A 71,367-nucleotide genomic window follows, 5' to 3' on the forward strand; every position below is an offset into this window, starting at 1 on the left:
TATCACATTTTGCTTAGGTTGCCATGCTGCAGTAAAAAAATATTGCTGCCCTCTCCTCAGTGTCTCCAGAGCACTTGTCTCCAGGAGCAGCTGTAGAAGAGCCAGGAAAAATGGGGAATGCTAGATGCTTGAAAGGTTCCTGGGCTATGGGAAGCAACTACCCTTTGGGGTTTGGACATGGATGCAGATGAACACACATATGTGCATTTATGTTTATGTATGTTCATTTATGTACACCCCATTTCCCAGCCAGCAACATGTAGTATGTTTCCCCACTGCAACAAACATCCTCCTGGGAACTGTGGGAGCTGCTGAGCAAGCAGTACAGCCCCAGATAGATTATTGATGGCAACTTGTAGAGGGACATAAGCACCTAACTGGCTTTCTCCACAGAAACTGCCTTTAGCCACTGACTTCTGAACCTGATCCTCAGGGACATTTATAAAATACCTTCAAAGAAGAAGCTGGGAGCTGGGATCCACAGTACTTCTGGATGGCAAACCTCATCAACTCTGTAAATGCACTGTTTTATTACAGAGTATTTCTTTTTTCCCACTACTTCTCATCCTTCAACTTTTTACAGGTGCTAACCTGTTGTAGATGTTGGTGAACCCAATGGGAAGAATGATGATGTTTAACTCTATTTCAGAAGGCTGAATGATTGCTTTATTATAATTATGTTATAATACATTAATATGCTATATAAAAGAGGATACTAAATACTACATGCTACTTTCTCTAACTATTATATCTAACTAACTCTTAACTTGTGACCTTGTTCTCTAGAGCTCAGACACAGGTGGATCTGATTGGCTATCAGGCCCAAACAATCTACCATGATCTAACTAAGCGCTCACTCTGGGTAAACAATTCTCTAAACACATTCCACAAGAGAAAAACAAAGAATAAAAATAAAAATTGTTTTCTCTTTCATTTCTCTCTATACACCTCAATAAAAAATCTTGAGAGAGAGAGAAATGTACTTACCACACTAACCACCTTTTTTTCAAACTGCCCAGTTGATTACCAAACCCAAATTAAATTCAAAACATTTGTTCTCAGCCAGTCCTTTCCAGGAGTTTGCTGTTTGTTGTTTGAAATTGAAATTGAAAAGGAGGCTTTTGTGCCTGTAAGTTTCCCCAGCTTTTTTCAAAACATGTCACTGTATCAAAGGAAATTGGTTCTCCCTACAAGCCTATCTGTTTCATGGCTGGTAGAGCATGGTGGTTGTACCAGAGTTATTGCTAGTGCCATGGAGAGGCTGTGCTTGCCAGAGGAGATAGCATGATTCAGCTGCCAAGGAAGGCAGATAAGTGAAGAAAACCTTAGTTTCCTGATCAGGCCCAAAACTGTAAGTCAGACAGAAATGCAGACATACAGTGAGGAGAGAGCAGGCAACTAGGGCAAAGAACTGCCAGCATATCACACGACTTGAGGAAATGTATCCTGTGATGGGAATTGCTTCAGAAACAGGGGCCCTTAGCCATTTTCATCCAACCCTCCAGCAGCTAAACAGATTATGATGGAAAGAGAAGATGACACAAATGTCCAGAAAGAACTAAATGATCCCTGATTGGTATAAATGAGCTGACTAAATTGTTGGTGCTGTGGAATGCAATCTGTTTAGATCTGACAGAGATCAGAGCAGGGATGCCACTTAGCATTCAGGGCCTCTCTGCATGCTGTAGAATACCAGCAGATACTAATGGGAAGTTTAATGGCTAACATGAGGTAGGCACACACACACACATATATAATAAAGCAGGACAGAAATCAGAGCTGGTGTCTGCTGTAAGCATGCACAGCTCAGAGAAGAAATCAATACATTCCTGCCTAGTCACACAATGCTAATGGCAACATCCCAGTACATGGTAGCCATGGAGGATTTTAATTACCATTCCTACATGTCTGCTGGGAAATGCACAATGCTAAACACCATCCAGCAGGAACTTTCTCAGAGAGTTTGAATACCATTCTCTGATTCAAGGCACTAGAAAGACATGCTAGGCTGATAGCTAAGTAAGCCAGTAATGGGATAGGGAGCCTTTCACCTCGAGGTCACCTTCTAGTGACCCATGGTTATTACCATCTGATTGCTGCCTGTGTGAAATGAGGTGAGGAACTTCGACCAGTTCCTCATGGCCAAGTGCCTCTATCACACAAAACCTGACACTGAGATTGGTGCTAATTGGCCCTGCTGGTCATCAGCCTCTCCGGGAAGACTGGGGACCCTGGCTCCCTCCTCCCTGCTGGGGGCATCCCTATCAAAGACGTCAGCCCACCGCCCCGAGGGCTGAAGCTCCCATGGTTGGGTAGGCTGGAGCTCTTTGAGGGTCCTTTCCTGTTGGCTAGGCTCCTTGGGAGGCGGGCAATTCCTTCTTTGTGAAGGGAAGGTTTAGGAAGGGCTTTCTCCTTTAAGACAGGGAGAAGTCCCCTTTCAGCAGCTCTCCCAGCTGACACACAATGGCTTGCCACCTCCTCGGCTGCACAGAAATGATAATCAGAGGTTCAGCTAACAGGAGAGAAAGGGAGCTGCTCCCTGCCCTCCCAACCCCCGCCACCGGCGCGATTCGTGTCACACGAGATGAGGTGGCAGATGGGTCGTTAGGGCCGCTTTGGCTTTTTTAACTCCTTCCTCCCCCACACAGCCCACCCCCAGACGGATGTGTAGAGGCACACGCAAAGCCCCGGTCCAAGGGCTAGTTTTGCCATGGCGAGGAGCATAAGCTATTGGCACGGAGGGCCACTCTGTATCATATCAATATCGCAGTGTTATATCAGTTGCTTGTTTAAAAGATGGTATCTGTGCTGAGTGAGGTATTTGGTTCCATCCCATTTCAGTCAGCAGTTCTTCCAGGCTCCCACATCCAGACAGGGGAGATGCATCTGAGAGGGATGTGGGGCATCAGCACATCACAGAGGGATGGAAAAAAGAAGTGCCTGCATGTCCAGTGGCTCCATGTGCTTTACCTCATGGCCATTATTCACACAGATTGGCAGGGACAAGCTCTCCCCCTCCACCCCAGCATGGACTGCCAGCGTTGGCTTAGCAAAGTAAACTTCACTGACCCAATCTCCATGAGGCAGTACTACTCCTGGTGCAGGGACAAACTCTGAAACTCCTCAGGGTCTTTTGCCACCTCATTCTTCCAGGATGCTCTGAACTCCAGCAACTCGAGGAATGGCTGCAGGAGGAAGCACCTACCTGCTATGTACTTATTTTTGGTGGCTTCTTTTTTTCCAGCAGTGGTATGTGCTGTCAAAAAGAGAGAGCCTGGCAATCCAAGCTGAGTTCTGCTACTGATTACATTGCTTCAGTCTGATCCCATTATCCCTGACTTACAGGGGCCTGGAGTTATGCCACTGTTTATTACTAGACATTATTAACATTAGAAACAATAGTTCCTGGCATAGAGGTTAAAGGGGAGCTGGGGCATCTTCAATGAATTCTGCGGCATTTCCAGCATTTTTTGGGAGTGCGGTATTGTTGCTCTTTTTTATTGTTGTGTCACATTTATTATGTGTGTGCTGCTTATACTCAATCTGTTTGGCACATTTTAAAAGGCCACACCATGCAAAGGGATGCTGCTCAGGGGAAGGCCATGTGTGCTCTGTTAACACAGCCAGTGCTTTGCTTCTGGAGATATGTTCGGTATAGCAGTGTGAGCCATGGGTTTGCAATACTGGTACCATCAAGAACTGCTGCCTTGCAGACTCCCCACTAGCCTAGTCCTGGCCCCAGCACTCTACCCTACTTGCTCCTGCCCCACAGTCCCTGCTATGCCCTTCCTCCAACTCTGCCAAATCCCTTCTCTCCATTGCTATAATGTTATTCAATCACAAATTCCTAATCTTTACTAAATTAACACATCACATTAACCCTTGTCTCTTATAGCATCATCCACAAGAAATATCTGTCTGATGCTGGACAAAAAATACTCATGTCGAGTGTCTGCTTAGAAATAGAAACCCAGCAGCATAATGTGGGAGCTAGCAATCTTTGAAGGGCCACATTCTGCACATTCTGCACTGTAGTTCCCATGCTAAGTTACCATGAGTGTGCAGTTTATCGGTAGCATCTCACCCTCTGTGGGAAGCAGCAGGTGCCTTGCTCCTGCTAAATGTTGAAATGAGGAGAAGCCAGGAGCCCTGATCTCTCATGGATACAAGTTCAGACTGTAGCAGGCAAAGTTTGCTGCTTACTGTGTTTGACTGCCTGGTGGCAGGTTGCCCCTGCTGCCTCCCATCAGGAAAGGGCTTTCTTGCTCACCCACCTCTGACTTCTTTTCTCCACACCTGATGCTGACAGGAGATGCCATTGATTGGAAAGCTACTCCAGTTTGGGCAGGAGGGACTGGCAAAATTTTGCTGTGATTTAGGACTCATAGGTAGTATCTGCATATACCAGATGTGTAACTTGCTTTCTTCCTTCATGCCCAGCTTCCCAGAGGTCAAAACAGAATTCAGGAAAGCAGAGGCTGTTCTTCATCCTTAAAGAGTTCCTTGATCTAAGCCAGTACCATCCTGACACAGTGAGCAATCATACTGCATTAACAGACATCAGTTTTCCAGAACCTCACCCAACCATCCATTTAACATACCAGTAGTATTCCTTTCCTCATAAAACCTTACACTGCCAGTGTTTCCAATCCAGAAAAGATGTGTGGATCAAGGATCCCACCAGAGCCACCTGATCTCTGCAGGAATCTCCATGGACCTCAGCAGCCACTGGACTGTTCTTTGAATGAGCCAGAGTCCTGTGCTTAAGGAAGATATAGTGCTCTGTCTGCTCTTTCCCTCTTTCATTTGGGAGAGAATTCATCTTGGTTGGTGAAATCTTCAGACAGTAGCTCCAGCTGCATGTAGGGTTCTCAATCCATTTTCTGATCATGCAGCTTCTGCATGACAACTGCAAGTCCCAAACAGACAATGCCATGCCTCAAAGCAGAGCAGGAGTCAGGCTTGGCTGCTTCAAGCTGCCAGCACTGCACTGGGGGGTCAGAAGCAGGCCCAGGGGGTTGCCAGAAGAGCCGTATCTGCTGGACACAGCCCATGGCAGTGCCAGGCTTGCAGGAGAGGGAAAGGTACAGAGGCTTTTCCCTGGGGGGAGGTCTGGCTGGTGGTGACATTTGAGTACCTTGAGCCTAGCAGGAGTGCAGGAAAGCCTTCCTATTATCCTCTGGTGACAAAAAGAGCCTGTGAAACAGATGTGCAAAGCCATGCTCTTCAGGATGCAGATTGCTCCATAGATTTGAGCTGATCAGTGAACCTCCTGCCCTCCTCCCCATCCAGCTGTACATGTGTTTCAAACGACAATTACATTTGTATTTTACAAAATACACTGCTCATAAGAGGAGGGGAAGTCATGGTGCTCCCTGCCTCCACTCCTCTGGGCCCCCATTAAGTCTGTTTGCCTGTGATTTCTTCCAAATGACAGAGCCAGTCTGTTAGCAGTTAAGTTAAACAGAGCTTGTCCTGTAATAACCCCGTCCAGGCTGCTAATTGGTACCAGTACCTACTCCCTGCCTCCTCCTTGCTACTGGCAGGGCTCGGTCTGCTGCTCTCCTGCCAGGTCAGCAAGAGTAGGGGTGTCACCTGCTGGCCTTTGCTCTGGGGCAGGGCCTCTTGCCAGGGCACAGGTAGCATTGGCATGGGAAGAGGAGCAAGGATGGGAAGGGCTTTTCCAGAGAAAGCAATGACCACATACCCACCAATGTGCTCTGTTCTCTGCCGCTGAAATTGAAGACAGCAGTTGCTCTGACTGATCTGGCCACAAAGTCATCCTAATCCTCTCCTTATGACTTTGAGTGCATTACTGTTCAAACAATAATGGCATCCCAGCATCACCACAGCAACATATGGCTTCACAGCAGGGAAGGCAGGCAAGGTACTGCTCCAGCTGGACACAGCTATGCAGTGCTGATCCCATGAGGTGCCCAGCTTCCCTGGAGATGCAGCTATTGTTACTACCAGAATGCTCAGGATAATCTCATAAAAGTCAGCCGTCATATAGCACCATGCACTAGGAACAATTCAAGTTCAGCAACAGCTGAAAATAAAGATCCTGGGAAGGAATGTACTTGCAGCACTGCCCAGTCCCTTAGAGAACACAGGTGACTGGGCAGAAGTCAAGGTTTGTTGTTTGGTGCTCACAGTACTTGAGTTCAAATCCTTTGGATGAGTTTTGGGAGTATACTATTTCACTTCCATGGGAAACTGTATTTTACTGCTCAAGATACTTCTAGCCATCACATTTCAGTCTCCTGCAGAAAATATAGATATAGGCAAGATAGAATTATTTTTTCAGTAATTTGCCTCACAGAGAACATACTTGCTCAGTTGCTCAGGGATCAACAACACCCTCTACATGTGAGGAGCCAGCCCCACTAAAACACTGAATTTCAAATATTTGCTCTCAAGTCACACAAAAAGAGGTGGCCAGATGTTTTCATTGATTTAATCAACAAACAAATGCAAGAATGCAAGAACGCAATTTCATAGTGAGTGCTGTTGGGGAAAAGAATGAGAAGGCTGAAACTGACAGGCTGCTCACTGTGAAATATTTGTGCCCCTCCTATTATTAATAGTCACTTGTTGTACATTTCCAAAGCAGTTAACTCAGTAATCCTCACAGGGCCCATGGGAGGTAAGACAGTTGTTGCCCTTTGAGTAAAAAAAACCTGGTTGTCAATGGTACCAAATGTTTTGGCTGCAGGAAGGCTACCGGAAAAGAGGATGCTCTGAACTCTTGAAAAGCAGGGCTTTGCTAGGGCAGCACAAGATCTTAGAAGTTCTCATTTTGCTTGTATCCAGAGTCAAAATGGTCTACCTGCTGCCCAGAGAGGCCTGCCTGCAGTATGTGCAGTGTTTCCAGGCACTGAAGGACTAATTTGAGCCTGCATCCTTCTCTGAAGACCTTTGGTAAGATTGTGAAGAGTGGTCTCAGGCCCCTGACAGAGCATCTGTCAAGCCTGAAGCTCTTCCCAGTAACTCCTGGGAATGACAGGAGCAAAGGATCTTTATCCTGAATATTGCCACATCTTTGTGTTGGCTCCCCACAGAAGCAACTGGAAGATCATCCTCAGACACTGCAGCCCTGCACAGAGGGGACCCTGCCCAGCCCTTGGCCCTGCAGAGCAGAGAAAGAATTCAGCATGGCCTTCCCCACCAGCGTTACTCAGAGATCAGGCTCCAAAATCCCACCCTGAACAGATTCTTGGGAAGAAAAAGAAATTTCTCTGTTCACTGACCAGGTGCCAAGAAGTGTGTTTATGCAGCCCCTTCCTTGAGAGCAGTGTTTGATGCTGCTCACAAAGTCTCCCTCATCCCCATTAGGCAGGGCTCCAAGCTCCTCCAAGCTTCCCCATCTCACAGCTCCTTGGACCTGGAGCTATCCATGGTTTGTGCAACACGCCCAGTTCTAATGTTCTTACTCACTGCAAACATCTGACTTCATGCACAGTTCCTGTTTTGGCACTGTAGTGTCCAAATTAACCCATCATATCACAAAAATTGTTCAGCTCAGAACAAGTGGCCCCAGCACTGATCCACCTTAGGAACCACCAACACCACAAATGTGGAAAAGGGAGATTGATTGTTGCAATTTCTGAAATGACATCTTAATTTAAGGAATTTTAGGAATCTCTGCTGAGGAGAGAAAGATCAGAAATGAGAGATGCTCTGGAGAGATACTCTTGAGCTCCAGGTAATGGAAGAAAAACTTGATGAATTTAGGAGTTGGCAAAGACTGCTGGTTTGCAAAACTGTTCCAGAGAGTCCCAAGAGCATCTCCGCACAGAAGTGGTCAATAGCCTCGGTGGCTGGACCAGAGGGAAAGCAGAAATCTGTGCTGGCTGTGAAGTCCAAAGCTTTTGGATCTCAGGAACAGAAGCTATACAAGCCAGCACTTTCTGTGTCTCTGAGCTAGTGAAGTAGTTTTAGGGACCTTGATAACAAAGAACAGTGAGAACTCACAAGGCAAATGGTTCTCATTAGTGGCTCATTTTCTTGGTGTGAGGGATAAAAGTGCAGAAAGAGCTAAAGCATCTCCCAGCATTTTTGTGGAGGGGAAGAGAATAACTACAGAAGATCATCCTTTCCCCAGGCAGTGACTCTAGAGCTTGGCATGACATTGAAGCAGGGCTGTATCGCACCCCCATGCTGCTGTCCCAGGCTGAGTGCCTGGCAGCCCGTCTCCCAGCCTTCAGGACCTAAACAGGGAGAGACTTGGGCAACAAGGGCAAGAATACGCCAGCTGTGCTTTGAAAAGCCACATGAGCGTGGTGTTTCTGGAGCTTGTAGGCTTGTAGGGGTCTCCTGGTTTTCTGAAGATTTCTCAGGGAAGCTGATATGCCATGTTTGAATATAACCAGCTGGGAAGCATAAATATATATATATGTGTAACAATGTTTGCACCCATTTTCTTGCATTTTAAGAGCTTCAACCTGCCATCAAGTCAGTGGAGCACTACTGACTGAGGTCTCAGATCAGTCCTGTAAACTGACAGCCATTAGCAGGCAGTAGTCTGACCTTTTAGTGTTGAAGAACCAGCATTAAAGGAGGACTCTGGAGAATGGTCCCAGGGCTGAGGAGTGAGCTGATGAAGGATTGCTCCTCCCAATGACCAAATGGTGATGTAGCAAATCTTCACTGATGGTAGAGAAAAAACTCTTATGTTTAGAGCAGCTGCAAAACAACTGGCCATGCTGACCTTCTAAAGAATAGCAAGAATTCTCTGAAATATCTAAGAGACCCGTGGAGCCCTTGCATCCGGCTGCTTGCATGCTTAGGGTAGATCCACTGCTTTGGGACCCATCCACTTGAAATTGTTACTGTGAGGGTTTGTTCACTCTTCTGAACACTCTCATTTTTTGGAAAGCAAGGTGCAGCCCACAGAAACAAGGTCTAGTCTTTCCAACCGCAGAGCGTCAGCCCTCTTTGAGTCCAGCTCACAGCTGTGAGCCATGACAGATTGTAAATCTGCAGGCTGGAATGGGAGAACATCTGGGTGGCCACCAGAGAGGGCTGGGGGGAGCTGTCAGAGGCACCGCCTGGCTTTTGATCAGCCCCAGGAACTGGCAACGTTCAGCAGGTGCTAATCTGCTCTTTTACCAATTCTCAGCAATCAGCTTCCTGTCACAGCTGAAGGAGGGAAAAAGTTACTGGATCACAAACCTGGTGTTGAAACATACCTTTAGCTTTTTACTGAACTTCTTTAAATTATAAAAGAGGAAGGTAGGAGGGAAATACAAAGAAATATACACCAAATATTCACTCTGCAGAGTAGAAGTCTGGATTAACTCATGGTACATTTTCAAACACAGTATTTGCCTTTGGGTTTTCTGCTTTCTTGAGATTTCACATGATTAGGAGAAGGGATTTTAGTCTCTTGAGATCATACAGGCAATGATCAGGATAATCAACCATGGCCTCCTTCTGCTGGAAGCTCGGCCAGCCTGTTAGATAGCTTCACATTTGTGTGCAGCCTTCCCATATAAAATAGATAGAATACTGTTCCTTTCATAGAGAAGAGGAAGTTGAGAGCCTCAGCTCATGCTGCAAAGCTGTGTCTGAGAACTAGATCCAGATCCAGTGATCCCAAATGCCTTAGCTGTAAGAGTCTCATTGTGAAATCCTTTGTTTGAGCTGTCTTTTCATTTGCGTGGTGCTGTTTCTGCATTTGATGGACCACCCTGGAACACATGTTGTCTCCTCAACCCAAAAGTGGATCTATCATTTAATTGCTGTCAGAGCATGAACTCTATTCACTTGCTGGGATCACAAAACTTCTTTCAGAAATATTCATCAACTGCAGAGAAAATGGTGCCCAGTTAAAATTTAATTCACTGATGGGGAAAAAATCCTCTAAAGACTGACCATTTGTATCACAGCTGTCTTAAGGGGAAGAGAAACTAGAGACTTGCTGTGCTCTGTACTTGAAACTGCAGTCAGTCCCTAACTCAAAGATTTATTGCTCAGGCAGGGTCCCACTGGAGGCTCAGCACTCCCTGGCCTGTATGATGTGAATGGAGCCACAAGTCAGATGGCTTTCCCAACATCATGCTTTGAATCCAGCTGATTCAAGTGCAAAACTGAAAACTCCTGAGCTCTGTTACAGCTCCTGAGCTGTGGGATAGCCCTGCCTCTCTGAACTTAATAAGCCTTTAAATGGGACCAGGTGTGCAGCATAAACTAAAAGAGTCCAAGGGAAACCTCTCACTCACTGGTAGTCACAACCATGTTCTGTAGGTCCAACCATCAGTGTCACAAGGACACACAAAAATGTCCTCTACCACCAAAGTATGTGTTGCTGTCCTTGATCCTAAACATACAGGCTGACTTTTAATTAGCAACACATGGCCCAGAAGAGTGACAAGATGTGTCTGAATTTACCTCTATCTTAATTGCATCAGGAAGTTGCCTCCTGGCGGTGATCAACTCTGAAACTCTTGGCACATCTCATGCTAATGGAGTGAGGCTGCAGCTGGCAGCTCCTCCCAGGCTCTCCCTGGGCTCTTATTCACCAGCCTCTGAGTAGCACCTGCTGCAGGCGAAACCTCCTGGGAGTACCAAACTGGTCCACTGTTCCCATGTGGGAGAAAAGGATGCTCTACTGAGCCACCTCAGTGCTGACAAGCAGAGGAGTTACAAGGCTGCAGTGGGATGGAGAAAGGGTAATTGAAAGAGTGGGAGGTTTATACAAGGATCATCCACAGGGTGAATCTCAAGATTGGATTTGTCATAGAGAAATCCCACTTGGTTATTGCAAATTACCTTAGTTCAATTCAGTTGCGTGTGGGTGGAGATGTATGCAAAAGTGAATGTGATACATGTACAAACAGAGCACAGGCAGACTGACACCTCTACAACCATCTGGTTTCCCTTACACTTGCTACTGGCTCCACTGTGCCAGGGATTGATGGGACCCACTGATAAGCAGGCACAACGTGTCACAGCACAGCCCATTCTGCCATCCTTAATGCTGGCTGGGAATGCAAAATGGGAAACTGCACGCCCAGGGGATAGAGCACATCCCTTCCACACCTGCCTCCTTATTCCAGGAGGAAAAATGGGCTCTGGTGAAGCCCTGGCTCATACCAGCCCCACTCCTCTCTCTCTTCAGGCTTGCTGTATTTCTTCTTTCTGCCTATTTCCCTGTGAGGGAGTGTGGCCAGCCTCGTTTTCTCTCCCAAAGCAGATGTGAGGTTTGGGATTGCAGCTCCTGGAGAGGTGGGCTATGCTGTCCTGTACCAAAGCCCAGCCATGTGGTGGCCTTGATATTGCAGCACACATTGAGTTCAAAATGGCAGGGAGGTACTTGTGTTGAGCACATCTCCCTTGTTATACTGGGTGGCCCAAGCCTGTTGACAGCTTTAATTTAGGAAGCTGATGGTGGCTCTCTACACACTGTGTGTGCCTGTTGGTTTGACTGAGCTTGAAACACATCGCCTTCACTCCCATGGCATAGCCTATTCGGGGTCACAAAGTGCCTCTGCTACCATGGGAATCCTACATTCCCAAGCTCCCCTCCTCCACTTGCCCTTTTCTTCTTGTGTTGCAGCATTGCAGGGAAGTTTCTGAGGTCTGAGAGCCTGGCCAGCAGCAGGATGACAGCATCCCTGCCTGCAAGAGCTTCAGAGTTAGAGGGTGATGTCCAGTGGCCTTCATGGAGTCCATACCCCAGGAAGGAGGCAGCAAGAAGGTCTGCAGCTCTCCAGATGGCCCTTAGCACATGTGAACAGCCCTACTCCCCTTTCCACAGACCTGTTCCTTGGACACAAATGTGCACTGTGGCAGAAATAGGGTCTGTGTATGGGAGAGGCTGAGCTGGAACAGGCACTGGGGCTGAGACAGCCTTCTTGGTGATTGCTTTTCTTTATTTAGTACCTACTACTGGAGGGCAGCTTAATCCTAGCACTTGCCTTTCTTCCCACATTAAATGCCATTGCTTCAACTCTACGTACCCAGGTGCTAACAGATTAACAAGATGAAGGAGAAGGGGCTGTATAATTGTGATACCAATATAGCACAGCTTACACAGCAGATAATCAGTCTGTGCCAAAAAGGCAGTGGCGAATGGCTTCTGGATGAGATTTCTCCCTAAAGGAGCAGCATTTCACACCACCAGCCTCTGTAATGAGGGGGAAACTATGCATCCTTAGTCCCAGGGGTCCTACCATGAGATGTAAGCAACCAACTTAGCTCTCCTGGGGCAGCCCTCAAGCACAGCAATTTGCCTTACCAGGGGCAGTGGACACACCTCCTGCTTCTTCAGTTTGTTTTGATGCTCTTCTACTTCTAGACTGTATTTAAAGAAAAGAAGTGAGTAAATTGTGCCAAACCAAAAGTTTTGATGTTTGATTGCAAGTTTTGGGAGGAGAGATAAAATGTTTTTTTTTCTCAGCCATAACCACTTAAGAGTTTGGTTGACACACTTCCCACCACAGCAGTGCATTCAGAGCACACTGTTTTCTTAAGCCATCTTTTTGTTTTGGGCTGTGTGGTTTCTGTGGTGGGTCTCAGGTTTCCTTGTCAGATTTGGGAGATGTGCGTCTGTCCTCAAAACCGCAGAGCATGTCTCACAGGTCCCCTTCCCTGCACACCTAAGTTAAGAGTTGTTTTTTAGGTATTGTTTTCTATTGCTCAGGGTCTGAGAAAATGCCAGTGAAATAGAGCAGAGCTTGATGGAGAATGAATTTCTCTGGAGGAAAGAGAGAACCGCAGACGCCTGCCCTTCTATTCCTGTTTACCTTTGCTTTCAGGAGGTCAATTAAATTGTGGGCATAAACTTACATTGCGGTTTGCAAACTGATACTCACCAGAAGGTGTTCTGGCGTCACGGAGCATTTTGTGTTTCAGTTTCTTCTTTCCCAGCTCCTTTATGGCTTGGTAATAACTTGCAACACATGTATCACAGCAACATTATTTGCACAACATTTTTGCAGCATCACAATTAAATTTAATTAGCAAAATTCCCATGAAAATGTTACTCATGTGGAATAACCAACAACCCATTTCAACCTCGGACTTTCCCATTTTTTCTGTGTGGTACAGCTGCAGGATTTCTTCATAAGCTGTGATTGAAAGGTTCGTAGTTTTTAATTCTGTGTATGTTGAGAAAGGGTGGGGGGGTGGTAATGGTTCAGGAAGCAAACATTCATTTGGCCTCCTACCCACTCAGTTATGCCCTTTCACATGGGACATAACCATCCCATGGAACTCATTGCTACTGGATATTGTGGAAAACAACCATCTCAGTGGCTCAAACATCACAACAGATGATAAGAAACCTCTCATGGTCAAATACAGTCACCTAGCCAAAGCTCCATCTCTAGATGTGTCTGCAGTGCAAGCTGTCAGGTGCTAAAAGAGTGCAGAAGGGAAAAGATCCCTCTGTCAATGCCCAGTTTTTATACTTCAGTTGCTGTCCAAGCTAGGAGAATGAACTAGGTGGACTTTTGATCTCATCCAGTATAGCACTTACTTCAAATTTACATTGGCTGGGAGTCAAGCCTCGTTTCTATCACAGTGTCTTGTGCAATTCTTGCTCTCATTTCCAGTGTTGTCCCCCTCTGCCACATCCCACAGAGGTTAGTGAGTTTGCATCTCAAGGAAAATAAAGTATTTTCTGACTGCAGTCACATTTGTACCACCAAGCCAAGCCTTGCCCAATTTTGCTTCTGAGTTCTTACTCAGAGAACTGCTTGCACTTATTCAAAGAAAGTGCTTACATGCAGCTGACTTTAATAGATATCCTGGAGTGAGGCTCCATCAGCTCTCTATCCATGTGATGGCTGTCCCCTCATTTCATCATCCATTTTCTTGGTACTGGGCTCTAACAGAACCTCTCTTAGGCTCTCCCTTCCCATGGATACTGTCCTGACACAGAACCCAAGAGCTGCTATCTTAGGTCCTCAAGTCAGGAGGAGCTTTTCTTTGCTAGACTGGCCTAAGGAGAAGAGTCAACTAACTCAAGAAGAGCTTTCCAGCAAGAATTAATGGGATGTAGTGTGTTTTTCAAATTCCCTTAGTAAAGCCCTGAAGTGAAAGGCAGAGGCTTGTAGATCTATCAAGTGGAACGGTCTGGGGTTGTTGGGACTTCTGTTCTCTCATGATCCAGGCTTTTCTACAAATCTGCACTGTTGCATTTGTTGGCAAGTCTGTCTCTTTAGCATCTTGAGATCCCTTGCATTATACAATAGTCCTGAATTTTCCTGATCCTGGAGCTTGACGTGCTTGCACCTAAACCTTATAATAGTTATGCTTCATTCCACATTCCTCCCTGGCAAAGCTCCCTCACTGGTCAGCAGCCCTTCTTCACTGCCATGGGCTGATTGCTTTAATGATCCAGAAAGGATGATGTACAATAATACAAGAAGGATGTGTAATGAGGTAAGGAAGATGTATAATGAGATAAAATGGATGCAAATGCCTCCTGGATAAGAAAGGACTTGACAAAGCTTGGGGAGTCACTCCTCAGTGCTTCAGTGAAGAGGGATCCCTTTACAAGAGAAAGTCAGAGTGATGAAAACAAGTAAAGGTACCCTGGAGCCTTTGTCTGACTCATAGACTTTATGGGGTTCTAGGTGATATGCTCAAGGAGGAGGCTGGCACTTGTAGTCATGATGGGACCACTGCTGAGGTCCCAACACCTTTGTATCAGCTGCTGTGAGCCACAGGTGTGATCACCCACCCCCATGCAGTGAGAGCAGCAAGACCCTGAGCATTCCAGGATTAACATTGCCTCAGGAAGGAGAAAGTCATCAATAGGAGAGTGCCAGTGGCCTTAAAAGGTACAGTTGTGAACACCTGCCTTTTTCCCTTATAAGCACAAAAGTGATGGAGGAAAAAAAGTTAAAGAATGGGGAATTCCAGTGGAATACACATATTTTGACACCAGCCAGTGTCAGCCATATTTTGACTCAGCAGTACTCAGAAAGGGCCTGTGTAGCTAGAAGGCACAGGGCCAGTGCAAATAACTGTAAGTTATGCAATTTTTCGTCTCATTCTTGTTGCTAACTTGTGAGAGTTGGCCTAGGGAGTTTCCCTCTCATGGAGAGGGGGAATGTCTGACTTCAGTTATCTGTGTACCATCAGGCCAACTTCTATAATTTTGAAGGCAGTCAGCAAGGCTCAGAAACACTGCAAATAATGACCACTTGTCTGAAGGATTATGAGTTATCCTGCTCCAGGACCTGTCTTTGGCTGCTCATTGACTGAGCTGCTTAGCTGGCAGGTAGACCCATGACAGGATGAAGAGCAGAAATAGGCTTACTTCACACTTGAGTCCTCCAAGCTCTCACATCTCTTCTAGGAAACCTGGTGCTGGCCACTGTTGGACATAGGACGGAAAGAGGGATTCATTCCAGGTGCATATTTCCAGTGGTGTCCCCTCTTTTTTGCTGCTGCTGCAAGCACAGTTTCAGGCTTTGATTCCTACATCTGCCATGACCTCCCATGCTTTAATGTCTGCAGCACCTGTAGAGAAACATGGAGCATCCTGCATTTGATTGCCTGATTCCACCCGCTACAAGTCTGGGGATGACCTGGCTGTCATGGTTTCAGTCTGGAATAGCACCTGGACCTTCAGGGTGTAGGAAGAGGGTTAGATAGTGTCAGAGTGATTTGAAAGAGAGGCAAAAGATTGTCTGCTTCAGAGTCACTATGGGCTTTGTGTTGAGCCAGCTTGGTGGAATCAGAAGTTCTCAGGACTGCTCAAGACTGTCATACTTCACCTGTGTGGGGACTTCAGCAATACTCAAAGCTGGCATTTTGCTTTATTACTCAAGATTTCTTGTGGCTTTCTCTTAGCTGCAGTTACAGCCTGTCTAGTCATTAGCAGCTCCAGGCTGACACACAAGCAGAGAGAAGACTGCTCACCACTCATCAAATGCTAAGCTTATTTGCATGCTTTCAGTTTTCATGTAATTTTTAAAAGTGCAAACAGATGTCATGAGATTTTTATCTCATTACCTTCATATGGCTTTTATCCCTATTAAACTTTCAAAGAAATACTACATGTCACTGTGTTTTTGGTCCAGCAACTGTAAGAAGCCACATGCAAAGAACAGCCCAAACCCAGGTAGCTTCATTACATAAAAAGCTTAAATACTCCAGGACTGAAGTGTTGTACAAACTGGAGTCTTAACAGCTCAGACTGATCCAAGCTACAGAAAACTGTCTTCCTTTTTCATATGCTCTTCTTTGATTTACAGCTCTGAACATCTTGGAAACTCCCTCCTCTCTTTTCTGATGAACTGCTTTCCTTCAGCACACGTTGTGTCAGCCCAAGACATTGTCTCCTCAGAGTCATCCTTGTGCTTGGAAAGTGCTCTGCTGATGTGCTGCAGGCACATGGATGGGGGTGGCACCCCGATAGGCTCCCCATCAGGCATCAGAGGGTCCCTGGTGAGTCTAGTGTCCAGGCACCATGTCCAGCCTTTGCTGCCTGCTACACAGCCTGGTAAAGGATTTGAATTGGACTGGAGGGTATTGTAAGAGTAAGTATGGGAAGCATAGGGAGTTCCAGCCCTGCAGTGCAGCCATTATAAGCTAAGCTTCCTTAACTCTGCTTCTCCCTGTAGATTTAACTTCGCTTACTGGAGCTCATGCCTCAGAGCAGCACCTGCACCTTTACAGGGGACCATGCTGGTGCTCCTCTTTCAATAAAAATACCTCCTGCGTCTTTGAAGCTGGAATTGAGCAAATCTTCCTTCAAGCTGCTTTGTATTGCCTCTAGTCCAGGCCATCAGCAAGAAACTCGTCTGCATTTCTGCATTATTGTGCCAGCAACCAGGAACTGCAGCAGCATCCCAAGGTGAGGTCTGATCTCTTCACTCACATCATCAACTTTTACAACACCATAAAATGGTCCTGTGCCACAACAGACAAGGGGGTAAATCAGACAGACCTTTCCACTGTTCTGTCCAGGTGACAAGCACTATTCATATGACATCACTCTCTATGGGCTTTGACTGAGCCACACAGAGCCTCCCACAAACAAAGGGGATGAGACAGAATCCACTATGAAGCACTCAGCATGTAAGGAGACAAAAGAGTGATGGGATCTGAGAGGAAACAAATAAAAAAGCTTTTTTTTTTTCAAGATCACAGAACAGGTCAGCAGCATTAGGTAACACAGTGCTGAACTAAATACCAAAGTGCAGGTGCTTCCTGTAGGACTCCTTCTGTAGATAATTTAGTCTATTGAGCAGGTTTTGTTACAGAAATATTTAGGAAGATGTTCACTGCTTTGATTTGGGTTCATAGGACATCAAACATGTTGCAGCTGTGTATGGTTGGAATTGAAATGAGCAACTGACAGTGTAGCATGGGGCAATCTGTCAAACTCATAAAGCCCTTTTTGATTCCTATTTCTAGGAATAAAAGAAACATTTGTGCAATTGCATGAACTGTTAAACATTCTCGCATTGTTATGCTGTTAACTCCCTTCTGTACCAGATGGAGGAAGAGCCATTAGACCTTTATCCAATCTGATTTTTGATAAGATTCTTAAAGACCCCTGTAAATATTGTCAGAAAAGGCATTTGGCGTTTAAAAAAAATGCTTAGGTGAGAAAGATGGAATGTGGGGTGGTGTTCTGCAGAAAGAGCCTGCCCTCCTGGAGCATCCACTTTGTGCTCTACTATATCTGCCAAAGCATTTCTGATTAAATAACCCCATTCCCCAGTTTCCAAAGAAAATACCAATTTAAAAAATCTTTTTTTCAGTTTTTTATTCCACTAAAATATTGAGCTGGAATATTGAGAAGGGATGTATGGATTTTGCTCTGGTTATTTGCAGAGCTGTTTCACATCAGGATCACTGTTTCATCAATAGAAATGTAAATCACAGCTGAGCCAGTAGGAAAGGTGAAACAGCTAAGATGGCAGCAATCCATTGTTTCGAGCCTTTTGCTCAGAAAGCTTTTTCTATTTCTTTTCACTGACATCTCATATGTTGTTTTTTCTATTCCTTTTTATTTTTTTTCTCACAAAACATAATTAACTTAATCAGATTCTTGTTAAAGAAAGGAGCCTAAAGATAGACTGAAGCCTCTCCTAAGCGCCTTTCTGTCTGGGAGGAATACAAGTCCCAAATATTGAATGTTCCAGTCTGGCATGCTGAATGTCACACAAATATCAGCTGTAGTACAAGTGAAATGCGTTGGTGAATCATTGGACAGTGCCTGAGACTGCTAACAGTTCAGTCCCATCCTATTAGCAGCCCTGTTAAAAAAAAAAAAAAAAAAAAAAAAAAAGCCTGAAAATGATCCAGTGTAAAAATATGTAATAAACTAATTTAGTGAAGACCTCCTAAGATTAACAAAACACACCCTATAACTTATTTTTAAAAACATTTGTTTTAAACAACATCTGATCACAAGTGGCCTTTTTAGAGGGTTCAGAATTTGCACCCTGGGTAGGCAACTTAAAAAAGAAAAATTCACTGGGCTTTCTCTAGCCACACTTTATACCTAATCCACTTAGCTGCCTAGGTTTTTTCCTAGGAGCAGAGGCATGCATCACTCTCCAGACATGGAGATTCCTAGGGAGAACAGAGATATCTTACGGGATCAGAGATATTTTAGGCTGTGGACCTGTCTTATGCTGAGCAGTACATTGCAATATCATCTTCTCTAAATGAGAATATATCCACTCATGCAACAACCAGGTGAACTACACTCCCTCCACAAAAGGATGCAAATCCCACTTGTTCAAAAATCCAGAAGTGTTTATCACGCACTATTCAAGAAAGAGAAGCAAGTGTCAGGTTTAGAGCTACTTCCTAAATGACCCAACATGAAATGAAAGAAACTGACCTGTTCAGAAAGACAGCATCAGCATGGGTGATAATTTTGGGGATTTTAAGGCCAATGAGGCCTATATAGTTCATGATACAGACCAAAACACCAACTCACAAAGCAGGAGCACAGTTATAGCCATACTTTACAGAATCTTGTGCTGTGTTGGCAGGTAAAATGAATTTAAATAAGGGAGAGGGACATGGTTGGTGTCTGCTTGAGGCCATAAAGCAGTGCTTAAATTTGCATGTAGGTAAGGAAATACAATCCTACAGGAGAAAAATGTGAAGCTGACACAGCGAGGTGGCTGCAGTCATGGCTCGTGTAGCAGCAGTACAAAGGACGTCTGCAAAAGAGGGGATGACGAAGTGATGCTTAGTGGCACATACATCTTTTTCTGTTCACTGCTTGTTCAGTTCATTATTCCATGTTGGCTGGTGTCACCTATCCCAAAGATTTCAGGATGCTCCTCTGTCACAGGTTTCCAGAGTGGTTTCAGCTGTGGAGTCACTGTCTACCTTCACCAAGCAGCCACAGCCACCAGCCTGCAATCGCCCGCAACATCCCTGTCCCAGCCAAACTTCTCCATAACCACGGCCAGCCAGTCTCTTTGTTAAACAGCTTCCCCTTGGACCCACACAATGATCGTTTTCCCATGTCTGTCATGCCTTCTAGCCAGGGGCCCACTTGCCACAGCTGGATCAGGGGCTGCCCTAGCTGGGACCAGGAACCACAGCTGGCACAAAAGGAGGGGTGGTTCAGACAAAGACAGTGAAAATACTGTAGTTCACACCAGGAAGACAGACCCAGTCCTGTCATATTTGAGCTTTGTCCCATGCTTTAGATGTACACCACCTCTTTTCCCATCTCAGCATTTCTCCAATATCCATTACAGCACAGGCTTCCCCAGCTGGCCTGTGTCCTCTCAAACACCTCAAGCCAGCAGCACCCTGGCCACAGGCAATATTTTTCATTAATCTTTTGTTTGTTTTATTAAAATACTGACAGTAAATACATTAATTATTAAGATAGAGCAAGTAGGAAACAGGAGGCAGGATGGAAAGGTTTGACCAGCTATAAATAGCAGATAGAATAAACAGACAACTGTGAACCATTGGCTGCGAGGCTGGATTTCACATGGAGCCAGCACTTGCTGCTGGGAGACTTCCACCAATTTGTTTGTTTGCTTTTAAAACAAAAATTATTTACAATGATGGACTCCAGGCTGAGAGATATGCCACTTTTCTGGGAAAACATTTTTACTTAGTCGTCACTGGCAGGTATTTTTTTACCTCCTGTGCACTACTTGACCCACTCTGCATGCCAGAGGCAAGGTGGGGCTTTTGGCATGGACTTCCCTTACCCCAAAACCTTGGGATGTGCTGGCAGCCTGGGCAGCTGCTTGCAGATTAGCGGGATGGGTCACAGCACATTAGCTGAGCCTACAGTGGGCTTAGGATATTTCACAGACATGGAGATTTTGGGAACAGAGTTATGGTTAGGGAGGGGAACACATGGAGGGCTCTGCCCTAGGGGCACACAACAGGAGGGGATCCTGAAAGGTCTGAGGGAAACATGCACTGATGCTATGGATGAGGCAGGCTGTCAGAGGGATCACCCAGGACAGCTCTCAGAGTGGCTGTCCCAGGTCCATGTGTACCATGGCAGTGGCCATGTTCCTGCAGAGACCACACTGACTCCTCCTGGCCATTGACTCCTCCTGGCCTCAGGCCTCCACTCAAGACTATTGCCTGTGGCTGCTTCCACACAGACTAATCCCCCTTTCCCCCAGGCAATAAAGGGATGCACGCTTTTCTTGGCCATGCAAACATCACAGCCCCTTAAGAAGGTGACTGTACTCACCACCACCCTGGGACAGTCCCTGTGGGTGAGGTGCTTGGGTGAGTACGGTATTTTTCAGTCAAGCCTCTGCCTAAATGAAGAAAAGGCAGGAATTCTTAGCCTGACTAATGCTCTGCCACTGAATTTCAGCCATCACTGCAGTTGAGCTCAGTAACGTGTTTTTATCTCCCAGAAAATCAGCTGTCTGGACACCAAACCATTAAGAGATGGTGAGCCCCACACAACCTCCACTCATACTCTGTTTCAATGTGTGCCAGCAGCCCCTGTGCAACATGCCTCATTTCTTATTTACATTTGCCAGGCTGGAAACCGCAACCCCTGTTGCTTGTTGTGCTTTTCTCTCCTAGATTAAAGACCCCTAAAATGTCACCCTTTCAGTGTTATCATCGGCCTTCTCTTATTATTGCCTCACAGTAAATAAAAGGGACTTCCCAGTCATTATTTTATACCCCACAATGACAGTGCTTTTTCAGATCAATTAGTTTTCACTCCTCTTATCTGCATTCAAGCCTCACCTCCCTTTCAGTGTTTCCATTGCCTGCTCAGGGACCTTTCCTGTGTCTCCTCTGACCTCTGGGAGAGGAGCTGAGCTAACTCAAAAGGGGAGCTTGGTGTGAGGACATCCGATCTGCTTACAGACCAGCCAACCTAATGTCGAACACAGCCGATGCCTTTGTGCATGTCTGAGCCCCCAGTGCACATCCTGGGGAGATAACAATTGCTGGCTTGGCTGTAAAGTTACATCCCCTTTAGCACGATCAGCTCACACAAGGCACATCAGTTTTTGTGACCAGGTACTTATCTATAAGGACCTTCATCCTCTATCTTGTGCACAATTACCTTTCAATAAGAACCTCTCAGCTGAAATAATCTTATTTTACACACTCTCCCTTTCTATCCTGAAAGACATAAAAACATCAGGGCAAAATCTTTTTCTGCAGAAACTAACTTGACTGGCGATGCTCTTTGTATTTTCTCCCCCTCTCTTCCAAATTAGTGTTTTTTCATTCTGGCAAGTACCCACCCTATTCCTACCCAACACACAGAAACCAGAAACTAATCTTAAGTGGGTCAAACCAACTTCATTGTCCATCTTGAGAAAAGTTTAAAATGTAATCTGTCAAGAGCACAGAGTTAAAAAGCACATTGAAAGCCACCGAAGGCCAGTTTGGACTACATGACAGTGAAATTTCTTTTAAAGGATCGTAGGGAACTGTGTTTAGCTTTTAAATATAGCTTTTCAACCCCCTGCTATGGTTTTACAAAGTAGGAGCAGCATCACTGTTCCCCAAAATATCCTAACCACATCATGTTAGAAATCGAGCTTTACTATTTCACTTTGTTTCCTAGCTACCGACATTTTTTTAGCTTAGTAGTAGAGATGAGCAGTGAAATTTGGCATTCAGACTGCAACTTCATAAAAGCCTTAAAAAACCTCATGCATATATACATATCTATCTATATATACATCTGTAACAATTACAGTTGCTACCATAGCTCTCTTTTCAGAAATGTTTCAGTTACTACTGCCTCCATCCTGGTTATCCACTCATTCCCATCCTGGGGCCTCTGCCAGCTTAGTCCTGGACAACCCCCAGTTCTGCCTCTGCCTCACAGCCCCCTCCATCCCAGCTCCCCAGCTCTGCCCTACACCCTTTTCCCACCCCAGCCCCATCTGCTGTCAGAGCATTCTCTCTTCTCTCCTCTCACCCTTTCCAGCTCTACCAGTCCCTTTACATTCATCACATTAAAGAAAACATTTCATGGTCATCTCTTTTATCTCCTTCAGTGAACAGTTAATCAGAAAAAATGCTTTCATGTTGCTAAATCAGGGCCAGTGGGCAAAGCCAGGCTGACAAGAGACATTTTCCTCTGCTACTAACCTGGGCTAAATAGTATTAATTACAGAGGCTGGGCTTTGATTGCTGGAGTGTGGTGGGGCTGGCGGAGCTCCCTCCTCCCCCTCTACTCCCTCCCACCACAGACCCACACTGTGCCTCCCTACCTGCCTGCCCTTTGCCAGCATCCCCATGTCATGTCACAGCACAGCTGCAAGTGGGACCCCCTAAATCTTCACCTGGGCTGCTCTGACAGTAACTCTGGGAAAGTCAGTTCCCTGGACTGGAGGACTGTCCTGCTGGGTGGCTGGGGTGTCCCTTGCCTCCCCCATGCTTGTCTGCCCAAGGCAATGTTTTTTCCAGGACAGAAACTGCTTCTTTTTATGTGTTTCAAAGAACCTGAGTTCTGGGAGGCAACTCAGTAGACATCACCCCATACAGTGTTTCTCAGCCTGTGGTCTGTGGGCCACAAGTGGTCTGTCAGATGTCAAAAGGACTGCAAAATGGCTGCAGACAATTTCTTGGGACAGACATATCCATCTTCACACATGCCACAAAGGAGCAAAGACAACAGGCAGTGGAAGCAGAAGGCAAATTGAGGACAATGTGCTACAACTCAGTCCTCCATGGGGCGGTCCAAAGGTGTTTATTGCTCTTTCAAAGAAAGAAATAAAAAATCGGCCAGACTAGCCCCACAGACACAAGAGGCCCATCTCTGCACATCTCCAAGGACATTATGGAGGAAATGACACTGTGCCCCAATCTGTGTTGGTAATAGTATCTCCCATGTCTCCCAGGTGGAAGGCAACAACCTTCCATCCCAAAGGCGCCATCAGCAAACAACTGGTTACCAATTCTGCTGAATTGTCTTCCCACAAATTAGCAAAATAGGCCAAATCCCCAGACAAAATGAATCACAGCTGAAACATTCTGCTTTTTAGAGACAGAATGCCACTAACTTATTTCCCTATCCCTCTCCGAGCTGAGCAGGACTTTACAAAAGTGACCACATGAGGAATTTTCAGGGCGGTCGCTCTCTGTTTCAGAGACCTTCCCTTGGGATGGGTGGCACAGTTTGAGGCCTGAGTCAAGCTGTGGTTTAAGCTGATTAAGGTGACTGTCTCTGGTGACCCATGGTGCCAAGCCCTGACCCCATGCAGCTCGTGGGCAGCATAATGGGAGCACAGGACTTCAGGAAAAAAGCGCCTCCAGATTCAGTACAAAACTCATCTGGAGCAGCCAGGCAGGACAATGCTTTTAAATGCTTTTTTATTTGTTTTGAATCTTTGTTTCTGTGTATGAAGACCTGTTTCTCCAGACAATGTGAGCTGGAGTGTGAGCCCAACTGGATGACCTTTGAAAGTTGAGGTTCCACATTTCCATCCTGATACTGAAGATGTTATGTCCTTCCTCCTCCTCCTCTTCCTCCTCCTCCTCTGTGCTGCATCTGATTTCCACAGGCTCATCCTGCCTTCCTAAGTCGATGCTTGGCTCTACCCTGCACAAGCACAGAGGGAAGCAGAAGAGGTAGATCTGGTCCATTTTTCCCCATGCACACTCTCATTGTCTATATGTTCTTCTCAAGGACACACTGATCTGGTTTTCCCAGACAGCAGCAATGGGTTGGAGTCTCCACCAGGGCAAATCAGCACAAGGTCTTGGAGGTCTGCCAGCATGGTCTAGCCTCTTAGACACATTTCCTCTGAAAAGCAAAGAATAGGAGATTTTGGAAAACCCAACAACCAAATCAGCTAAAACTTGATATAGCAGTAGCTTGCATGGATCCAGATGCTCAGGACAAATCTACTCCAAGTTTTTTGGGAACAGGGCCATTTGGACTACCTGGACCTCTAGAGCAAAAGACCTCAGCCTTGTCAATAGCTTCATTCCCACCTTCAAATTTCAGTGTAGCACTTAAGAGAATGAAATACCCAAGTAACCCAACTAGGTAGTTGTCCCCATGCCACTCCTCTCTATATTCAATTGTTTTAAGCTGACAGTGCTGTATTTATAGACTACAGGATAGCAGTTACTGTGCAACACCCTGGAAGAGCTGTTGAGGAGGCAGAAATAGGCATTTTGCTGTCTAGGAGGGCAGTACAGAGCCTAGGGGATAAACAGATCCTCAGGCAACATGCAATAGTGAGGGAAGCTAAGACTTGAGTGGCCATTGCTGAGTTTAGAGTCAAGAGCCTGTTGATATGAGTGACAGCTCAGAGTCCTCACTGCAGCATAAATTCAGGCTACAAACAATGCAGGGGCTTTTTAGATTAACTTCAGATATTTAGGGCTCTCTTCATTGGCAGAAAGATGAGAAACTTTTCTTCTTTTTTTTTTTTAATACAGTGAAAATATATGAGATAAGAACAGCCTGGATCAAATTAAGCCTCCATCTCACCCAAAGTTTCCTGGCAGGCCAGTATTTGGTTGCTTCTGAGAGAAAAGGAAGAAGCTTTGCATCAGTGGGATAATGTGCTTCCAAAAGAGTTTCTTCCTCAGAAGTTGTCTCTCTTGCTTAGAAGTCGTCTTCTGCCTTGAGGCAGGGTGGTTTCTGTCCAAAGCTACTTGATTTGACTTTGTTCTTTGTTTATTTTCAGCTCTGCAGGCTGTCACTCTGAATAATGAGTCTTTGGTGCTGGAACACAATTCTCAGATTAATATTGTCTTCCATGGTAAATTCCAGGGCTGCTCAATTGCAGAATAAATCTTACCTTCACAGAGGGGGTGGCTGGTGCCTTTGGAGATGGGACAGGGTGCCTGTACAGCACCTCCCTGTCCATGCACAGAAGGTCATAACTCCTTGCTGAAGCTCTGCCTACAAGGGCCAGGCCCTCCTCCAGCCTGAGCTATAAGCTGGGCTTGCCTCAAGCTCTCCTGAGCTCCACACTTGGGAATCTGCTGCCACATGGTGGCATACACTCTCTCTTCCTGGCCCTAGGAATGCCTCCTTGGCTTCCAAGAGGTAGCACATGTGGAAAGAGCACTTCTGAGCTCTGCATTGCAACTAGCTCACTAAGTTTCCAGGGACCCATTCCGGAGCTGCTAGAAGCTTTTCCAAGAGGATTGTTTGAAGCAACAAATGTTTGAAGGAACACAAAAGCACGAGGAATGATGGCAAAAAATCTGAGAGGATCTCATGTGCTTTGGGGTCAGCAGGTAGGATTTGTTAGTGAAAGACCTTTACCTAAACTGAAAATACTACAAATATTTCCACAAAGCAGACCAGGGTCTGCATCCATCTCCTTTAATTTCTGCTCTGCAGCAGATGTGAAGGCAGCACAAGGCAGGAAAAGAAACTATAGGGATCATTCCTGTTCCTGACAAAGACTGAAAAGCAGAAAGGTGATTGTCACAGGAGCTAGTGGAGAGCATCACTTGCTCTGTCTGTGTACAGCACTTTCAGTTTTCAAGGCTGTGTTTCACTCCTTGAGGCCACAGGTTGCTTTGTCCTGGGTCAGGCAGATGTGTGCTAGAGAGGATGCATTTGCAAGGCAGCAGCTCAAAACAAGGCCGACTGCTTCCTTCCAGAAGGGTGGTGGCACCTGTGGGCGGAAAATCCATGGGAAGTGCCCTGGGGCCACCTTTGCACTGGAGGCTGTGAGGCAGCATGCTCAGAGCCTGCTGTTCACACGGTGCTCTGCGTACAGTGCTGGAGATGGCAGCTTTGCATGACAGGCTTGGCTGGCTGGGAGATGCAAGGGGCCATCCAGCCAACGAGGGAGGGTGGCAGAGCACGGCACCTGCCCAAAGGGTCACCTCAGTAAAGCCACTTAGTTTGCAAAGAACTTTGGAGAACTGGGCCCAAACCAATAATGCCTGGAGTCTGCAACAGAAAGACTGATGCCTGGCATTGACAGCGTTCCTGCTCTCCTCCACATCAAGAAAAAGTTGACGTCCATCCAGCAGCAGCTCCTGGATGCAGGAAAAACAGAGATGCTGTGAAAACGGTGAGTTGCCATGGACCTTCCTCCCATCCCACCACAGCCCATGCCCAGTGGTAAAAGGTGCACCTATTCTTCCAGCTTCACTTCCACTGTAGTGCTCTGGCAGTGAAAATAATGCAGGGAGCAACACAGGATGGGCACAGTGAGACTGGAAGCAGTAAAGCATGAGAAAATAAGGATGGGGAGGTGTGGCCCCTAGGGAGGGACTGTCCAAGAAACAGAATGGAGAGGGAAAAGGGAATAAAGGTGCTGTGGGCAACACATTAGGAAACTCTGTGCTGTGGTGGGATCTTTGTGTTGGCAGGACACCGGTGCCCAGAGGCACTGAGTACTCAGGCCAGCAGAGCAGGGACTGGAAGGACCATCTCTCCTGCAAGCCTAGTAGATGTCTTCATGACACATTACAGAGCTGCCCCACCTTCTGCTTCTGCTGTTCCTCAGCTAGCTGAGCTGTAGGAGAGGAAGGGATGACCAAGGAAGGGAATTTTGCAAATGCTGTGACAAAATAGGTAACAAGGTTTTTAGAAGTTCAGCCACTCTCATTCCGTATGGTTTGATGTGGTATGGCAGTACATGCAGATCAGAGGGAGGCTTTAAGATTACCAGTATCCAGCTGTGGAGCATGCAGGCACCCAGGAAGAGTCCTGGGACCAAGCCATGGCCAGTATGGCACCAGTCAGGCCACATTGTCGGCTATGCCTCCCTTCCTCTCCTCATGGAGATGGGCTAGCCCTCTGCCCCAGATGCTCTGTCCTCATTGCTGCTCTCTGCTCTTGCCTGCTGCATTTTGTTTGGTGGAAAAGGATTCACTATGTGGGGCAGAGGCCATGTGTGCCCTGGCAGACCTCAGATACCAGGGTAACCCACCTGGGTGATTAACAGTGGTGGAAGGTGCTGCAAAAGTGCTCGGGTTGATTCCCCACAGAGGCACTGTGTGAACGGCAAACACATCAAAGGGTGTCTCCCTTTCATCTCACTGCTCCAAGCAGACGGCTCCGAGGCATCCCTTCCAAGGACAATATGGGGGAGAACTCTAATAACCTTAGAGTGGAGCCGTGCCAGCGCTCCCAGTGGCCATTCTGGTGGCAGCTACAGGGGCGCCTTCTCCGCTTCCACCCTAATTGCCCTTAATTGGCTCCTGCCTGCTGGCAGCAGAACGACAAGGGCTCTCCAAGGATCACTGCACAAGCGTGACAACGTTTGGAGAAGGATTGTCGGCCCCTGCCTTGCCCCACCTCCATCACACTCTTCCCCACCCACCAGAGAAATACAATAACCCTTCCAAGTAGGAGATTTTTCTGTCAGTACATACCATTTTCCTTCTAGGCTCTGCTATGGAGGGGGCCTTGCCAGGGAGCTGGGGCAGGGGGCAGGGAGCAGGGCAGGGTCTGTGTCCTGAACCCAGAGGAGGGGGTGTGTGATGGCCTTGGGCTAAGGGGGTCATAAGCATTGTCCCTCCATACAGCACTGCGGCCACGATGTCCAACAGCACACACAAGTGCAGTGAGCCCTGCTGCTCTCCTGTGTGCCAGGGCTTCCTGGGCAGGTGACCAGAGCTTTGAGGTATCCCACTGCAGAACCAGAACACCAGGGGATTCACAAAAATCCCCACAAAATCCCAATTTCCCCAGAGAGAGGTGCTGCTGTCCCAGGGCAGCCAGGTGGGAATGGGGCTGCATCCCAATGTGATCTCCTGGCTACGGCCTGGAGCTGGCAGGGGCATCTTGGAGATGTGGTAGGGAGGGCTCCTCTCTGTCCCTACTCCCGTCCCAGTGCTGGGTGAGGGCACTGAAAGCAGAAGGTCCCCGAAACCCCCCTTCCCTAGGAAGGATTCTCCAGGACACACTGGCCCTTGGCTCATCTGACTACAGTTTCCTGTGGCAGCCCACCCTGCACTTCCCCTCTCTGCCTGACACCCACACAAGCCATCGCCTCATGTCAACAGGAGGATGGGAAGCCACCACACAAAAAGCACCTTTTAGCTCTGACCAGGCACATCCACATCCAACTGCCTCCTTGCTCCTGCTTCCAGCCAGGACAAACCCTTGCTGCAGCAGCAAAATATAGCCAAGCATCTTCCCAGTCCCTCATGGTTGCCCACAGCCCAGCCAGGGCCAGTATCTGCAGGCAGCAGGCATCACATGAGCAACATGTTCCACGGCAAGCTGGCAGGGGCATGGAAGTGCAAACAGGACACAAATTCAGTTCTGATGGAGGGAGCTGCAATGTCTTTCCCACTGAGGTTATTTTTAAACTGTTTATCAAAGGCTCACTGCTCTTGGCAGCAGGGTGGGCTATTTTTGGATGCCTGCTTCACCTCTCCACGGAGATATGCTGGCAAAGGCTTGCCCTTCTTTTGCCTGGCACCCTCAGACCTCCTGTGGTCTCTGAGGTTTGCCCTGCTATGGTCACTGCTGTTTGCTTCCTCACACATCGAGGGACTTTTTAAGCAGAAGGTCTGAGCTCAAGAACAGCCTCATTATGAGTCCTTGTTAACAAAGCCCCTCATCCTTTAGTGGTGACACTGCTGCTTGGGTATGGGCAAAATACACACTTGTGCCTGCTGTTCTCCAGGATTGGTGGAATTTGTCCTGACCTAAGCCTGGCACCCTGGAGCTTTGCATTCAAGTTTTTTTTCTCTGCTATTGGCTTTCCACTTGCTGCTGCCACATCTCTTCACCCATCTAGGAGAGCAAGGCCATGTTTCTCTACTCCCTGGAATTGCTGGGACAAGTAATTGGGACAGGATGACTGAAAACTCAGCACTGTCCTCACAGAGCCTCTCCTCTACGGATGGGTGAAGGACATGACAAGTTTCACTGAGGTGCAACATTGGCAAAGGTAGTCTGGTGAGGCAGGACTCAAAGCAAGTGCAGGGAGACAACAGGGGTGTGTGGAAGCGCAGTAGCTGGGTGTTGGAATCAGTGAAAGCACAGACTGGAATGGGAATGCAAAGCAAGCCATCAGGCTTTAAGGTTAATAATAGGCTGTCTGAGTCTTGACTGTGTAAAAGAAAATCAGTCCTTAAAAGAAGCTCACTGGCAGAGTGCTTGGCCTTAACAGAATTATCCACAGGAGCCCAAACAAATGACTGGCCTCATTACCGACCCACAGCCTCAGGCATGGCTAGAGACACGCTGGGCTCTCATAAAGAAATCAGCACTGTCCACATTGCCCCTGCAGTACCAGAGAAAAGGACTTGGAGAAGTTTCCCAAGAACTTCTTGGGAAATCCCAAATTCAAGGATTTCCTTTTGTTAGCAAAGCACAAACTTTCTGCTGAAGAAAGATTTTTCTTCATTCGAATATGATTTTGGAGGGCCAACGGTACGTGCAGGCCAGGAGATTCTCCTCCAGGAATGAGGACAGAAGAAAGCCAGTGTTGGCATGTGCAAGGTTTGTACTCACTTGTGAGATCTGTACTCAAAGAGAAAGGATGTGTCTTTTCTTACAGGAAGTGACTGGATGAAAAGGTGAAAACCACTTACTTGTGCTGGTTAGAAAGCTTCAAGCTATATAAACACACATAATTGCACTCTCCAGCCCTGAGAGTTAATGGACAGACTTCTCTGAAATGAGAGACTGGCTCAGGCTTAGGAGAAAATGAGGTGGAACCCATTGTGATCTTGTGACATCCACCACCTAGTCAGCCCTTGTGGCCTCACTGGTCACCATCTCCATGGGCAAGATAGTCAGAGGGGACTGGAATTGCTGCCAGACCAACAGCAAAGAGCTCAGGGGAAATATCCTCGGGGTAAAGAATCAAGGCACAAATGCCAAGGGAGAAACATGGGTAAGGGAAGGGAAATGCACCTCCACGCTGCAGACACAGAACTATATCCAACAGCACCCACAAGTGCTGGAGTGTGTGTAAGACTGCTATGGCAGCACAAGGCAGTGTGTCTGGGAAAACAGGCACTCTGATTTCTAAGCAAGTCAGGAATAAAATGGGCAAGGTCACTAAGCAGTTCCTTCAGACACGCACCAGGGGAGGTGACAGCAGCATGTGGCTGGCTGTGGGGGCCAGCACTGTAAGCGTGGCCAGGGCAAGCTGCACAGGGAGCACAAGCTCATGGAATGAGTCTCGCTGGTGCACTGAGGCTGCTGGCACAACGTGTATTGCTGGCATGAGGTCTCACTGAGGCAAGTTGCCCCCTGACATCTGTGGGCATGTTGGATGTGAGGAGACATTCCCGTGGCAAGTGAAGGTGATGCCATGGGGTGCAGTCAGAAAGACACATTCACCATGAGAGGGTGCAAAGAAAACAATCATACCCTTGACCTTTTCTCCCAGTAACAGGGGGAGATTCACTGTGAGCAGTAGGGTGATTGGGAAGTCTAGGGCAGGGACCATGAGAACCTGAGCCTGTCTGGATGAGTTCACTGTTCCCAGCCAGAGAACTCAAAAGGACAGAGTTTCTGGAAATGAAATAAATGGAAGGCAAAAATGAAAGAAAAAAAAAATAGTATATTGTGCTGCTGTTTGTAGCAGCAGCTCTCTGGCCACAGAGAGCAACACATAACTTTCCCAGGCCTTTCTGGGAAAGGCTGTGAGAAGATCAGAGAAAAGAATGATAAATAATTCTTATCTTAACCTGCTGCACCTGTTGTTGTGAACATGTGGAATGTGTTATGGAGATTTGTTTAGCAAAGGGTGATTTCTTAATTAGCCAATGGTGATGGTGTTTAATTAAAGGACCAATTAGGTCCAGGTGTATCATAACTGTCTATAAAAGCAATGGATTCCTTAATAACAATATAATATAATAAAGAGATTGATCAGCTTTCTGTGAATCATAGAGTCAATGCTAATTATTACCCATTTGGGGATGCCTGGTAGCCACAGTTGCTGTAAGCAGGATTCACAGGTTAATGAAAGCAAAACTCATAACCTCTCAAACCTTGAGTCAAGAGTCCACTTGGTTGTCTTCTGTCCTGGGTCACCTACAAAAGAGAAATGGAGAAAAATGCATCAGAGGGCTTTGCACAGTATGGCCAAGAGTCTGCCATAGTACCTCTGTCTTTCTGGGGTCATAACAATACAGGGGTAGGTTTCCCTGATATCAGTGCAAAGAACTCAGGCTGGAAAAGCTGGGGGAAAAGAACATGGTGCAAGGTGGAGGAGAGATGGGGATTTGAAAGAACAGTGGGGAGAGGGACATCATCCTGGATATCACAGGGGACACTAAGAAACACGAATGCAAGCAACCTCTGCACACTACTAATGTCCAGAAGGGTCCTGGTGTGGCCCTTTTAATCCTCCATCCATCATTTGTGTTGACAACATATAGATGTTTTTTAATCCTCCATCCATCATTTGTGTTGACAACATATAGACCCAGCATATAGGCCCCTTCATCTGACCATGTTTCTTTCACAGAGGTCCTCATCACCAGCCACCATTGTGTTTTGTACAATGTCCTGATGGGTCAGCCACCTATCCCAAAATCCGGGCCAGGCCACCCAGCCCTACGTGTCACAGCAAGACCTTGATGTGACACAGGGAATGAGGGGAAGCAATGACTTAGCCCTTGTTGGCAGAGGCCCAGGGGTCCCAGCCCCACCTGGCAGCAGAACCCTTCTGCTTTGGGCAGTGGGAGCCAGGACAAAGACACAATCGTAGGCACAGCAGCTGCTTGGAACATGCTGCCCCCCCATGGGGGACATGCTCCCTGCCTGGCACAGAGACCGTCCGCTCCTCCTTTGTGGTGTGAAACAAAGAGCAGAAGGAGGGAAGGAAGTGACTTCTCTGGAAGCGATTGTGGTGGTGGGATGAGCACCCATCTCTCTCCAAACAGAGCAAGCAGTGATGCCCGACCCTTCTCTCATCCCCTACTGCCTCCTATTCACTGCTGGCATCGCCTCTTTCTGTGCCCTCCGCCTCTCCTTATGCAACAGGGCGAGTGGGAAAAAAAGAAGCAAAAAGAAAGCCAGAGCGAGGGAGCGAGGGAGGGAGGAAGCCAATGGGGCACTGGCTGGCAGGCAGACAAGGAGCACGGCAGGGGCGGCTGGGAGCCCGGGACACAGGGCCGCTGCCAGGGCCTTCTGGGCTGCGGGCATGTACGTGCGGCCAGCAACGTGCGCGCTGCTGCGAGCGGGGCCGGGCACACGCGCGGCCGTGCCCATCGCCCGGGCTGGGCCGGCAGCCGCCCTGACCTCAGCCGGGCCGCGGGGGCTCCTCGCACCAGCCCCATCACCAGCGGGCAGCAGGGGAGCGGGTGGGTGACAGGCTGCTTGTCCCCGACCAGCCCCAAGGACAGCACGTGCCACCGCGCACATCCCCGGCCGCTGCCATCCAGGTGCTCGCAGTTCCCAAGCGGGCAGGTGTGTGGTTCTATCTCACTGGCCAGCTTGCCAGTTTTGACTTAAGAGGGAGAAATTGTGACCTCCGCTGTCCCAAGGCCACACGCCTCCTCCCGCTGGCCCGTGTGTGATGCCGTGCTGGGGATCACGCTGCTGCTGCTCCTGCTTCCTTCTGCCTGTGTCAGCAGTTTCAGAGCGGTTCCCAGCCTGGAACAGCTCCCACAGAGCACTCAACCCCCTGCATCCTGGCTACCTCCTGCATCCCTCTTTGGGAGCGTCCTGCCCCGCTCCCACTTTTCACCCACCAATTCAGGAGTAAAAGGAAGTCTCACTTGTACTCCCCACTCAAAAATGCCTCCCCAAATCACCCAACATTCATATTCCACACTCACACACAATTTCCCCTATACGAAGGGAAGGGAAGGGAAGGGAAGGGAAGGGAAGGGAAGGGAAGGGAAGGGAAGGGAAGGGAAGGGAAGGGAAGGGAAGGGAAGGGAAGGGAAGGGAAGGGAAGGGAAGGGAAGGGAAGGGAAGGGAAGGGAAGGGAAGGGAAGGGAAGGGAAGGGAAGGGAAGGGAAGGGAAGGGAAGGGAAGGGAAGGGAAGGGAAGGGAAGGGAAGGGAAGGGAAGGGAAGGGAAGGGAAGGGAAGGGAAGGGAAGGGAAGGGAGTGACACAGAGGAGCATTTCAGAAGACATGTTTTTTTTTATGTGCACCTCTGTGCATTATGTCACAGACCAACTGGGAGTTAAGTCCTAGTCTCCTTCTTTTCCTCATCTCCTGAAAATGAATGAGGTTTTCAGATATTTTGGAGACTGTTGGTGTGCTGCACCCATGAGTCAGCAGCTGTCAGTAACAGTTCCACACACGTGGGTGACACCGCTGGGGTCGGAAAGTCCCTGGAATATCACACACTGGACAATAGGCACGTAGTAACTTGATTAGTCAAACCCACCCTTGGCACGACTAATATACCAATGCCACAACCAAGGCGGCCCTACGTCCTGGAGAGCACGTAGCACTTCTGCTCTCCAGGGAGGTGGCAACAGTGTAGCTATGCAGGGATAGAATGCACAGCAGCTCCTGTGGGTCACGACTCTGCTGCCAGTGCCTGTCAGCTGTGTTTCTCTGCCATTTGCATCTCCATCTGCACACTTTTGGGATCTCCAACCCAAACAACTGCTCCTCAGAGGGGACAGGTTTCATCAGCTGAGATCCTCTGGGAAAGATATTAATCCTGCAGCAGACAAACCCAAGGGGAAGCAGTAGCATATGGACATGGGGGTAACTGGTGCCTTTTCAGGGTACTGAGATGCTCCTGGGCAGCAAGTTACCTCCCTTGCTGGGTGTCACTTGCAGACCAGCCCAGTGGGCATTGTCACAGAGCCCTGGCTCTTTGCCAGGGAAAACAGAAAAGACTGTGGGCAGAGAGGCAAATGTCATGGGTAGGCAGGAACACCAGTTTCTGAGCTCACATCAATCATGCTTGTAAATATTTTATTCATTTCTCAGTTACTCACCATAGAAGGCTACTATCCAGCCTCTGGCTATCAGAGAGCAAAAGCATTTAAGAGCATTAAGTCTATAAGCAGGCCTGACACATAAAAACTGCTGTGTGAAGGCAGCACTTTTCAACTTTGTGTCCTCACTTTGGCTTTCTAGCCCAGCCCCAAGGCCCTGGCTCTGCCCCTGCCCCTCACCCCTGCCCTGAAGCATGCCTGAATGCCACCTAACACGTCATGTGCGCAGCAGATTTATAATTCATACTTCTAGTCACGGCAAAGTAGGGGCTGCCAAATAATAACCCAGGTTTCTTGAAGCAGATGAGTAATTATGTGTCTGTAAAACTGGAAAAAGCTAGATTGGCGATGGGCTGCCACCACATTCCCTTCAATGGAGGCAAATGAGGCAGATCTAATCACATTCTTCATTCACTGCATCCTGCAAACTGCCTTTGCAGCACTCAGTGTGGAAGAGCGAGCCTTTGATCCAGGTAGCCCAAGCAGAGCAGCTAAGATGGATAGACATGCAAACAAGGTCCAAGCTCCTGGGTCCAAACCAGCTCTGGAGAGTTCTCCAAATGTGGGCTGTTCAGTTCTGTTCTTCTAGTGGAAAAGCATCTTGGCCTGTTGGCCAAGGCACAGCAAGGTCCAACATAAGCGTGTTGGACTTCATTCCAGACTACTGGGCACAGTGCTGGGGTGACATGGCAACCTCTCTGTCACGGGGAAGCAAGCAGGTCACTGTGGAAGAGGAAAAAGAGGGGTCAAGAAGTAGCAGGTGGGAAACTGGGATGAGTAGAAAGCAGGTATGAAAAGTGTAGGAAGTGGTGTGGTCAGATAAGGGAAGGGGCAGAAAGAAGAAGACAAGTTAAGGGATAAATTGAAAGGACCAGAAGGGAAGAGCTTGTTAAAGGGAATTACAGGGGTTGTTTAAACTGAGAATTATCTGGACCAGAGACTCCCTCCACGGCTGCCCAACCTCTAGGCCTGGATACCAAATGAGCAACAAATTAAAAGATGAGAGAATTTAAAACAGATCTTAGGAGGGAGATGAATGAGTGGGAATTACCAGAATTCAGAAAACTGGTGGAGACATCCAGACCCAGAGAGGCAAATATAGAAAGAAGCTGGAAATGCAAAAGCCAGGTGTATGCACTGAAATCCCTAACACATGGGGGATAAGCAAAGGAAATGATGAAGCTGAGCTGGCACACAGGGAAACAGCCTGGCCCCACCATGTGCCACCAGTGCTGCTTCAGAGCAGCTTAGCACTGGAGCACTCCATTAGGGAAATGTCACTCTGGAAATAGTCTAGTTGGTGGTGAGATCATTCATTCTTCTCAGCTGGAAACCTGACCCTGTTGCCAAACTTATTTTCCAGGCTAGAAGCTGATGCTCATGGAAAACTTTGGCCCTGAGGCCTAAATAGACATCCTGAGTTTGTCAGTGCCAGTGCTCAGCACCCCGGCTGTCTGCACAGCCATCTCAGAAGTGTCTCTGGCCACATTGCAGCTGGGTCAGTGGCTCAGCTGGGGAAGACGAGCACAGCCAGCATGATGTGGTGGCAAGTCACACTCCACACACTGTCACCAGCTCCCAGGCTGCCACGTGCTGGCTAAATTTGGGTTGGCATGGAGTACTCATTGCATGATCTTCAAAGAGATTTTACAGAGGTAAAAGCCTGGCAGTAAGTGGCAAGGGTGTAAGAGGGCTCAAATACCTGGTTTGATATTAAGTCCCCTAGCTGCTATTAAAGGGAGTTCATTTCTCCTGGATCTCTGACAGCAGGAGGAGACATGTGTTTAGAAGCCTTTTCTGGCTCCAAGCATCACATGAATGAGTGTGGATATGTCAAACTCTTCCAGTCGTGTCTTTTGTCACAAAGTCATGACTGCCAAACCACCATCCTACATCAGAGGTTTTGGGCAACTCACACTGTGCCACACCAGGGAAGTGAGCCATTGCATTGGCAGGACAGTTCCCCCAGCCCAGCTCTGTGCTACCTGCTGTCTGTGCTGCTTCAGCTGCTTTTCCATAAGCAGTTGGCCTCAATCCAAAGAAAACAGCAGGAGTGGTGCCATGTCAGTACAAATGTCTGTGGGAAAGCCTGCCGTGGGCAAGCCTGTGGTGGGCAAGCAGTCTTCATGGAGCTCAGGGGGAGGCTGGGCCTGCTCCAGGTCCTGTGCCTAATATTTGCCGTGACACCCAGATAATATCTGTAGGCTGCTGGCAGGTGCTCACCTCGCTTTGGCTGGTGCAGTATTTGAGTGTGTGGTGAAGGTGTGAATTATACCCTGTTTCAGGCACTGTGTAGCATTGAGGGATAGCCAGGGGTACAGGCATTTACCCTGCCTCCAGCTGGGGTTGCAGGCAAACTCCTGCAAAGCCCTTATCTCCCTCCCTTGCCTTCCCTGCAAAAAGCACTGGCCTGGGGACAGGGCAGCCCCAGGAGCCCCCAGGCACTTCGGTCTCAGGCACACCAGGGAGAACCAAGGGACAACATTCCTAAGGAGGAGCTGAATTTGGAGAGTCAGACGCACATCATTTCGGGCACTGGAGTGAACTGAAATGCCAGGTGTCCGGATGGAAGGATGGCGAGCGTCCCTGCTCCGGCCGGCAGTGCCTAACCATTAGCCGGGGCGCCTACAAAGGCCGCTGCCTGCGGGCAGACGTGATTGCAGGCACAGCTCCTGGGCTTGTGGGAACCTGGCGGAAACCCTCCCGGTTTCCCCTGGTCCCGGCTCAGCTGCGCCGGGAGATTTGCATTGGCAGCAGGGTGGAGGGGAAGCTCGCCCGCCCCTCGCCCACACGCTGCCAGCGTCCTGCCAGTGCCGGCAGCCTTTCGCCTCTGTGAACTTTTTGTCTCTTGTGTGAAAGGGGAGTGTTTATCAAAGGAATCGTTTAAACAATTTAAATGCATCTTAATTAGAAGTGGACCAATGGCACAAGGAGCCATACAAGGAGCAACACCTTTAGCTTAGAAACACACCTTTCCACCTGCACTCCTCTCTCACCTATAGACATCCCTCCCTTCCATCACAGGTCTGTGGGAAGCTCAGCTGGCTAAGTACCTCGATCCACCCTGGCAGCCTGCAGTGTCCCCACAGCCCCACGCTGCCCCCAGCCCAGCTGCATGTTACAATACGCACGGCTGGGTCAGTGCCCCCTCCATCCCCTCTCCCAGCCTCCCACTGCTCTCCCAGCCCCAGGACCCTGCCCCCTTCCTGCCACCCCTCGCTCCTGACCCTGGTGTCACCTATAGCTGCAACAGCTATTCAGCCTATATCCATTACTAAAAGAAGAATCCTCTGTAGAGCAGCAGAAAAGCCCTGGCTGTACAATGTGCGCAGAGTGAAAAGGAAAGGCTGTTAACACCACTTGGAAAGGGGCCTGCATTTGACAACAAACACAGCCAAGTTTCGAGCTCCTTGCTAATTAGTCTATTAGCTGTATGAGCAGAGAAAGCCTCTCACCATCCAGCGCCGCTCCACTCCCGCACTTCACCCTGTCACCTCAGGAATCCTGTGCCCCATCTCCGTGGTCCGGTGCTACGTAGGCATCACACCAGCAACTGGCCACTCGCCTGCACAGAAGAGCCAGCCAGAGATGGCTCCTTGCTGCCGACCTTCTCCAAGGGACAAAAGCTGCTTAAGAACTGGAGCCAAAGTGCCAGGTGCTGCCGGGATACCAGGCTGTGGAAGAAGAGAGCCCCCTGCACAGACCCACAGACCTGCATGTCTGCCGGCTGGACACCCCCAGCCCTATGGCACTGCCAAGGAGCCACTGGGAACAGCCCTGTGAAGAAGGTGTTGGGGAGAACCCATCCTCCTGCCAAGCAGCACACCTCCCAGTCACGCTCCTGTGCCTGCAGAGCCATCAGTCCAGGGAAGATGTTGCTCCCTGGGGCATACTCGAGCAGGGATCAAGCAAAACCATCGTTACTCACCCTGGCACATGAACCCATACACCTCTGCAGCCCCAGCCTTTCAGCACCTTTCTGGCAACCCAGCCAGCCAGTCCAGCAGAGAGAGGTTCCCAGTGCATCAGCAGCAGCTGGGGAGCATCCACGCATCCATCTGTCCATTTGTCCAGTGAAAGGGTTAAACAGCCTGTGCCCCACCCTTGAGGCCAGTCTGAGTTTCCAGCATGGAAGGGAGAGGCTTACAGCTGGGGATCATTACTGGGCAGCCATAAGGAGGGTGGAGGCCTTCCTCCCACACTGATCAGAGGAGCTTTGCAACTGTATGCCCTGGAGCTAAGGGACGAGGTCCAGGGCTTGTTTACCACCTTCTGTGAAACAGGGGAGTTTTGTCCACACCAAGGAGAATATCAGCAAATCCCACCACGAAGTGATGTGTTATGTGCTCCCCAGAGCATGGGGACCACTTGATGACCACCCAGTCTGCTTCAGTTGACTTCTCCAAATCAGCTGGCCCTGATTTGGCTGGCCTGCCTTGGAGTATTTATTCATCTAATATTCTCTCGAGCAGGAGGCAAGAGGGGATATTGTGTTCCCTCACCTTTTACTCCTGCTAACAGAGCCCACTGACAAGTCATGGGAACAGATACACCTCTGCTGTCTGAAAATATAGAGCAGCAAAGCATCTGATTCTGTCCTGCCCTGTGCAGAACTTGCAGGAATCAAGGAAAAAGGACAGGCAGCCTTTTTGACTTGAACACAGTGCAAAACCTCCAGACACTGAGTGCTCTCTACTCAGACTGTCCAAAATACTTGGAGAAATTTAGCAAAATCCTAAGGGATGAACTAATAGCAGAAGAACTAAGCAGCAGCCATTTTGTCGTGGGGATGGCATGTTGCCTGGACATCCACAGATGAATGGAAACCCACATGCCAAGGGATGCCGGAAGCATGGCCTTTTCTTGGAATAACGGGGAGTTCCACATGAAAAATGGATGACTCAGTCTCCTTAGCACCACAGTCAGACAGGGAGGGGAAGAAGTTGTGGTACTCCTCTAAGCTCAGCCCCTTGGAACAAATTTGCCAGATACAAAAATGAGATGTTATGAGATGTTTGGCTTGCGTGGCTGTTTCCCTGCTTCATGCCCTCAAGCAGCAAAGCTGTGCTGGCTGGTGGAAATCAACAGTGTAGACACAATCTACTTGGTTTCCAATGAAAGCCAGGAATGTCTGGAGGGCTAGTCGTAGCTTCTGAGGGTTGAATGGATGTGTATCTCTTCATCCAGCAGAACTGAACCAACTGCTGGGGAAGTTTCATCTTGGCTAAGCAGGACATCCAGAGAAGGTACTTTCCAAGATCTAATTTGTACTGTGGACTGTGACCCCCCTTCTCCTCCCTTCCAAGCACAGGGGATTTTGTAATCTCTGCAGGATGGCCTTATCAAATACTCTTGAGCTGCAATATAACTTCTTGGAGGAAGCTATTCCCCTTGATTTCATCCTGCACATTACACAAGTGTGATTCAGCCAAGGAGTTTGGAGGAATTATTTATTAATGGGTCATGAGATCACTGACGTTGCTTTTCTGTGAAATCATTGAGAAGCAGAAAACAGATCATTGGCCTCAGGTCCTTGAAAATCATATAAACCTGTGGGGAATGTCTCTGCTGCAGACCTCATCTACTCTTGACAGATGTTTATACCACAGTGGCCTCTCTCATCTCAGAGCTGTAATCCAGACAACAGTCAGCTTGATCATTGCAAATGTGCCTCCACTACACTAAAGTGTGTGGTGGGTTGGCTTTTCTGTGTCAGCCAGTTTTAGGGTCTAGTTTTTCCATGCAGAGTCCACCAGCCTCTGTGAACATGCTCACCCTCTAGCAGAGGCAGCCACTGCTTGAGCCAGCTTTTACAGAGCATTTGAGCTTGAAGGAGCAGTTTGTGCACTTCAGCACCAGGCTGAATCAGCACAGACAGAAAAGGACTCCCCATGCAAACAATGGCAACCAGTCTGTGTGAAAAGGAAGGTAGCTCAGGTCTGCTCTGGACAGCCTTTTGCAGAAGTCTGGCATGGCTCTGAAGGACTCCTGTGGGTTCATCTTCACACTGAATCCCTGGAGAACTCAGCAGCTTCATTGTGCTCTCCTCCGAAGGGCTGCTGTGAGGTCTAGTGGAGACTGAGCCCCCCTTCTCCTGCTGTCACGAAAGCTCATTCAAAGATTGTTGTTTACTTCACATTTGTAGCTTACCTTCCATTAGTGGTTTAACTTCAGCCACCTCAAAGGGTATGCTTCCTCCACCTCCTCTCTAGATCTTCGCTTGTTATCTACCCAGCACCAAATGAGGGACCTAGTCAAGAAGTCTTCCCATCTGATTCTTGTACACAGGAATTATGTAATAAGCCTTTCTGGTTGATTGCAAATTTAGAAGACTCCACAGTGCAACTAAACCACTCCATTTCCCATGAAGAAGTGATAACAGCCTGCTGTCCTCTGTCAGCTCAAGGGGAGGTCTGTCTGAACAGCAGGTTAAGCTTCATTTAGGCTTCCTGGTGTTGTGCCATGTATCCTGCAAGGCTATCCACTTTTTGAAACAGGGAATATAGTGTGGTGTCTAAAAAACATGGCAATGTGGGGAGAATCACTGTTATGACCTTGTCACCCTGCAAAGACCAGGTGTGTCTTACCATGTAATGGTGCAGGATCTAAAAGAGAGCACCTGAGACATCATCTAGCTGTATCTCTTGCCAAGGACAGATACCACTATCCAAGCAGGCCTGACAAGTACTTGTAGCATCTTGGTTTTGGAAATTTCTCAAGAAGGAGATTGTGTCATTGGAGTTGGAGCATCTGGTTAGAGGCCTATCACTAGTGGTGTCCCCAAGGTTCACTTACTGGGCCCAGTATTGTTTCACAAGTTCATCAATGACTTGGATGAAGGCACAGATGCCTCCTCAGCAAGTTCCCTGATGACACAAAGCTGGGAGGAGCAGTACCCCAGAGGGCTGTGCAGCCGTTCAGAAGGACCTCGACAGGCTGGAGAGATGGACACAGGGGAACTGTCTGAAATTCAACAAGGGCAAATGCAGGGTCCTGCACCTGGGGAAGAATAACCCTAGGCACCAGTACAGGCTTGGGGCCAAGGTGCTGAGGAGCAGCTCTATGGAGAAGGAGCTGGTGGTCCTAGTGGACAACCAGCTGTCCATGAGCCACCAGTGTGTCCTTGTGGCCAAGAAGGCCAATGGAATCCTGGGGTGCATCAGGAAGAGCATTGCCAGCAGGTCAAGGGAGGTGATCCTGTCCCTCTACTCAGCCCTGGTGAGGTGCACTTGGAGTGCTGTGTCCAGTTCTGGGCTTCTCAGGACACGAGAGACATGGAGCTCCTGGAGTGGATTCAGTGGAGGGTAAAAAAGATGATTAAGGGATTGGAGGATATTTCTTACCAGGAAAGGCTGGGGGAGCTGGGCCTGTTCAGTCTCAAGAAAAGACAACTGAGAGAGGACCTCATCAGTGTCTGTAAGTATCTGAAGGGCAGTGCCAATAGGGTATTTCCAGGCTCTGCTTGGTGGTGTTATACAATAGGACAAGATGCAATGGGGAGAAACTGATGCACAGGAAATTCCACCTGAATATGAGGAAGAGCTTCTTTACTGTGTGGGTGACCCAGCACTGAAACAGATTGCCACAACAGAGAGGTTGTGGAGTCTTCCTCACTGAAGATATTGAAGAACTGTCTGGACACAACCTTGTGCCCTGTGCTCTAGGATGACCCTGCTTAAGCAGAGATGTTGGGCCAGGTGACCCACTGTGGTCCCTTCCAACCTGACCCATTCTGTGATTCTGTGATTGCGTGGTCTCCACAATGAACTCTGTCTTAAGAGAACAGGAGCCCTTAAGGAGCTGAAAAGTTTTTCTGGATGTCTAACCTTCTCTAAGCTCCTGAAGATAGAGAACAACTTGTTTGGTTTCTTTTTTAGACATTTTTTTACGATTCTGAAGGTTGTCATGTTTTCCCTTTCCTCCTCTCATAAGCAGACTAAACAAATTAAGTTCTTTGATGCTGACCATCTTTCATGGACTCTGATAGGTGTAAGCTTTTCTTGAACTATATTGCCTAAACTAAATATATTCAGAAAGTATGAGGCTTTCCTAATACTTCAAGAAGTGGAATGATTGCAGCATGCCTGATGCTTGTGGCACTTTTGTTTATATAGCCTAGCAGCAACCTTTGTTTTTCTTCACATCTGTGTGTCATTAAGTCACTCACAGTAACGACACCCATTACCTCAATGATATCCATGTCCTTTTCTGAAGGCCTTGTTGCCCCTTTGTATATGCACACAGATGCAGGCCATAAAGTTTGTAAGAGGACCAGAGCACCTTCCCAACAAAGACAGGTGGAGGAACTTGGGGAAGTTGTAAAGAGCAATAAGGTCACCTCTAAGCCTCCTTTTCTCCAGGCTAAACAACCCCAGCTCCTTCAAACGTTCCTCACAGGGCTTTTGTTCCAAGCCCCTCACCAGCCTTCTTGCCCTTCTCTGGACGCGCTCAAGCATCTCAAATTATCCTGCAGTGTGTGGCTTGCATTTGCCCTTATTGCAGAATTGCATCCTGTTTATATCATATCCTTTTCACCAGTGTCACACCCTGCCTGAACTCCCATCCTGAGCTTCAAAGCACCTGCAAATCAATGTCTGCAAAAAACTCAACATGAGCCAGCACTGTGCGCTCACAGCTCAGAAGGCCAATGGAATCCTGAGCTGCATCAAAAGCAGCGTGGCCAGCAGGGCAAGGGAGGGGATTCTGCCCCACTGTTCCACTCTGGTGAGAGCCCACCTGCAGTGCTGCATCCAGCTCTGGGGTCCCCAGCCCAAGGAAGGACATGGACCTGTTGGAGCAAGTCTAGATGCAGGCCATAAAGTTTGTAAGAGGACCAGAGCACCTTCCCAACAAAGACAGGTGGAGGAACTTGGGGCTGTTCAGCTTGGTGAAGAGAAGGCTGCATGGAGACCTTATAGGAGCCTTCCAGTATCTGAAGGGGGCCTACAGGAAAGCTGAGCAGGGATTCTTCATCAGGAACTGTAGAGATAGGACAATAAGTAATGTCTACAAACTGAAAGAGACAGAATTTAGGTTAGATATTAGGAAGAAATTCTTTACTGTGAGCATGGTGAGACACTGGAACAGGTTGCCCAGGGAGGCTGTGGATCCCCCACTCCTGACAATGTTCAAAGCCAGGTTGGGTAAAGCCTTGAGCAACCTGTCAAGTGGGAGGTGCCTCTGCCCATAGCAGGGGGTGCTGGGACAAGATGATCTTTAAGCCACTTCAACCCCTTAACATTCTGTGGAATGTAAGACACATCTTTGAAACCAACAACCAGGTTGATCATGCAAGTAGCTCTCAGCATTAGAGCCAGGACACATCTTGTTCATCTCCTCCAACCCTCTTGTAGAAGGAAATTAGGCTGTTGCCAAACCCATGTTGACTCTTACTTCTCACCTTGCTGTCTTGGTCAGCCTTACAAACAGAATATCTGTTCCAAGCCCTCGCTGTTGCTGAAGGCAGCCTGAAAGTTCTGAAGTCCTGTGACTCCATTTCCTTTACTGCTTTTATTCCCAAATCATCTGGAACCTCACCCCTTCTCTTAGATAATTACTACCACATTTAAAACCATTTCAGCCAGTGTTTCTGCAGGGCCAAGTTATCTGAAAGGAAAGGAGACACATCTGAGGTCACTGACAAAAGGATGAGGGAACCAGTGACTCTGCCCCATCTGTGGGGCACGTGGCTCCAATCTCTCTGCCTGGTTAAGGGAGCCTGCAGGTGCAAGTCCAGCACCTCCTGTGGCACAAGGAGTGTACGTGAGCCTGCAGACAGCATCCTGCAGCATCTGGCCTGTTTACATAGCAGGGAGCTTTTGTTAACATCAGGAGGTTAGCCAATGAAGGGAAATTTTACAATTACACCACACAGATCTGTTGACTCAAAAGGAAGAGTTAACTTCAAAGCTCCACATAGCCAGGCTCACGTAGTCCAGCCAGCTGCACAATGGGACGTTTCAGTGGAAGGCTGGGAGTCTGCTGGATGGACGCAAGACATTCACACAGGGCAGATAGCAGCTCTCGCTAGGCAGCTGGCAAACAGGCAGCTCCCAGGAGCCAGAGAGCGCCCTGGGAAAGGGGCAGGCAGAGCAGGGAACAAAGGCTGCCGAGTGGCTGCGGGTGCGATGCTGATCAGCATCCTCTCCATCAAGCTGGAGCTGGCAGCTGCCTCTGGGCACCCTGGCTGAGTGGGCCACTGAGTTCCCAGGCCCCTTGAGGGGTGCAACAGCAGTTTCACGAAGTGCAGTTCTGCGCATCAGTGAAGGGGCTGCCCCAGCATTGCCCCCCTGTCCCAGCCACGCTGTTTTTCATTTATTTTCCTAGACAGGATAGGCCCAAGTCTTTGGGGAACCTTTCTGCCTTGTCCCCTTACCTTTAGCCATGAATGAATTTATTCTTTGCCCTGTTCTTGGTCCAGCAGTTTTCCCAGCCGAGCCATGAGTGAGGCAGGCGGAGGGAAACACTACACCCAGCTCTCACTCACTTCTCCCCTGCCCGCTGCAGAGCCAGGCAGCCCTGCACACAATCAATTACAGGGGACGGAAATGCCCCGTGCCCAATATCCGGTGGGCCTGAGTGATGACAGCCCACTAATCATTTCCAGAATCTGTGACTGGAATTAAAGGCTGGGTTTGCCTTCGGTGAGTCTGAGAAGGGCAGCTGGGGGAAGGGACTGGCCCACCTTTAGGTAGGGAAGAGACAAAGCTGTGCACAATATTGGTGTGCTGCTGCAGTGATTCAAGCTGAGAGGTGTTTTATGAGTTTCTAGGACAGAGATAGATGTCCTGTGGGACATCTCATGATAGTGAGTGGTTATAGCTTTGCTGGACACCAGTCTCCCATCCCACCCATCACACAGCACCTCCACTTCCAACAACTTCATGGTCCCTCCCCACTTTCTCAAGGTCTTGGAGGGAGTAGGTCCTGCCTCCACTCTGCCAGCCCTGCCAGGCAATCAGTTCTGCCTGCTGGCCTGTTTTCCCAACAAGCGCCTACATGCTCCTTCACTTCTCACCTGCTTGTGTCCAGAAGAAGCTTCCCACACATCTTCTCCAGATCTCTTTCTCCACTGTGGTGCTGGGGAGTGTAGACTGAGATCAGCCATTCACTTTATCCCAGCTGTGAACCTGCCTCACTGAATTTCCAGGTCTTCCCCAAATCCCTCGGGGCTGGTGCAAGGGTTGTTGCTTGGCTGCCTGCTCTGGGAGAAGTATGTCCTTTGAAGGAGCCATCTTTTATAGTTTTGTGTCTCAGCAGGACCCAGCAGCATCCCAGGGGCTCTGCTTGCAGAAGGAGTACTTGGTCAAAAATCAGCTCCTGCACTCCAGACACAAGGTATGTCTCCAGTGGTACATAAAGTATGGCCCCCAGGATACCAAAGGCAAAGAAAGACTTTTATTATTACCTATGTCACCATGAGATCATCACTCCAGAAGAGAAGCAAGGAGGTACTTGCTGACCTGGCTTGTTGCTTTGAAGCCCCTCATCCAAAAGCAGCCTGAAGAGGGTCTCTAGGATGTTGCCCTAAGAACAGACCTGTTTTCCCCTGGGAACAAGGCACTACCAAATTTTCTCCCATGCTCCTTTTAGGGGCTTCTCTCATTTTTGTTTGAAGATATAGGTCTGGTCTACAAGGTATGAAAAAACCTCTCTGGTCTTTCCATATATCCCCACTCTGGGCCTCAGCAATGAAGCTCCTCTGAAGGGAGGCTAGTGGCAAAGTCCTGTGGAGACAAGCTAGAGAGAGCTATGGAAATGGAAGCCAGCAAGGGGGTGGGACGCCTGGAGGGTTGCAAAGAAACTTTAAAGTAATTGTTTCAGACGAAGAAGAGATTGGGCTGTGGAATGTCTGCAGTGCATGTGCAGGACAGGCAGGAAGCCTTGGGACACTCCTGGAGCAGGGCGGCCAGCTCCCACAAGAGCAACATCCTATGTAACACCCTCGTGTCCATGCTATACACAGAGCTTTGGCAGTATATATATTTTTGGGATGAGCCTCACTGCCTGATTTCCAGATAAGGATTTTACAGAGATTACTTGCTCCCAATTCCAAACCGCTGCAGATTTCTAAATTTTAGGTGGCCACTTTTTCCCAGCTGCTGCAGGCAGGGAAAAAGACATCCTTTAGCAGAGACCATCAGAACAGGAAACCTTCCCTGAGTAGCCCACTATACACTGAGTTTGACAACCTTCTGCAGACCCTGCCTGCCCCAGCTGGGCGAGGAGGATGTTTGCAAAGAACCTGGGATGAAATTACAGTCTGGGAGGTCTCTTACTCCTCCTCACAGCCTCAGAATTGAGCCCAGTGCCCTGCTCAGATCCACTTTATGAGTGCTGCTGTTCGATGTGAAATCGCCATCCTGAGTTCAGGGCTTGAGATAGATACAATTAACAGGTTTCATGTAGTAACCGAGATAAAGGGGGATGTCTGCTGGATGCCAGGCCAAGCCCTGCCCAGGATCGTGCCAACACACACATTTGGGAGAGCAAACATGTATCAGGAGGTTGAATTAATTATCCAGGCTCATTTATCACCGCCTCTCATTTATCCCTGCTTCTCAGGGAAGCTCACTTCCTGTCTCAGTGCCAGGCTGCACGTACAGGAGCAGAGCTCTGGCTAAGGCTTGCCTAGGAATCCCAGGCAGCAAGCTCCCATCCCCACAGCCTGGCTGCTCCCTCCCGAGCCTGGCAGGCAGGGCAGAGCTGTGGGGCAAGCCAGGCAGGAGGGTGGCAGCAGCCCACTTGTGCCTTTCACCACCTCCTGTGGGCCTTGCTCCTAACTGGTGCCAGCTCCTTGCACGTGACCATCTGGGATGCAAGTCACTGGCTAATGGGGCCGAGCAGAACTGGGGGATGCTGCGGTGCTGGGGCAGTGCTGCATAGCTTCCAGAAGAGGGATGCTATTTGTGGAGGGCCTGAGTGACAGTGGGGTCTTGGCACCTGATGCAGGGGAGGGGGGACCCAGATCAGCCCTTCTCAGATGAAGAGTAAAGCAAGGAGAGAGCCCAAAGACCAAGATGTGGCAATATGCGTCAGGCATTGGGAAAGGCCTGCAGTTGCGTCCTGAGGCACAGGGACGCATGGAAACAGGGACATGTTTGCTCTGCTCTGACTGCCAGGGCCACACTGAGGGAAGGTTTCTCCTTCCAAAGCCTTTAGTCCCACTTCAGTACATCCCTGAGCTCACAGCAGAACTAGCTGCCCGAACAAACAGGACTATGCTTCTCCAAAAATGGAGTTGGTGAAGGCTGAGAGACCCACCCCTACTGCACTGCAGTGTTCCTCCCCCAAGCAGCTCCATCTCCTGGGCCCTCCCTTGGCTCCTGATGGGCTGCATCTCCTGTCACCCCACAGTCTCCTCCTCCACCATTGGCCACCAAGAGATGAGTCTATTGGTGTTGTTTGCATCAGCCAGTCTAAGGCTGATCCGGCCAGGGATGTTACTGAGGAGCTGGCAACAAAGAAAACTCTGTACCACTGCCCAAAGATTCCCCATATGCTTCAAGAGCAAAATCCCTTTGGCTTTGTAATTCTTTTACAAAGGAAGGAAGATCAAGCAAAGTCTTTACAAAGCAAGGAAGATGCAAACAAGTGTCTTGTGAGCTTGTTCAGCAGATAGCACCCTGTGTTCACCCTCCTATCACCCCACCAAGGGGCTAGGTCAGTACCAAAACAAGGAGAATGTAATATGTCCCCAAAGCCTAAAGAGCCCCACAGCTTTCTGAAAGCCCTCACACTCTGCATGCCCTACAAACTTCTGCAAGCACTGGCCACACTGGGACTGCAGTTTGCAGAAGAGGGCTCGGATCTTAAGGAGAACTTGGACAGTGTGAAAATCTGGGGAGACAAAAGACCAGACTTGGATGTAAAAAAAATCCAAGGAAGAGAGAAAGTTTGTAACCAGCTCAGAGAAGGAAGGTTGTGGGAAGACAGAAAGTGTGCTCCAAGGGATGTCATGGTGCAAGGTCTGCACAGGCACAGCAATTCCTGTATGCAGTGAGCTCTTGGAGCAGCAGCAGGAAAGGGATTCAAATACAAGTCAGGTGGCCTCTTACTTAGAGGAAGGGAATGGTGCAGAGGACAAACACCAGCCAGGTAAATGAAGAAAAGGGCCACTACCTCCTCTCCTGAAACACTGCTCTGGCCCTCACATACCAGGGGCTTCTGCAAGAGGAACCAGCAACATCTCTTAGGGGAAGGGATTAGCTCCAACTGCCCAGCTCAGATGAACAGAAATGGGGGAGCTCCTTGACACACTGTCTAATAAAATATAACAGCAGCCCAGGTACTCAACTTGAGAACATGTTCTAAAACACCGTGCCCACCACACATCCCTTGCCCTCCAGTGACATCTGTCTGTACTCAGCACAGCCACAGCAGGCAGCCCCAATGGTGTGTGCTATGAGGCACAGAGACAAGCACAGGGACCGCAGCAAGCTGGTGAGCTGCCCAGTGCAAAAATTCCCTGTAAGAATGTACTGCAAATTTCTTGACTCCTTTGGCATCTCCCCCAAACACACAGCAGGGTACTGATGGGGAGGTTGGCTCTTGGGCTCATAGGATGTTTGTCCCAGAGAGCATATGTGCTGTCCTTGCAAATGGCATAGCATGCTGCAAAGGACTCTCTATCAGTCCTGAAGGAGGAACCCAATCTAGCATTAAATCCAGCTGGCTTGAGTGCCAAAAGCAACAAAGCTCTGGTCCCACAGACTTCAATATGAGTAATTTACCCCCAGCATGGAGCCTGGACCATGTCCTTCTGGTGACTAACTATTGGCATTGCTAGCTCAGAGGTGTCTATGAATGTTCTATACCTGCCCAGCTGCTGTCCTTTCCTAGAGAAAAGTCACCCCTCACACAAACAGCCCTTGGGCTCTGCCACCAATGCTGTCCTGCACAGTTTCTGCCCTGTGCTGCCTCCCCCTGCCTTGACTGGCAGGCAGCATGGATGGTGCTGTGGTTTCCTCAGTTCTCCCTTCCCTGGTGCTGCAGCCAGTCATAGAATCATGGGATCGTAGCCTGTGGGAACAATGATGACAGCAGAAACCCTCATAACACAGTACGTACAAGCACTGATGCTGGTCCCTACCCTCAGTTACAGGTCTACAACACCTCTCCTTTCTAGCTCCCCAGCACGTTGTTTCCACTGCCAGGGCAGACTGTGACAAAGCTTTGGTTATTTAAAGAGACTCACTCCCAATCAGCACAAGGCTTCCTTGGCCATCCCGGTCCCACTGGCTGATGGGCATCTCACATGATCAAAACACAGCGTATTTGTGGCCAGAGCCAAGTCTTGAGCAGGATGAGCAAAGGGCTCTTCTCCAGGGTCTCTCTGGTGGTTTTACCCTCCTTGGTTGCTGGGAAATAATAACCCATTGAAAAAGCAAAAGAATAAGTCCCCCTGTGTTCCCTCTGTGAACAAACCAACCCCAAAGACCCCAACCAGACTAGAGTGCAAGACACCAGGGGACCCCCACAGGTCCACCCACTGGGAGAGAAGCAGCACAAGAGATCTGAGCCATGCCACGGCTCCCAAAAACCTTCTTCTTCCCTGCCTGCTTCTCAATACCCCTACCACTGCCCCAGCTCCCTTTCTCGCTACCTCTGCCAGGTCAGCCCACAGCTGTGCTCACTGCGGGATTCAGTCACTTCCTGACATTCAGCACTGTGCCGGGTGACCAGGAGCAGATGTATATGAGCAATCAGAGGAGAGTGGGAGATCTAATACTGCAACCAACAGCACATGGAGAGCATGTCAGGCAAGGGAAGGAAAAAAAAAAAAAAAAAGAACAAAAAGAAAAGGAAAAAAAAAAAAAAGAAAAGCTTAGAGAACGAGAGAAGAGAAAAAGGAAAAAAAAAAAAACAAAAAAAAAAAAAAAAAACAAAAAAAAAAAAAAAAAAAAAAAACACTAAACCACAGACGGCTCAATACTTTCCATGTGGTGCCGCTAAGGAGGAAATCGCCTCCATTTGCTACGTGCAGAGCCGGGTGTCCGCACAGCGGCCGGGAAGAGAAGGGAGCCTGTTTCCCAGGTGGGGAGGAGGGGCTGCCGGAGGAGCTCCAGCCGGGAGGAAGGTGCCTCCCACACCCATGCGGGACGGGGGTGGCGGGGCCATGCCGGCGATGGCTGTTCTGCAGGAGCACCTCCGCAGGGGCACCGGGCCGAGGTCCTGGGGGCCCCCGCTGCCCACCGCGGGGTGCGGCCGCGCCGCTCCAGCGCTGTTCCGCTCGGGAAGGCCGCCCGGGGGTCCCGCGCCCGCTCAGCCCCCAGCGCCAGGGGCTGCGGGACACCGGCTCCTTATCCAGCATCCAGTCCTGCTGCTTGAGCTGGGGTGCCAGCTCTGACCCCCCTTCCCCCGTGTGCATTTTGCCACCGCTCTAAACAGAGGCCAGGGGAGATGAGGACAATTCTCCCAAACCCGCTGCGTCCCGATAACAGTGTGGTGGGTGGGACGAAGGCTACAATGTCTCCCCCGCTCCCTTCTCGTGACTGCCGCTCTGGCCTCTGCACCCACCAGGGTGCTGCCAGCCTGCCACTGCAGCTGCCTCTTGCTGTGCCCTCCCCTCCCTGGGCCTCCTGCCCAGCGCAGCCGCCTCTGGGAGCTGCTGCCCCCATCCTTCATCCCAGCTGGCAGCCATTTCTGCTGGGGCAGGAGAGGGGAAGGATGCTCCTGCCCAAGGTCCCTATCTGAGACACACACAGATTGCTGCTTGCAAGATGATGGCAGAGAATGCAGCACCTGAGGACAACTGAAGTCCCCCTGGAATTTCGAGGGCTTATTCTGTGAGGTGCTCTGAGCACCTCAGAGGATGGGGGGTCCCTTCTCTCCAGCCACTCCTCCCTCACTTCCACCATCACCACCAACACCACAGCTACTCCTTCATCCACAGACTTGTTTCTGGGCTGGTTGGGGACGCCACAAGGTCCATGCTCCTCACCCTATCCCACAGCACAGTTTAGACATGCTGCAAAAGCCACCCCTCCTTGCCCACCCCCAGCACCAGAGTGGGGTGCCCTCCTTGTGCCAGCCTCACTGGGGCAGGAAGAGCCTTGGTCTGAGAGGTGGCACCACATTACCTCATGCACTTGGATCAGGAGGCAAAGTCCCTGATCAGAGGTCTGCAAAATCACACCTGGGCTTTGCCAACCCAGGGAAAGTCCATGGTGTGCAAGATGAGCAAGGTCGGGTTGAGGGCAGAGGCTCAGCCTGGGGACCAGGGCACAAGAAGCCCTTCCCCCTCTGCCCTGGGCACCTCAGTGAAAAGCAAAGAAGTGTTTGCTGTAGCCTCACTGCTCTCATGTCCAAGCTGCTGTCCGCCACACCCCACAGAGCACATGGGCTTGACATCAGGAGACTCGTGTCCAAAGCATTTCTCCAGCTGTGAAAAGGGACCACCAGAAAGGCTGGGAAAATACCTTCTGCTGCCTGCAGCAAACACCTCAGCTGTGAACTGTAAAGTCAGCCTGGTTCCGCTCCAGGCTGCCTAAACACCGGCTCAGACCCCCTGAGTGCCTTCCCCGTCATATCTGCAGGATCACAGCTGCTGAGGAAGTTACAGCGCTCCCATCCCCTCTCTGGGAAGCCACTACTCTGTCCCAGTTTGACCCATGTCACGGGGGCCTTGCCTAATCTCATTTGCACAGAGGGGGAACCCTTGTAATCCACAGATCTGCATTCATGCCAGGTAAAGCACAATCAACCTTTAGGCTGTTGCTGTTTCCTGGGAAAATACAGGATTAATAGGGCCAAGTAATGGGAAATCCAAATGGCCCATTTTAGAAACTGTCTGCTACAAAAAAGGTTCTGGAGGAGATGACAATATTTTGATGGCTGTGGAATCTTTTTCAAATTCATCAACCCTAAAACACAGGGAAGCAAGACAGTGTGTAGCACAACCCATACCATTTTGGGTGGTCCATCACTTGTCCCACAGTCCTGCTCATCCTCAGAAGACCTCATGTGATCAGTGCCAGGACCCATCGCAGATTTTTGTGGGGCGCACTGGGACACAGATCATTTGGCAAAGCCTTTGAGCCTCCTGTGATATGCAGAGGAAAGCTTCAGACTGACTCACACAAGTCTCCAGCACCCCGCTGGAGAGAGAAGGATGCCACTGCAGTTCTCAGAAATGTCACTCAGTTCACCTCCTGACCCACACGACCTTCTGTCAATTATGGTGTCTGTAGGATACCACAGGAATCAGGATCCTAGGCAGTCCACCACGAGACCCTCCCCAACATTTTGCAAAGAGCAGAACTTACCTCCAAACACCTCCTGACATATGGGACTCTCCCCATTTGGATGTCTCATGGCTCCCCTGCAAATTGTCACAGCTGGAGACTTCCTGGGCACCTTCAGCAATGAAGAAGGCTGTCAGGTGGTGAGGCTGTGTGTCCTAGCTCTGCAGCTGCCAGCCAGCTCCCACTGCAGGGGCTGTCCAGCTCTGTATTCACCACTGTGCTTTATCTAATGTTCATGCGCAAGAGCTGATGGTGCCTTACTGAGGAAGGTCCAGTCCATATGCCTGCAGGATGGGGATGGGTGACCCTCTCACCACATGGAGAGCTTGAAAGCAGCCCCAGCGTAACTGGGTGCAAAGCCATGAGACAGTGGCTTGGTTTTTCCTGGAAATCAACATGGTGTCCATAGGAGCTAGCAGTCCCCCAGCAAAGCACAGGGACTTCCAACAGGGACCCCAGTTCATCTTCCAGGAAGGTGTAGGGAGGCAACATCTTCTGCTTGCTGGTGGTGAAGACATAGTGGGGATGATGCCACACCATGCTGTCCATGGGCAGAACACCCACTTCTACTAGGCATCTCTCCCTGTGTTGGTTCATTAATTTCTTTTTCATTTTCTCTTCCCCACCCCACCCCCCCCCCCCCCCCGCCCTCCTCCTTGTTTCCCCCTAATCCATGAACAAGACTCTCAGAGCTAGAAGAGAGGAGAAAACCAGCACAGCTGCAGATTGGATCAGCGGCGTGCTGGCAGGCAGGCACGCACAGCTGGGAGAGGGGAGCACGCTCTCACACACACAAAGCAGCACCAAATGGAGCGCGTGGAAGAAGGCCAGAGGAGGTTAGTGACTCACATCCCTGGCCTCCATCAGCTTTGAGCCAAGGAACACCAGTAGGTGACCAAGGCTGGCAGGAGATACCACAATGCTGAAGCCGTGCTGAGCACCCACAAGCCACCCAAGCAAAGGATGGACAAACTCTCCTGACCTCAAAGGCTGCTCATCACATCGTGGTGGCAGCCAGATGCAAAGCACCACATTATCTTCTGTGGATCCGAGTCTAAATATTTATTTCCTTGTCCAAGCCCTGACATGTCCCTCCTTTCTTCTTCGTTTGTCAAAAGCATCCATATCACCAGTGGCAAGAAAGACTTAAATGGGAGAGAGATGCCACAGACTCAGCAGATGGGCAGAAAGGAAAGTGTGGTTTGCTCCTCGTTGAGCACCCAGGAGATGTGGAGGGCCCTTCCTATGGCAGAGGTGGAGAGTAAGGAGGCTGTTGTGAAAATTGCAGCTGCACCATGAATTCCTGCTCTCCGCCTCTTGGGTTATTTTCTCCCCTCCCCAAACACCCCAGTGACACAGCAGGGCCTGGGATGACTGCCAGATTCTCCTTGCTCAGGGGCTATTTAGTCTCCCAGAGAGGAAAAAGAATGCTCATGGGAAACTGTCAGCAGAGCAAAACCAGCACCTCTGAGGACACACAGCACCTTTGCTAAGGGCTTCCCAGCTAGGCCTGCACCCACTGCAGTACCACCACAGCAGGATCACCTTCTTGCCTTCCTTGTCTTCTGTGACAGCAGTGGCCTGTGCCAGGGCACAGCAGTGGTGCAGGAGAGGGAGGAGGGAACAGGGCCCTGAGTTGATGCAGCATCTGCACCCACCTCTCAGTGCACAGTGTTTCAGCAGCTAAACAAGGACTTAAGGTTTCTGCCATCCTCTGCAACACCTCCACTGCTGCAGTGCAGCCCTCTGCCATTTGCTATGGCCCAGCTGTACATCCCAGTGCTGGTCTCCTTGCAGTACGAGTTCCTCCCAGTCCTTGGCAGCATCACTTCTGTTTGGGATGCTGACTCCCCAGCTTGACAGAACACAGACACACCACAGACCACCAGAAGAGAAGCTGGTAAAGCACCATTTCATCACGCTGCAGAAAAATGGGAGAGGATACTGTACAGCCCTGAGTGGTGGTACAGACTCGTCCAGCCCTGCCTGCCCCTAGAGCCCCCATCTTCAACCATTTCCTCTTGCTCATCTGCACTTCCCAGCACACATTGGTCTGTGATGCCTGGCTCTGCTCTTCCCTCCCCTCCTCGCCCTGGGGTAAGGATCACACAGCCTCCTGCTGATGCAGAATGTGTTGCAGGATACACCATCACTCAGAGCTGCCATGAAGTGTAAACTTGAGGTAGCTGGAAAGCACTGGCATAAGCTAACCAACTCTACTGTGCCTAAGAAATCATACAATCTCCACTCCAAGTGCCATCTCCAAACCAGGGCATACCACTCACAGCTTAAAGATGGGCACTGTCATCCTGGCTTGGAGAAGAAAGAAAGTGAAGGCAAAAAAGGATGAAAGTTTAAGTTTCCTTCACCCCAACGAAAATTATCACCATTCCAGCAGATCTATAAAAGCAATGACACAAGGGACAGGCATGGCAGGTAAGTCTGTTCCTTCCCAACGCTGTGGACCTGCAGTCACTCTTCCCCTGCCAAGTGCTGTTATTCAGCTGGTTTTTAACTAGGCCATGCTAAAATGTTTGGGTTGAACTTCATCTAACTGGTTAGCTGCCTAATGCTGAAGTATCTAAGCAAATAGAGTTATAAAATATATAATTTCAGCCAAAATGATTCATCTACTTCCAAGAACATTGTAAGGGGAAATGCTTTGGTTTCTCTTGCTTTTGTTACAGAGAAATCTGATGACCTTTTCTTTGAAGAGCTCTTCAAGCTGCATGTTTTTGGCATGCAGACTTGAAGTTTGGCAAAAGGAGAAGCAGGGAAGGCCTTTGGTTTAGTCCAGATGAACCCTTTGCTGCCGCCAAACTTAGCCAAGTCTTTGAAATGTTCCATTTCACATGTGCTCCCTTAAGGCAGTCTTATAGAGCTTACCGGCCGAATTCCCTGAAACTTTTCCCTTTCAGGATGTGCTCCAGCCAGGGGCTGAGCAGGATTTCCAGATAAGCAAAGCTGTGAATCGCTGCAATCCAAATCACAAGTCTGGTTCATCCCTGAGACTAGGCAGCTCCTGCCACCTCACACCTGGCCCCATCCTGGCTCAGACAGAATGAGCAATGCATGCACAGGCATTTGGGGAAAGGTGCTGAATGGATCAAGAGACAAACCCAGGTACTGCTATGAGGAGGAAGGATTTGGGATGGGAATTTGAGTGAAGGGAAACTGGACTGAATCTAGGACGGAAAAGGAAGGTGAACCTCCATGAGGACTCAGCATGAAGAAATGCAACCAACTGAGAGCACAGGACAATGATGCAGAGGATCCTGTAAGGCTGCAGCCCTGGAGAAAGCTGGGGTATCCCAAGAACCAGAAGAAACAAGGAGAGGGGCAGGAGGAGGGGACAGCCAGCTGCTGAGTATTTCCAGCAATAAATGAGGCAAGCACTCATTTAAACAAAGAGGTGTTGGACGGCATTGCAGGCAGAGGTGACAGCCAAAAGGTGTGCAGGGAGCATAAGAGCTGACTTTGGAGGTGTCAGGACAAGACCGCATCTGCAAAAAGGTTTCTTTAACAGGAGGTATGGGGGGGTAGCTGCATGTCATGGAAATACACTGTGAGCGCTCATGCTGGCAGGGAGTGAATCAGTCCTGCACCATGCTGCCCTGCTAGTGGAAACCAACAGATCCCTTTAAGAGTGAGCTGAGAGTCTACTAGAGGTGTGCAGGCTGGCTTCCCAGAAGACAGAGGAGGGAATTCACCAGAAAGTAATAGACTGTAAATCAGGACACTGCTCCCAAACAGGGAGGGACACATCCTGCACACTGTGGTGCAAATGAAACACTCCAATGTGTTTGAGGCTCAGAATAGCACTATTTGTTTATTTATTTATTTATTTATTTATTTTCATTGTGACGACTCTGGTTTTGCTTGGAAGCAGCTGCACTAAAGTCTTCGCAGCTCTGAGGTCTCCAACCTCAGCTGTAGCCCAAAGAAGGGCAGACGGGTTGGAGGCCATCCAAGAAAGCATTTGAAGCTTGTGAGCCTTGCTTTGCACTAGCATTAGAAGCCCCCTTCACAGTCATACTTCATTTGCTGTAGGAAGCAGTGCAAACAAACTTTAGCCTTTCATGGAACCACTGTTCTCCATGGATGAGCAATCAACACTACCTGTCTCTGCTTTTGCTTTGTTTTTCCCTTAAGGAAGAAAATTTTCCTACCACTTCCTTAAAAATAAAAATAATGCAAAAGCAACACACATTAAAAAGAAAAAAAAAAAGTGGTGCTTACCCTCATAAAGTAGCAAAGCCTTTTCATTTTTCCCCCAGAATCCCACAGGAAGCCCAGAACAAATCCAGTCACTCTTTCTTAGGAAGCACATTTCCTCTTCCTCATCTCATACCCAGGTAAAAGCAGAAAGTCTGTATTCAGGCTGTGTCAGCAGCATGGGGTGGCTCATCCATCTTCCAGCCAAGATGGCAGCCAGTGACTCATGCGCCACGGAAATCAGGGCGCTTGAAGGAGAGGAATGGAGAAAGCAATGGTCCATGTTATTCCAAGTGCATCACTTTGCCAGGAGATGGGGTCACAGGTTCTGGCAGACCCAGTGGGCAGAACTGGACATCAAGCTGTGGGAAAAATTGTGAGGAAAATTTATGCATGTGAGGGCCATTGGGAAAGGGAGCATCGGTGGGCAGCTCTCCCCTGAAAGGCTTTCTGTATGGAGTGGCTGGAGAGTATCTCTTGGAGCTTTCTCTTTCTATTAGAATATCTTGGGTCAGAAGAGACCCACAAGGATCATTGAGTCCAAATTATAACTAAGTATTGAGTATTGAATTTTTTATTCTGTTGTAATAGCAGGTTCTGGATTCTGCAGGGACGTTTTACTTTTTAACACAAACCTGAACTCCTGGAAGCTGGGCAGTCCAGCAAAATGCCCTCCCTCCCCCAGGCCTTCACTGTGAAGAACAAGGGCTGCTGCCTGGTCCCCAAGTCCTGCCCTGCCAGACACTCCCCTGCCATGGAGACTCCCATTCAGCACCATGGCCATGCCACCACATTTTGTTAGCAGGGCATTGTGGCACACAGTGGGATCTGTGCTCCAGCTAGGGTGCTGAGCCTGCAAAAGGACAAGATGGTCATGAGCTACCTGGACTGTAGCTCCCAGGAGACAGAGCAGCGTCGATACCAGGTCTGTGTTTTAACCTCTCTAGAGGAAGGCTGGGCAGGCATCCAAACTGAGGTAGTCCTCAGGAACTGCACAACCCAAGTGGCTTTCACAGGAGCATTTGGCATCAGAAGAAGGACCAGATGAGATTTGGCTGCTGAAGTCCTTCTTCCCTCAACTTCTCCTCCACAGGGTGGCTACTGCCATTTTTTCACCACAGCACTTTCAGTTTTGGCCAAGCCGAAAGATGAGCCTTTCCTGCCTCAAAGCTGGGAATCTGCCAAGGGGATCTAGACTTTAGCAGAGATCATTTGCCTCACAAATTGATCTGAGAGCTCCTCCAAGGGGCAATGGCACTGCTAACCCAACATTTCTCTCTCCCTGCATATCTGCAGGTGTCTGCAGAACTGTCAGACCTGTGATGCTCAGCAACCTCAGGCGTCTGCTCCACTTTCTCTGGGAGAGACAGCCAGGACACTTTGCTGAGCTCGAGCAGCTCCCACGCAGCGGGCCAGAGCTCAGTGCCAGGGGATGTGTGTGCAGAGCCAGCCGGAGGTAGAATTTGAGCCTCCTTTCTCTGAGACAGTCAGGGCCAAGTCCAGAGGAAAAGGCGAAGAAAGGCTTTGCTGTCAGAGTCAGGGTTTACAACCAGCCATAAATGGCCTCAGTCCGTAAAGTTCCCATGGTGACAGCCCTGATGGGAACAGAGCTGTCTCCTCTGTCCAGTCCCCACCAGCCCTTCCCAGGTCAGGGGGTGCAGCTGCCTAGCACAGCCTGGGTGAGCTCACCCAACTCCAGTACCTCTGAGATGGGGCTGAAGTGCAGCCCCAGCTCCAGGGGAGCAGCAGCCAGGACACCTTGCATAGCATCCCTCTGTATGAGCTGCAAATGCAGCAGCTTCGGGCCTTGATGCTTCTCCTCCAGCTGAGTACAGGGTTTGGTATTCACCTCCTTCCACTCAGGTTCCAACAGGCAAGAGATTGGAGACAGCAATGGATGGACCATCTCTCCATTGGACACAGGCACAGAACACCTTCCACCAAGGTCAAAAGCAAGCTTTCTGGGGAGAAAGGCTGTTTGCAACACATGGTCTTTGCTACAAGCTTCTCTTCATTTACTAGCTAGTTTTCTTTGCTGATGTCTGGCCAACTTGACTTATAACTCTTCCCAAAACATGATATTCTCTTGCTTGTTATATCAACTTGCTTACTTAATGCATTCAGAAGGAGGAGAGGCCCTGCAGAAGCAGCAGTTTGCAGTGCAGATCTAGGTTTGCGCCCAAGGAAGGCTCTCTTTGACCTACTGGGAGACCATGGGTAAATCACTTGGTTCTTCTGTGTCAAAGACTCCTGTGCATTAAAAGACGACATAGCTTTTTGCCTGCTCTTGCTCTGCCTTCCATGCTGTTAAGAGAAAAATCTTGTGGAGATAGATGGATGGACCACATCCCACCATGGGAGCTCCTCTAAATTGCCAGCAAGTGTGACTGGTCCCAGCAGACTATCCCTGATGTGGACACTGCTGCCTGAGCCTATTACCCCTGACTCCCCATAAAGCTGGGAAGAAAAAACATTTTTAGGACTTGACCAAGAGATCCTGTTTGATTGATCTACTTGAGGGTGAAACAACTGATGCCCTATAAGTGCTACTGGCTGCTCATGAAGTCCAGGACATGTTGGTGACATTAGGTGTCTCCACTGCAGAGCCTGAGATGTGGTCAAACAACTCATGCTGGCCATGGCAGCTGCAGTTAGGATGCACAGATGGTGTGACTCCGGTGAGTGAAAGAGCTGACTTTCCTCAGTCATCTCTCTGTGTGTAATTCCTCTTAAGGCAGAAGGCCTTTCCTTGGCTGGTTATGGCATCACTGTGCAATGAACATGAGTCACTGCTCTAACAGGCTGAATTACGACTCCTTGCTTGCTGAGTTTAAAACAGAGGAAGGCAGCTTAAGCAAATGGAAGGGCCTAAGCATGTGAAAAATGTTCCCTTTTCAAAACTGCCATTAGCCAATTGGAAATCTCTGTATTTGGGTTGCAAGTCTTTGCCAAGTCTCTGTCTGAGGCTCAGTTCAAACACTCAGGCTACATAATCCCTTCCAGTCTGGGCTCATAATGGAAATGCCAACAGACCGTTAAGCACAGCGGTATTGCCAGGTTTTGCTATAATTAAACACACACAGGAAAAGGTATAAATAACCAGGTTAAATTAAGGCAGGGGGCTGTGACTGAAGGGATCTCCGGGAAAGCCTGCAACCTGGTTGTGTCTGACTGGTTCAGGGGTGGTCGACCGGGGACTTGGGATTTGTGCCTGGCTCAGGTGAACCCTCTCTAGCAAATGCTGTGTATTAAAGTGAAGTCAGCTGGCAACAACCCCCTGCAGAGCATGATGTTGCAGCCCCTGATCTGTGCTCCTGCCCTTGAGGAGCAGCTAAATCTTGTCTTACAGAAAGCCAGGTGAGGGGAAAAATGGGAGCCTTGCTGCCTTCTGAGTCACACTCGACCTTGCTGGGTTTATTTGCCCTGTTGGGGGCCCATGTTTGTTATTTGCGACCTTGTCCTCATTTCCACAACAACCAGATGAAGTAGCCTGAGGAAATGATGATGCAGGAACCATAGACAGAAAAAGTTAAATATATAGCAAAGAAAGAGTGGCAGAGGAGGCAGAGACTTCCATCTGGGATGTTGGTTCCTACAGACCACTCGGTCCACAGCCCGTAGGTCCCCCAAGGGAAGCACCTCTTTGCAGCACGCAGGCATCGCAAAACGGCCAGCAGAGACACGGCGGGTTCCACTCTCTCCTCTCTGCAGATTGTTCCACTTTGACATCCCAGCTGTCTGGCAATAAGCCCTCCTGTATGTAAATGCTGGGGAAAGGGGGAACTGCCCCAAGGAGGACACTGGCTTAGGTGTGCCAGCAGACAAGTAAAGCTAGAAAAAAGGCAGATTCACAAGAGAAACACTCCCAAGCCAGCCTTCTTCCTTCTGATAATGTGTATAAGTAACACCACAGGAATGCTGCAGGACTCTCAGGGAGGGCAGCGTAGGCTGCAGGATGCACCAATGCCACTGCACAGTCCCATCCTCACTCGGGGCAGCAGTGCCAGGTGCAGAGCTTTTCAGCAGAATTAGCTGCACGCACACATCCCTCTTGGGTTTTCCTCTTGTGACTCTAACTCAGTTTGAATGAGTTTTCTGGGCCAACTCTTCTAAATTTGTATCAGTATCCAGGGAGCTTTAGTAAATAGCACAGTAAATATTTGTTTCTGATATTTGTCTTTCAAAAAGACAGTGAGGCAGCAGCCATGCACAAGGACACGGCCACGCGTGCGACCTCGGGCAATCGCGGAGCTCACCTCGTATCCGAAAACCGAGGCTCACTTTTCTGTCTAAAGAAATAACTTCACTGGAATTAATGTGAAAAAGACCCCCTCCACTGAAACCAGATCCATGCATGTTCTAGCACATACACATTATTGTGTATGGTCGTATATCTTTCTGACCAGAGTCGTCATGCACCAAATCTTGCACTTTCCAAAAAAAGAAAAAGATCATTTCCAGCCTGCAAGACCAACTCTGACCTCAGTTTGTGCTTCCCCAGCTGAGCTAATAACACTCCCAACCCCCAAAATATGGAGGCAGCTCAGAATGGAAATGTTAAAGAGCCGTAATTCCAGAGGATGTGAATGGCTAATTCTGTATATTCAGATGAAACAGAGGGGAAATATACTGAATGGAGCCCATGTATAAGATCATATGAAATGTAAAAAGACTTGTTGTTCAGCGCACACACTGCCTCTTCAATCTAGTTCTGTTTAAATGCCCATTCTTTTCGTTTGGCATCTCCTTGTCCCTCGATGGCTGAATCAAAAGAGGAACGAAATAATGACACAAAGATTTTTAAAAACTCAGCTCCAGCTGCAGCAGGGAGAAGCCTGAAGCGAAACGTGAGAGCGTACGGCTCTTTGTTAAGGCTTCCTTGGCTATAGAATATGGTATATGAAACGCCTGGCGGATCCCGTTTGGTCCTATGGAGGGAGAGCTCTTAAGGTGGCTCTCGGGTTTGTGGAGGATTGCGGGAAGGCTGCCCCACATTTGCAGGCAGCAAGCGTCCCACCTGCAGAGACCCTAGGGCCCAGATGGTTCCCCCTCCCAGCACCCCAGGGGCCCAGGGCACTCTCTCCCCTGACAGTGGGTGGTCCAGCCTTTTTTTGTCTTTTTCTTCATTGTAGCTGCCACTTTACATCAGGAAACCAAACTCAGCATTTCTTGCTGGGAGATGGTTCCAATTTATACACATTTCTAATAAATAAATACGTTTTATTCCATGCCTCTAAGGTATTTTTGCATGCCCAGCTGGCAGAGCCACACATACAACTGCTACAAAGTGTTGGTGCCAGTGGAGAGCAGCTCACAGTCCCACAGCCTTTCCTAAACCCTGCATTTGGAAGTTGGTGGAACAGTCGAAGCCCTGATGACTGCAGGGACCCCAGTGTCACCATCCCAGCAGGGCTGGGACTGAGCTGGGGCAAAGCTGCCTGTCACCTCCATATCTCCAATACCCACAGGAACGTTCAGCAGGTCCTTGCACCAGATGCCTCACCACGGCCTCTTTGCAAATGCTGCATATGCCTTCTGGGATAGGGCATCACCCAGAGCACCCACTTCTCTAAGGAAAACCACTATTGCCTCAGCTCTCTGGCAGAGGAGAAACTAGGGAGAGATGGTGTGGTGCAGAGGAGGAGGCTTCCGAGGGTGGGGTCAGCTCTCCCCACCACCACTCAGTCCCTTGGCCAGTGCCATGAACAGCAACACCAAAAAACATCCAGTAAGTGCTGTGGTGACCGGCTCCCCACAGCTGAGACACTTGGAGCCATATTGCTTAATCTAAACAAATGTTCAGTGAACGTCAACAATAATTCATTTTTCGTGGGCTGAATACTTTTCCTCTCCGAGGCTCTTCCAGCAGCTGTGACTGATTTCTGCTTATGCCCAGCATGCCTTCCCCAGGACCCCCCACCTTCCTGGTCACCATGGTGGTTCTCAGCATGTCCACTTAGAGACACCAGCCCTTTGCACATGGTGGGAGTGAGCTCTTTCCAGGGGGTCCCTGGGGGAAAACCCAGTGATGCTGGCATGCCCTGAGCTAGCATCAACACTGAAAGCCCAGTATGCAACCTGTACCTGGACAGGTATGAAAATCATTCATCAGCATTGAAGGATTCTCTGTATTGTGTGTTACTTGGGAAGTGGAGTCCCTGTATGTTGTGCCTACCCCACCTCACAGCTGCTGGCACCACAGGGGCAGTACAAGTAGAGTGCCATGCCTGGACAGGCAGCAGGACACTTCTCTGCTGCAAGGAGCGCAGGTCTGCCCTGTTCAGCTCTTTGCCTGGCACGAGGATCCTTGCAAAGCACCAGGAAGAAATTTCCAAAGGTATTTGGTCACCTCAGTGCCCTTGGCTATCTTTGTTGAATCCCTGAGAAGGAGGGGTGCCATGACCACTGCTGCCTGCTGCCAGGGCTGTGCCCCGGCCACGTGTGCTGCTGGCACATCAGGAGACATATCACCTGCCTGTCCTGGAGGCTGGTAAGGAGGAGCACGTTCCTCGGCAGCCACTGAAGCCACCTCATGACACTTGCACGCGTGGCTGCCAGAAGGCTGTCATAGTGCAGCGGAGGACAGCCAGAGTGGCCATGTGATCCCCCTGCTGCTATTCCTGGTGCCCCGTGAGGCTGGAGGACTGTCACACGGAGTGAGAATCACCCGGCTGTAGCGTACAAGCCAGGTGAGTCCAGCTGTGGTGACAGCAAATTCCTAATTAGTTGATTACATCAGATGACCAAACACTCAGAGTCATTACCCAAGGATGGCCTACGTGCCCGGCAGGGCGTACTCCCCTGATCCCTGCTTCCCAAAACAGGACTGGGAGAACCAGACAAGCTCACCCTGGAAAAGGGACATTCTGTGTGGTGTGCCCAGCAGGCCAACAAGCTCCAGGTCCCGCAAACCACATGGGGAAAACCCAGTGAGACAAAGTGCCAGGCACGCAGCAAATGGCCTGAGTGTGCCTGTCCTACACGGCAAAGTCTCATCCTGCCCCGTGCATGGATGTGGAGTGGATCTCCTCCACAGCCACAGGGACCTGAGCACAGGATGGTGGGTTGCACACCAGCTCCCCCATCCTGCTCTCCTCCACCTGAGGCTGCAGGCAGGCATTATCCGCTCCTTTCCAACCGCTGCCTGAGGACAGAGATCTGGGCACGCATTTGGACGCCCCTCAGCAAAGTGGTATCAGGGCAAGCTCCCATGTGTGCTGGCTGGCAGGTGTGCAGAGAGATCCTCTCCCCGTGAGCTCAGCCGGACAGTGGGTCGGAGCCCTGCCACACACCCACTCCCTGCAGCACCACAGAGCAGTGGTACTGCTGCCACAGAGGTAGCACAGGCAGGTTTGGCAGGGATTTATGTATCTTGGAGTAGCTTTCCCAGTGGTGGTAGCTGGAACTGATTCTGAATACTTAGCTGGTTTAATATGAAAACAAAAATCCCTGGATTGACAGCTTGTCCGAGCAAGGCACTGTTTGAGTTCCTGGCAGCCAAGCAGTGAGAACTAATGCTGGTCACAAAGTGAGAAACTGCAGGCCCAGCTGAGCAGCTGGGCTCTGCTCCACGCTTCATCTGGAGTTTAGATGCTCTTCTTTCCTTAAGCCAGGCTAACACGGGGCAGCAAGGTGTGCCCTCATCCTCCCTGGGCTTGAGCCCCAGCAAGGCCTGTGGTGCCAGTGGCTTGGAGGTGCTGCAAAGTGCAAAACCAGGCAGGGACCTCCCACCTACCACAATGTGGAAGCATCTATGTCACTACAGGCTCTCCTGTCCTCCTCCTGCATCCCCTCGTGGCCCCAGGAGCACCTCACTCCACTGGATGGGTAGTTCTCCTCTTGCCTGTTCTCTGGATGAAGGATCATGCAGGATCCAGGATGCCGCTGAAGCACGGACACCTTTAGAGTAGCCACCTCCCAGCACACAGCAATCCTACCTAACTGGTTCAGACAAGGGATGATGAAAAGCTCTGTGTGCTGCTGAAACCACTGTGGGATTTAGGTCAGGCAGGTGGAATCATCCAGGCTACAGCAGGACCAAAGTGCCTGAACTGGTGCCAAAACAGTTCCAAGGGCACCACCAGATCTGCATGACATCATTCTTGGGGCATAGCTGGCCATGCTGAAGGGGTCAGTGCTGCAGCACCATCCTTGTCCATCCCCTAAGTAATGTGGGTGCTGCTGAAAAATGGGGCCCAGCCACTGCAAGCACTGTGCTGGCACTTTCTGTGGGGTCCCTGGCCCCACAGCTCAGGACAGCTCTGCTCCTGCATAGTGACATGGGGGTGGCACATGGGTAAGTACCCCCAACAGGAACTGGGCCAATGTGCTATTTGGAAAAGGCATGTTAGACCTTCTCTCCTGGAGAAGTGCCTCTCTCAGAGTCTCATCCAGAGCTGCCCCTGAGTAGCTCTGCACCTCCAACGCTCCCCAGAAGGCAACCTCACCAGTGCAGGCAGAAAAAGCTGCCTCTGAAGGAAACTTCATTCCCCATGTGACAGAATGAGCAGGGTGGATAGGAAAGCAGCGACTGCCCCAGCTCACTCCCTCCTGGGAACAGCAAGGGCTAGTTCGTGGTGCATTGCAGGCACGATCCACACCCACCCCGGGGGGAGAGGGAAGCTGTGGGACGGATGACTGAGCACAGCCCCACAGCTGTGCCAGCGAAGCTATTGTCCTGGTCCCTACAGTAGGAAATCCCAGATCCAGCTGTAAACGACCAACATATTAAGTCCCAGGTGAGCCTCGGAGGCCTCAGAAACGAACAAAAAAAAAAGGTCTCCTTATATCAAAGCATCAAGCAGACCTCACTTCCTGTCTCTGCCAGCAAATATCAGGGAGTTACTCAGCTTCTTCTCTTGGCTTTCCCCACGAAAGGGGATCTCTGATGCAAGTGGTGGGTCATTGGAGAGCAGGATGAGGGGCTGTGAACATGCCCCAGGGCACAAAGAACCTGCAGAAGAAGAGTATGCCCCGGCATTGCCGTGCGAGGCCGGGCATGGAAACGGGCAGCAGGGAGTTTGTTGACCGCACGAGGCAGCTGTGCCCCCCAAAGCCCAGCCTGCTCCCGGCACCCCTGCCCTGCGAGTGCCAACAGGGCACCGAGGGGCTCGTGGAGAGTAGCGCTGGGCCACGCTAGGGCCCGAAGTCACGGTGGCAGTCCGGCGTAAAACCTGCGCGGTCCCACTCGCCCCGGGGCGCGGGAGCCGGGCGGGGGCGGCGGTGCCGGAGCCATCTCCTCGAGGACACCTTAACGGCGGTGCCCGCGGGCGCCTCCCGCCGCCCGCCCCGCTCGGCTCCCGCCGCTCCTCGCGGGGAAGCAGCTGACTCGGGGCGGCTGCCAGCGCTGCTGGCTGCTGGATCCGGCCGCGGCAACGTGCAGCCCGACATGTAAACCGGGCAGGCCTATGCTAATGGCGGGGGGAGGGTGCCTGGCGCAGGGGCGAGGGGGACGGAGGTGGAGGCCGGAGCACAGCCAGAAAATTCCCCTCCTTCTCCGCCCCCCTGCTTCTCCATCACCACCTCCCCGCATCCATCTGCCTCCCCTCCTCCTCCTCCATTCATAAATCCGGGCGGCACTGCCACCTACCGTAGCTGCGACGGCCGGCCCACCGCTCCGCTCGGCCCGCGGGCAGCCCCCAGCCCCTCTGCCCCCCGGCACCCAGCCGCACCCCCGACCCCACCGCCAACCCCCGTCCCAGCAGCGTCCCCAAAGCCCACACGAGACTTCCCACGGGGCAGAACGGCAATCCTCTTTTTGCCCTTAACACCAAGTTGGGGTCTCTCCGTCCAGCCCCTCACCCCAGCCAGCCTCAGGTGTGCCCCAGCTGTATTTGGGGTGGTCTCCTCGCCACCCTCGGGTGAGCACCGCCAAGAGCTGAGCGGTCAGCCCCACCGCGGCCCAACCTGCTGGAAATCAGAAGACAGAGACAGCAGTCTCCTACCTTTCCACCCATAGGGAAACCCCCAGCTCGTGTTTTCAAGCACCTCCTTAGAACCACAAAGCCCTCTCTCGGCACGGGGGAGATAGAGGAGATAGAAGCCTGAGACAAGTCATGGGCCTTAGGTTTCAAAAGAAGAGATTAAAGTAGCACATACCCGCTAGAAGAAGGGTGAGTGAAGCCGTCAGTCATAGTCCCTGCTCAGGAAGAAACTCTCCCAGGGCCAAACAACCCCCTCCAGGAAGAGACACTGAGGGGCAGCCCCTTTTCCTCGGCAATCCCTTTCCAATTCCCCACTGGAGAGGGCCGAGACTCCCACCACCCTCTCCTTGTAGTGTTCTGTTCTCTCTTCTCAGCACACAATGGGGCAATCCCTGCTTGGGTCTTATTCCACATCCCTTACCAGCACCCACAAGAATAAACGCCTGTGCCTTCCCACATCAGGGGACTCTCCCCAGTCCCGCATGACTTTTCCTTCCTTCCTTCCTGCCTTCCTCCATGCCTCTCCCCTAACAAAGGATAGTTATCCCCAGTCAGTAAAGATGGCAACCCCACACCCCAGTGGGAAGTGAGCAGCCCTGCAGGGCAGCAGAGGCTGGACCTCCAGGCTCATGGGCGCATGAACAGGAGCAGCAGTCTCCTTGGTCAAGTGTCCCCCCTGGCAGCATTTCAGCTCATACCAGCCTCCCTCTTTGTTCACCACAGTTCCCCCCACCAGGACTAAAGCCTCGATGAAGTGGGAGAAAGGGAAGGGGGTGAATTTGGGCAGGCCCAACAGAACCTGCATGCAGGTAAGCGTGTGCAATGCCTGTGCAGGTGGAAGACCTTGTGCTTGAAGCTGAATGGGGAACACTGAGCATCTCTACAGGGAACAGAGGGAGGGAGGGAAGTAGGAAGGGAGAGAGGAAAAAAAAAAAAGTCTTGTGGGTGCAGAGTTTGCAAAATGAGCTGGTGGTAAATAGCTGGAGGATAGACAGTGTCTCTGTACGTGAGGCGCAGCACGGAGAACTGCACCTGAGCGAGGCTGGGCCACTGCTCACTCCAGCATCACACGTCACTCACTGATGCATCCTCCCCAGCCTGCTCTCTCTGCACCAGCTTCCCTGCCTCCACCATGAAAATGCAGTGGGAAAAATGGGTTCCCCCCCACACTCAGTGCAGTCACAAAGCAGAGAGCTGGGAGAAGCACAGCTGAACTTGATTCAAAGTCCAGCAGGTGCTTGCCAAGGGAGATTCATTACCACGAACCTCCTGATCCCCTTTTCCTGCTGGGAACCCACAGCCCCTTGAGCTTCGTGTCTCCCCACGCCCCTGCTCAGCTGCTTTCTTCCCTGAGCAATGGCAGCCGTATTTGCCAGCACTCCCTGCTCGCAACTGCTGCTATCCAAGGCCCTTTGTTCCCCCCATCGTGCAACCTTCCTTTGCATTCCGCAGTCAAACGCTAAGGCCCAACACAACTCATCTCACCTGGGGTGCTCCAGACGGGAGACCACCAGCTTTCCCCTCCCTCCTCTGAAAGACCAGGCAAAACTCACACAGCACCTGGAAAACGCGTCTCCCTCCGTACGCGGGAAAAGGAAGAGAAGCCATCCTTTCCCCGGAGAGAGGCGCGCTCAGGGGTGTCGGTGACTGTAAACCCTGCCCCTCATTTGCAGTTTTGCGAGGCGTGCTCCCCAGGCCCGCCGGGATCGCCGGTCCCACGGGCGGCAGCCGGCGGTCCCGCCGTCCGGTTCCGTGGGAAGGCAGCCCGGCACCCGCCTGACACCCTGTGGCCGCCTGCCGCCTTGCAGGGACGTGGAGCGGGACGGGGACGAGGATGGGGATGCTGCGTGGGAGGGGGCACACAGGATCTCTTAGCGGAGCAAAGCTGACAGGAGCAGGGAGAAACCACAGACCGGGCACAGGCCTGACTCCTGCCACCCGCCATGCAGGGATGAAATGCTGCATACTTTAATAAAGCAGCACACACATGTCCCAGCAGTTTCCACAAGTGCCCATGGATTCAGCCCAGCATGTCCAGGAGGAAAAGAATTTTAATTTACTGCTAGCTGATGCCACATGCTCATATGAGTGTAGAAGACCTCTTGCTCTATGGCAGCACGTGACAGCGGGGGCTGCTGTGGGAGGATCCTAAGAATATCCATATGGGTTTCAAGCCCCTCAGAGAGTCCTCCCTACTGCACAGCAAGGCCTTTTTCCCTGCTCCTCCCTGGCTTTACTCACCTCCTGCCAGAAGGATGAATTTCTACTTTCCAAAGCGCAAGGGTTGTGGTCTCTGCAGGGGATGGAGTAAAACATCGTTATTTGCACACCACCAACCCCACAGGGCGCCACTTGTTGCATCCGCATGTGAGGTCACAGTGACCATGTTCAACGTGTGTCCCGCCGAGGTCGGGATGGGGGACACACTCGTACAAGAGTGCCACACCCCGGCAACTCTCATTGCTCAGCGCTAAGCCTGCAGCGGGTCCGAGGCACCAGCAACAGCTATGCTGCTGCAGGACCCCAGACCTGGGAAATTCCTGCAGCAGCTGTGGGTGGAGCGAGCACTCACCCTTCTTAGGGAAGTGGGAGGAATAGCTCCATGTGGTGCTCCAGGGGAGTTACTGATCCTTAGCAGCCTCCTCTTTTCCCATCCCTGGAAAAGCTGCCAGTACACTGGGGGCAGGGGGAGGCGAAGGTGTTTTTCTTGAGAGCTAAGCCACCTTGGAGCAGGAGGCCCTTGTTCCAGATGATCTCCTAGGTAACCCAAATGAAGCCCTGCAACCATGATAGGAAAACTCATCTCCATTTAGGAGGGAATCCTTTGTGTACTCTTACTGACCTGCCTCCCATCTCCATTTTACAAACCCCAGTGGAGGTCCCACCCTGACTCCTCTCGAGGCCTTGAAGGGAGTCCTCCAAACGCCACCAAGAATGGCGCATGGCTGCCAGCTTGATTCTCCTGCAGGAACATCAGCCGTGCCCAAGGAACTAGTGATCCCTGCTCACAGCATTCATTCCCAGCCTCCCCTGGGCATTCACAGTTCCTCAGCCTCTGCAGGGAGAAAGGCCGTGTCTCATTCCCAGGCCTTCTTGGGGCAGAGCTCCCCCTTGCTGGGAGCTCATCGCCAGCGGGGCAGTGAAGCCAACAGCTGCTTTCTCTGGCTGCAGCTTGGAGAGATTTTGACCTGATACTCTGCCCCCGCACATCCCTCTCTGGCTGGAGCCCAGCGGGAATAAGCGGAGACATTCAGATGATGCATCGCAGGAGAACCATTTTAATTAAAAGTGATGCTTTGGTCAGCGGGGTACAGACTTCTTTGAGAATATAAGGAGGAGAAGTGAGCTGGGTGAGTGATGGGGGGGAAGAGATGTGCCCTGTCAGGGTTAGCTCTGAACTCAGCAGCTTTGCCAGGGAAGTGGAAAGTGGCAGGGTGAGTTCAATTCTCAGAGGTCTTACCATGGAGCTGGTGCTCTTGGCAATGCTTAACAGTGTCCTGAAAGCCTGGTGCAAACTGGGGTATGCCCTCCCACCAAACTCAAAGCATTTGCTGTTCCCCGAATACCAATCCCTTTGCCAGCAGAGAAGGGGGATGTCTGTGCACTGCTTTCAGATGTTTAGGGGTACAGGGACCTCATGTTAACTCTCTAGCTCTGCCAGAAAAGAAATCTAAAAGCTCAGCAGGGCCCTGCAGCAGGTGGATTAGTGCAGCGTAGTGGGGAGCCTCTGCAGCCACAGCCACCTCCTGTAGGTGGGAATCACCACAAGGCCCGATGTCCCACTGCAATCTCAGCTGCTGTGTTCACAGCTCTGCTGGCAGAGGGGATCTATCACTGCTGGGAGTGTTAAGACCAGAAATTACTTGTGAGGGGGGAGTAGGGTTTGAGGAAGAATTAGGCAAGGGGATTCTTCCTCACACAGAAGTGAGGAATCCCCTGGGACTGGGAGGCTTGAAAGGCTGGTGTCTATCCTAAAAAGCCTGTCTTAGGTTGGTTTTCTAGCTAGAGCCTACTCCACCCTGGGCATCTTCCTGCCTTCAGAAAGGATGCTCTGTGAAAAGCTCCCAGACACCAAACCACACCATTCTAAATTACCAGGAATGTTTTTCCATTCAAACACCCACTAGGTCTGTTTTCTGCTCCTGGGACAGATGGAAAGCCACATCCAGGCCCTGCATGCTGCGCCTGCCCACAGCCATAACCCTGGAGGAGTCAGAGGTGGAGCAGCCTCCAGCCTGGCACAGAGGCAGGTGCCATGATGGCAAGAAGTACCACACTCCTGTCCCAGAAAGGATGTGTCCCACCACCTTCCCACCTTGGCCAGCAGAAGTCTGGCCATGTGGTCAGCACTGAACCCACCACATAAACCACAATTACATCTCAGGTAACATGGGGAACACTTCCAGCCTGCACTGCTGGTTGCTGTGAAGAGCCATATTTACCAATCAGCAATAGCAAGACAGAGGGAGCATGGCAGGAGGATGAGTGGCATAGGATGGAGGTGGGAAAGTTATGCAATGCCATGGCCATGGCAATGCCTGGTGAGACAGTGAGGAAAGGGTGGAGAGAGACTACGTGATGCTTCGCAGGGAGAACTGATCTTATTAATAAAAGCTGCTCCTTCCCAAGGCCTTGATAATCTCTCCTGCTGCAGATTATTTACAGCTGTGGAATTTAATACTCCAATGAACAAAGCTCTCTGAAGCACAGAGGGAGC

General features: G+C 50.0%; 2 long non-coding RNA genes across 2 annotated transcripts; one reads left to right on the top strand and one right to left on the bottom strand.

The window, feature by feature from the left end:
* Positions 1-23,801: 23,801 nt before the first annotated feature.
* LOC128805602 (uncharacterized) lies at positions 23,802-52,607 on the bottom strand. Its single transcript, XR_008436493.1, has 5 exons — positions 52,534-52,607; positions 31,348-31,390; positions 27,315-27,453; positions 24,902-26,415; positions 23,802-24,205 (listed from the first exon to the last, which is right to left on the bottom strand). It is a non-coding gene; the product is annotated as an uncharacterized LOC128805602 (long non-coding RNA).
* Positions 52,608-69,324: 16,717 nt separating this feature from the next.
* Positions 69,325-71,235, top strand: LOC128805601 (uncharacterized). The gene is made up of 3 exons (XR_008436492.1): positions 69,325-69,411; positions 69,524-70,000; positions 70,802-71,235. It is a non-coding gene; the product is annotated as an uncharacterized LOC128805601 (long non-coding RNA).
* Positions 71,236-71,367: the final 132 nt, after the last annotated feature.

Source organism: Vidua macroura, chromosome 3, assembly GCF_024509145.1.
Source record: "Vidua macroura isolate BioBank_ID:100142 chromosome 3, ASM2450914v1, whole genome shotgun sequence".
NCBI lineage: Eukaryota > Metazoa > Chordata > Aves > Passeriformes > Viduidae > Vidua > Vidua macroura.